Source organism: Pipistrellus hanaki (assembly GCF_964339955.1).
Source record: "Pipistrellus hanaki genome assembly, chromosome: 1".
Classification (NCBI taxonomy): Eukaryota; Metazoa; Chordata; class Mammalia; order Chiroptera; family Vespertilionidae; genus Pipistrellus; species Pipistrellus hanaki.
In genome coordinates, this window is record NC_140503.1 from 116,911,669 (window position 1) to 116,983,757 (window position 72,089).

General features: G+C 38.8%; 2 pseudogenes across 2 annotated transcripts; both read left to right on the forward strand.

Moving 5' to 3' along the window:
- Positions 1–604: 604 nt before the first annotated feature.
- LOC311616321 (peptidyl-prolyl cis-trans isomerase A-like) lies at positions 605–41,779 on the forward strand (annotated as a pseudogene). Its single transcript, XR_014797093.1, has 5 exons — positions 605–755; positions 1,146–1,224; positions 1,324–1,705; positions 40,937–41,039; positions 41,245–41,779. The product of XR_014797093.1 is annotated as a peptidyl-prolyl cis-trans isomerase A-like (transcript).
- LOC311616227 (5-azacytidine-induced protein 2-like) lies at positions 37,799–39,519 on the forward strand (annotated as a pseudogene). Its single transcript has 2 exons — positions 37,799–37,890; positions 38,442–39,519. The product of its transcript is annotated as a 5-azacytidine-induced protein 2-like (transcript).
- Positions 41,780–72,089: the final 30,310 nt, after the last annotated feature.

A 72,089-nucleotide genomic window follows, 5' to 3' on the forward strand; every position in this document is an offset into this window, starting at 1 on the left:
ATGCATCTTGGAAAAGATTTTGCATTTTCTTCATTTTCAGATAATTGAGATATAATAGTAATAATTAATATTATATCTTTATAATTGAATGCAGTGCCTTGATTTGGAAGGGGCAGGAGGGAAATGGAGAAACTCATCATTAAACTCAGCTTTATCCATTAAAACTCATTTTATCATAGTTTCTTTTGTTTTTTCTCTTCCTTTCTTCTCTGGCTCAGAGCCAGGGTCTGATGGAGGTCAGTGGAGGAATTGAGTAAGGGTGGGTTCTTAGAATAATTCAGCTCAGTGGGGGGTGGGGGGGAGTAGGAATAAGCAATTTGCATTACACAATCCCATTCTTTATGTTGCTGGTTTTCCCCCTTTCACACACTTCTTGCATGCTTTATTTTGATTGAACATTCTAGTCATATTAGTATGACTAGAATTAGTCAATATTTAAAAATGAAATTCATTACATTTATGTTTGTGGCCATTTTAAATGTGTTTGCAGCTTTATTTTGATTGAACATTCTAGTCATATTAGTATGACTAGAATTAATCAATATTTAAAAATGAAATTCATTACATTTATGTTTGTGGCCGTTTTAAATGTGTTTGCAGCTTTCTGTTTGACCTTCTTTAAGGCTAATAGCCAGTAATGTGAAGAATCAAATTGCAGACCTAGAGATTTAAACAAAAGCATGGAAAATTTATTGAGACTCCCTGCATGGGGAAGTGGCCCATAATGGGTGGCCACTGAAGCCTTGTCATCTAAGGTAAGGTGACCAGAGGTCCCGATTTTGGCGGGACAGTTCCAATTTTTAACAACTTGTCCCGCGTCCCTCGACGTTTTAAAAAGTCCTGATTTTTGGAAAGAATGCAGGACATGCTAGGGAACGGCAGGAGAACGGGAAGGGAATATAAGGTTTTCGCGGCCATCAGGCTATTTAGCCAGGATATGAGTTTTATATTATTTTTGTTAATTTTATAATGTTAAACTTTAATAATAACAAGCAATTGTTGAGAACTGATTATCAAGAACTGCTTATCAAAGTTTGCATTGTTGATCAGTTGTTAGAATTTGACCACCATTGTTTGGACTTAATGAACAATGGCATTTTTGGGAATGGCAACGATGACGAAAACATTTTGTAACTATCTCTCAGAGGATACACATCGTACTGCGTGCTAGTAAGCTAGTTAAACAAGTGATGTCATTACAAATCAGCTATTCGGATAATTTAGGTAAGTAATTTATTTATTTATTTCATTAATCTAAGCGTGTATATTTGCTACAAACCTGCTTCATAGTCACCCATGTCGCTACCTGATTGATTCTCTCAGTTGTTCGTGCCCAGCAATGGACCTGGACTTTCCTGTTCCTACGCATCAGTTCACCTTATTGCTGCAGCCCCTCCCTGGGTTCACACACCTCCTGCTCTGATTCTAAAATGTTGTTTCCGCATGGATGACTGTGGTTAGGCTGCTCAGATTGCCGTGTCTGCCCTGCCTATGTTCCACCTGCCTTTGTTTTCCACTGGACACCTGCCCTGTCTGCCTTCGTGTCAAGCTAACTCCTCTCATTCTGGCTTTAATTTGACTGATCCTTATTGTCAGCATTTGGACAAGCAATACAATAGTCTCCAGGATCCACAGTTAAGAGCAACCATTCAATGAAAATGTCCGAAGGAGATTAAAGGAAGGAGGCTACATCACCAGCAATAAAGTGGGTTGAAGACTACTTCTTTTTAATCATTGAAGACTTCCAACACGTGGTATAAGCTAGCGCTTATAACCACTGGGGCAGGGCTGTGGATTCACCTTTAACTTGGTCAAGAGAGATAGTTAATAAGAAATTCTAGAAATTACTGAGTATTTTGGGTCAAGAGAAATCTGACAACAGTTGTTTCTAAATGATACCACTTTTCCCACATTTAAATTTTTAATAGCCAAAATATGATTATAAAATAATTTGAGGATGTAAAGATAACTTCCCAACTGTATCATAGTTCTCTTTCGGTGCCTCCAATGTTCTGTATGCTTCTCAAGGATTAAATCCTATATAATTTTAAAAAGTTGAGGCAAAATAAAGACTCAGCAATATTAGCTAGATAGAATCTTAATAGAACATAAGAATTGTCTTGTATTCTAATTTGTTTTGAACACTATTATTACATTGGTATTTTACTTTAATAATTTACTAAATCAGTTGTGTGTAATGAATTCATAAATTAAAATTTAATGCATAATGAGACTTACTCAGAAATGTACTGTTGTTTAACAATTTTAGAGGGATACTTCTTACAGAATGGTTAGGAATTTACTACTCTTAATATCACATTGTTACTAAATTATAAATTATTATTACTTTTTCTCTTGAAAGGGATTACTATCCATTTTAAATGTTTGTGTAATTGTTTTGTTCTTTAGGTTGTCTATAGCTTGAGAGAATTTAATAAGTTTGGGCAATATCTTATGAGTCTAAAGTTAGATATATCAAAAACAACTACTTAAAAAAGTAAGTTAAATACTTAAATTTGTTTTCTTACATGGGGTTTGGAGAAAGGTTTACTCATATGAAAATTATTTTCTTACAATATTTTTACCTTCAATTATGACAGGTTAATTTTCTAAGTGTAAATTGAGAGCAGGGATAGAGCATAATTTGAGGTTGCTTTATTGGCCAAGAAAGGGAAAGGGATGGGTCCTCTATATGTCAGCAATAATTAGCAGAAATCCATAATTAAATTGCTACTCTAATGTGTTCCTTCTGTCTGATTTGGGGCCAATAGGAGGAGTCTATTGTGGCAGAAAGAATCTGAAGCTGGCCTCTAAGAGTAGCTTTTTATGATACATTTTAAGGGATGACAGCATTAAATTTGAGGAAGTGCATGCAAAACTCTACAGATATTACGTGCTTAGGTTCAGCCATTACCATTCCATGGTCTAGCCCATATCTTAGGAAATATGTCTCTCCATTTATTTGGGTATCATTAGTTTTTCTTATCAATGTTTCTTGTGCAGTGTACAAGTCTTACACATATTTTGATCCTTTTATCCCTAGGTATTTCATAATTTTTACTATTGGTATTTGTACGTTTAAAAAAATATATTTTATTGATTTTACACAGAGAGGAACTGAGAGGGAGAGAGCGTTAGAAACGTCGATGAAAGAGAAACATCCACCAGCTGCCTCTTGCACACCCCCCACTGGGGATGTGCCCGCAACCAAGGTACATGCCCTTGACCAGAATTGAACCCGGGACCTTTCAGTCAGCAGGCCAACACTCTACCACTGAGCCAAACCGGTCCCGGCAGTATTTGTACTTTTTTCAGATTAGATACTAGTATATACAAAAAAAATGTTATATTCTTCTTATATTCTGCATTATTAAAAATCATTTATTAGTTCTAGTACTTTTCTTCCCGAAGCCAATTGATATTCTACTAAAGTGATCATATGGTCTGTAAATAAAGGGAGTTTTATTTCTTCTCTTCAAATTCTCTTTGCATTTCTCTTCTTGCCTGATTGCATGGACAACAACCTCCACTATAATGTAGAATAGAAGCAGTGATGATAAACATTATTGTCAAATACTTCCTTATCCCCTCCCTCATCTCTACAGAAATATTAGGCTGCTTAGTGCTTTCCCACATCTCATTGATATTCTTCATTTTGTCTTATCATTTCTCTCATTCTTTTTCTTTGGATGATTTCTGTTCCTCAACAGGAATTAATCTCTTCTTTTGAATTTTCTACTAGGCCATTAATGAATTTTCTAGTAACCCATTGTTACTACCTCACACATTAAAATTTTTATTTTGGTCATTTTTATATCTTTCATTATCTTTTTTGCCTTAGAATATGTGGAGTGAAATTATTTTATCTATATTAATTTTATTTTCTTTAATTCTATCATTTGTGTCATTTCTGTGTCAAATTTGACTAACTTACTCATTTTACTCATCCTCCTCTTCCTATTTATATTCTTAGTAGCCTTTGATTGGATGCCAGATATTATGAATTTAACTTTATGGGTATGGAGGATTTTTATGCTGTTATAAGTATTTTTAGATTTTTTTTTGGATGTCAATAATTTATTTAGGAATAGTTTGTTATAGGACTTGCTTCTTAAAATTGGTTAGATGGAGCCAGAACCATGTTCAATCTGGGGCTAGTTATTACCCATTTTAATACTCTACTTTGTGAATAACATGTTTCCAGATAGACATGACAGGTGGGTGAGGAGGGCTGTTCTCTCTAATATATTAGGATGGGCTTTTCTGTGGCCTTGGATAGTTTTTCACATGCATGTACTGATCCATTCTCTTGCTGAATATGCTAGGCCACCCTCTCAGGGTGCAATCTTATTCTTTCTCGTAATCCAGGATCAATACAGTTCTCGAGATTCACAAAGTCACATTTCATGTATTATATCATGTTTACCTATGATCAGCCTGCATGACTGGTTAAGTAACACAGACATTCTCCAGTTGAAGGTTATTTAGAAATTCCCTCAGCTTCCCAGGACAGCTATGGATTATGGGACCCTTTCTGATCTGAAATTGGACTAGTTCCCTGAATATGTGTAGTGAAGTAAATTGCATCTACGTGTTAAATATATATATTCATCATGTTTGACCATAAATGGAAATTTACCCTTAATATACTACCCTCCCAGATACATACTCAGAGTAACATCATAAGCCACAAGATAAGAATGATTGTTCATTTCCAATATACTATTATAATATAAATATTTTTGCACATCTAAGCAGCAAGTTGACTCTAACAAAATATATTTTCTTCAATGTTTTAGAAAGAAGCACTTTTGGATGAAAAAATGCCTTATAATTTTCAAAAAGCGAAGAAACTGTATTCACAAGAGAAGATATGGGAAAATTCCATCTGATTACAGAGGACAAGATGGAACATAGTGCGAATGCAAGAGCTTTAAAAGTTGATGTGGTTCTGTAGAAAGCATTCTTCTATGTATTTACACTAAAATTCATTTGTGAAACGTTGCTTACATTTGCTCTGCTTGCTTTGTACCAGGCACAAGTATAAGCATTTCCCTATTGTAGTTCAAGGTGAAAAGAGGATATAGTGTGAAAAACAAACCCAAATAATCTTACCAAATGGTTCTGTGGATAAGCTTGTCTAAACTTCAGTTCTATCAAATTTCCCTATACTTAAAATAATGTAGTTTTTTACACTGAAACTTGAAAAAGTTGCATGTAAGGTAATAGCTATATACATACCAATATAGTTTTCTGCTATTTGTTCAGCCTTATGAAATAACAAAAAATACCAGAGCAAAATGAAGGGAAGGAAGAATGGGAGGAGTTAGAGAAGGAAGGAAAGAAAGAAAGAATTGAAAGGGGAAAGGAAGGAAATGAAGGAAGTTTAAAGGAGGAACATCAGATCAGGACTTTGCCCTGCCTTCTTTCTACCACCTTCCTTTGAATTATAACATAATAAAACTATAGAGGACTCTATCATATCAGTTTAATTAATGATATTTAAATTTTCATGGCTAGAATGCAAAAAAAAAATGTAGACTTGATTTAATTATCAATGAAAAAAAATATTTTTTATTAAAATGTCCCAATATTTTATGTTAATAATTACTCATTTATTTCAACCCTTTGTATTCAGCATGTCTCTTTTGAAATAAACCTGCATTTCTATGAAAAAAAAAAATGATTGTGTAATATCAGGAAAACATGATCATCTTCCATGCAGTTTTCCTCAAAGCATTCTTCCATCCTATTTGTCCCACTAGTCCTGTTTGTAGGTGAGGTCCTACCTATGTCACTCCAGTAAATTACTTACTAACCTCCACTGGTTCTTAATTTAACCTACTTCAAACCCATTTTATTTAAAATGTTATTAATTATATTTTATTATAAAATTATGAATTATTAGTTAATTTATTTTGTTTTCTTTTGGTCTTTTCCATATTTTTAAAATTTCTTTATTGATTAAGGTGTTACATTTGTGTCCTTATTCCCACATTATCCCCCCATCCCTCCCACTCATGCCCTCACCCCCTGTTGTCTATGCTCATTGGTTAAGCTTATATGCATACATACAAGTTCTTTGGTTGATCTCTCTCCCTTACCCCCACCCTTCCCTCTGAGGTTTGATAGTCTGATCAATGTTTCTCTGTCTCTGGATCTGCTTTTGTTCATCAGTTTATGTTGCTCATTATATTCCATAAATGAGTGAGATCATATGATATTTATCTTTCTCTGATTGGTTTATTTCACTTAGCATAATGCTCTCCAGTTCCACCTATGCTGTTGCAAATGGTAAGAATTCCTTCTTTTTTACACTAGTATTATAGTATTCCATTCTGTAGATGTACCATAGTTTTTTGATCCAATCATCTGCTGATGGGCACTTAGGCTGTTTCCAAATCTTAGCTATGGTGAATTTGCTTCTATGAACATAGGGATGCATATATCCTTTTTTGATTGGTGTTTCTAGTTTCTTTGGATATATTCCTAGAAGTGGAATCACTGGGTCAAATGGGAGTTCCATTTGTAGTTTTTTTTTTTTTTTTTTTTTTTTTTTTTAGGAAACTCCATACCATTCTCCACAATGGCTGTATCAGTCTGCATTCCCACCAGCAGTGCATGAGGGTTCTTTTTTCTCCACATCCTCACCAGCACTTCTCCTTTGTTGAGTTGTTGATGACAGCCATTCAAGCAGGTGTGAGATGTCACTGCATTGTCACTTTGACTTGTATCTCTCAGATGATTAGTGATTTGAGCATGTTTTCATATGTCTCTTGGCCTTCTGTCTTCTCTCAAAAAGTATCTATTTAGATAAGTTGTTCATTTTTTGATTGGGTTGTTTATCTTTCTTTTGTTAAGTTGTATGAGTTCCCTATAAATGTTGGAGATTAAATCCAAATCAGTGATAACATTTGCAAATACATTCTCCCATACAGTGGGCTTTCTTGTTGTTTTGTCGATGGTTTCTTTTGCTGTGAAAACAGTTTTTTATTTTGATGTAGTCCCATTTGTTTATTTTCTCTTTAGCTTCCATTGCCCTAGGGGCAGTATCAGTGAAGAGCTTCTTTCAGCATGTCTGAGATTTTGCTGCCTGTGGATGCTTCTAGTATTTTTATGGTTTCCTGTCTTATGTTTAAGTCCTGTATCCATTTTGAGTTTATTTTTGTGTATGGTATAAGTTGGTGGTCTAGTTTCATTTTTTTACATGTATCTGTCCAATTTTCCTAACTCCATTTATTGAAGAGACTCTCTTGACTCCATTGTATATTCATGCCTCCTTTGTCAAATATTAATTGAGCATATTGGCTTGGTTCAATTTCTGGGTTCTCTATTCTAGTCCATTAATCTTTATGTCTGTTCTTGTGCCAGTATTAGTCTGCTTTGAGAATAGTAGCTTTATAATATAGTGTGATATCTGGTATTGATATCCCACCTACTTTGTTGTTCTTTCTTAGAATTGCTGCAGCTATTCAGGGTCTTTTATATTCCAGATAAGCTTTTGGAAAGTTTTTTCTAGGTCTGTGAAATATGCCATTGGTATTTTAATGGGGAGTGCATTGAATCTATAGATTGCTTTGCGTAGTATGTGCATTTTTAATTATGTTGATTCTACCAATCCATGAGCATGGTATATTCTTTCATCTGTTTGTGTCTTCTATCTCTTTTTTCAGTGTCCTGTAGTTTTCTGCATGTGGGTTTTTTACCTCCTCAGTTAAGCTTATTCCTAGGTATCTTAATTTTTTTGGTATGATGATGAATGGGATTGCCTTTTTAGTCTCTCTTTCTGTAAGTTCACTATTAGTGTATAGAAATGTCATAGATTTCTTGGCGTTAATTTTGTATCCTGCTACATTGCCTAATTTATTTATTAAGTCTACTAATTTTTTATGGAGTCTAGGGTTTTCTATGTACAGTATCATGTCTTCTGCAAATAAGGACAGTTTTCTTCTTTTCCAATTTGCAAGCCTTTTATTTCTTCTACTTGTCTGATCGCAATGGCTAGTAGTGTCAGTTCTGTGTTGAACAGGAGTGGTGAGAGTGGGCTTCCCTGTCTTGTTCTTGTCCTAATGATAGTTTTAAAAACTCTTTTCATTGTTTCTTTTCTTGGACCCCCCAACTTAAAAATCCCCATTACTTTTCAAATGAAGCTCAGACTTCTCCATTCATCACATTCATCACTGTCTAGAGTCCACCCCCATTCTAACCTTTTTACTTTTTTTTCACATATCTCCCTGAAGAAGGCTGCTGCTATTACCTAAGCTTTGCTTATATAGGCTCTTGAGCCACAATTGCTGAAGTCCAAGTACTGCTTCACCATATTTTAATCATGTCAATAGCTTGGACAAGTAATCTCTCTAACCATCTAGATTAAGAAAATATTTATTTGAAGTAGGCACAATATTTTAACAGACTTTGAAAAAAAAATCATGGATGAGCACAGGATAAGATGCTCAGTAAGTAAGTAGATTAACAATAATGGCAAACCTCAATGATAAATATCTTTACATTAAAAGGAAGTGAACTGCTGATACATGGGTCAATCTAAAAATAATAGTCCTCTGTAAAATTAAATAAACACAAAACTGTATATTACATGATTCCACTTATATAGAATTCCAGAATATTGGAACAAACAGTGATAAGGAGCAGATCAAAGATTGTCTGCAGCCAGGGGCAGATGAAGGGTTGGGCTACAAAGGGGCATAAGGAATCCCTCTAGGCATGTTGGATGTGGTCTTATTCTTAATTGTGATAATGATTCCACAGGTGTATTATGGTTCAGGATTCATAGACTCATATATATTCAGTGGATTATTTGTGCAAATTATAACACAAGAATTAGATAAATATAAAAAGGGTTTTTGAACAAGTATATACATTGAGCTATAATTTTCAATAGAAAAAAATTAAAACATTATTAATAGTCAATACTAATTTAATCCAATTGCCTACAACAATTCTAATAAAATCAGAACTTGTTTATAATGTTCAAGGAAGCATCATCATAACTAAAGCTTATTAGACTGACAAAATGTCTTGGCCCAAGATATCAGAATGTGTCTTCATGTTTTTAGAATTTGGATTTGAAAATATTTAGTATAATTACATTGATCATGTTTTTTTTATTATTATTATTAACACTGACCACCTACCATTCCTTCTATTATGAAGTACAAATAATTGGTTTTTGATGAATTCATATTGAAGCATTATAATGTGGTGAATAGTAACACAGGGCTGGGAAACATACACACACACACACACACACACACACACACACACACACACACACACTTGGGTGCATAGTCATTCTCTGTCACCGACTACCTATTTTCACAAAATGCAATACCAAGAATTCTTATTTCAGAGAGATGTTTTGGAGAATTATTGAGACATGTAAATGGTGTGCAATAATCATACTTATTACTTTCAATTATTACCAATTACTGCTCTTGTTTAGAAAATTCATTTTACATATGAGTTAACTGAATCTAGAAAAGTTAATAGAAAAAAGTTAATAGAAAAAAGTTAATAGAAAAAAAGTTAATGATCCAAGATCATTGATCATTCATTTTAAAGCTTGGTTTACACCTATTTATTCTAAATACAGTTACTTTGCTGTACAAAATGTTGTCAGATTTTCATTGAATTAATCATTCTGTCAATTCTTTTCTAAAGCTATTAAGTTAAAATGCGTAATTCATGGTTATTTTTCATTCACATCAAATACACTTTGCTCCATAATTTAGAACAGTGCCTTAATGTTTCTCCACAGGCCAGAAATACCCCACTATTGAGTCTTTTGCAGACAGATGTTCTAGACTCTGTAAAAACATGAGAAGGTGAAATCTCACCTCCACCCCCCCGCCCCCACTGTACACTCAGAAACCCTTCTTGTCTGCAGTGAGGAAGGTGTTTCCAGGTAATAATTTGGGAAAATTTATAGGACTCTCCATGTTTGTTTTCTTAAAGTATCACAGATTTACACTGCATTTGCCAAATGTCTGAAAAAATAATTTCATTTATTTTTGTTTTCCTTTAGATTTTGTTTTTGCGTAAGGAGATAGGATTAATCCAATTCATTACATTGCCATGGCTAGAAAAGGATGCTACTGTTTTATTTTTACTCTGATTATTTTTTAATTATGTTATTAGAATACCCTTAGGCAATTTTATTTGGAAACTTTCTCCCATGTATATTAAAATATTTGATAGGCTTTTTCAGTACAAGTTTTTATACACTAGGGTTTTATCACTCAGTATTGATCAAGAAGATTTTCTATACATTTCCTTTGAGCACATGCATTCCCTCCAACCTTGAACCACCAAGTCGAAGTACAGTTGACTCTAGAAAACATCTAAGAGTATAAGAGTTTAGTCTTTTGTCCACTTCACAAGTGCTGTTTAGGTAAATCATATTTTGCTGTTCTAGGCTGGTTCATCATATTCAGGAACAATTATATTTTATGTTTTCAAGTTTCCCTTTGCTAATATGTGCCATGTTCTGATTAACTATATTTTTAAAAATTTACATCCATGATCATCTTTTGTAGATGATTACACAAAGAATTCCCAATTTCACAATCTTCACTTTTCTTTAAAGTCTTCATTATGGTTATTTTGGTAGCCTTAACTAGAAATAAAAATTTCTAAATAATACTACAACACAATTAGAATAATTGATCATTATGCATAGGTTTTGTTTTAAATTACATATTTTCTGAATATATTATATATTTCTAACTTGCTGACAGCCTAAACACTAAATAAACTACTTTACTCTCCAATGTATCTCACACACACACACACACACACACATTATATATATATATATATATATATATATATATATATATATATATATATATATATATCTTTTTGTAAAATGGGGGGAAAGAAAGCCGTTGCATTATCCAGCTATGACAAGGTATTTTAATAAGTGAGACAAACGACATCAGTAATAAATAAAGAAATTCACTTCTTTCAAAGATGACCATCTCTACTTAATATCAAAGCTGTAACCTGTGGTAGAGCCCAGCAGCTGGCATGGCTAAAGTGAGTACTTACTGGGAAATCAGTTGTCACTCTGTCAGCTACATTATACTGACAAGGACACAGTAAGATTCCTGTGGAACATTAAAGAGCTTTTCATTTGAGTTCACTGCTAGGAAATGATCTCATTCCACTTGGTCACTGATACCAGCTGATGATAGAATGCATCTCATTGCTGCTATTGCAAAGTAGTTATCTTTTACTTCCCATTGTAGGCAGAATCCAGGGTGTTCCTCAGTGAGAAATAGGAAGAAGTATACTAAATCCATAAGATTGATGCAAAAAAAATATATTTCCAAAGGTTACATGTTTCTACAATAGAATGTCTAAGAGTTGTGGGAATAGAGCATGTTCCAATATGATGTCAAATAATTTTACATACACACTCTTGCCCTGTTATCAGCTATCACAAGTTAGACTATTATAATAAATTAAAATGTCCCAAAGTGTTTTCAGAACTAATTGTATTTCCTATTAATCACTGAATCTATGAGGATCTATGGTTAGTTAAACTGAGTTTCCTATGTCACAGGTAACTGGAAAAACCACAACTACCCAAAAGCTATGATAAATCCCAACCAGGAATCATATCCTCAAACCAGTGTTTGGATATTAGTGATCTAGGCATCATTTCTTCATAGAGCCACATATGTGACTTGAACTTACATATAACTAAGGAAGAGTATTGTGTTCACTTTTACTGAAATATTTATACTTATATCTATACAGCATATGTCAGAGTACAGCCCGAGCTCTGCACGGGCACTGTTGCTCTGAACTGCTCTGAGTCCATATATTCTCCAAAATTCTTCCTGACTATGACTGACTTCTCTTTTTCTATTTATTTATTTATTTATTTATTTATTTATTTATTTATTATGTTCTTTTTAAAAAATATATTTTATTGATTTTTCACAGAGAGGAAGAGAGAGGGATAGAGAGTTAGAAACATCGATGAGAGAGAATCATTGATCAGCTGCCTCTTGCACACCCTCCACCGGGGATGTGCCCGCAACCAAGGTACATGCCCTTGACCAGAATCGAACCCGGGACCTTTCAGTCCACAGGCCGCCGCTCTATCTACTGAGCCAAACCAGTCCCAGCTATTATGTTCTTTTTTATATATTTCTTTTTTTGTTTAAGGTATCAGATATTTGTCCTCATTCCCATCCCAAAGCCTCCCCATACATGCCCCTACCCCCTTGTTGGCCATGACCACTGGTTAGGCTCATATGCATGCACACAAGTCCTTTGGTTGATCTTTCCCCCTTATCTCCCCCCTCCCTTAATTTCCCTCTTAGGTCCGACAGTCTGATCTATGCTTCCTTGTCTCCGGGTATGTTCTTGTTCATCAGTCTATGTTGTTCATCATTTCCCCTAGATGAGTGAGCTCATGTACTACTATAAATACACTAATAAGAACTGAAAATGAGACAAGCAATAATTGTTATGCTGAGATGCAAATGGATCAGTCTGTAGTGAGTTTCTTTCTTGGCCAACAGTTCTTTTGAGTCCCAATTTTAATGTCAAACAGTTCCTTATGTGTACATGTCAGCAATGATATTTCAGTTCTGGATGGTGGACAAAAATGGTAGTAATGCAGATGTGACCCTCTCTGGTTTGGTCCTGGGAAACCTGCAGTGACACACTCTGCTCACTGCTAGTATGGCAAGGCATTGTCAGCATCTTTCATCTCTGGACTGTTTCTCTTCTGTCTTCATGGCTGGAGTAGTCCTGTCAATTATTCTCTGTTGCAGAAATGCATGTGGTCTTAGAGTTGTTTTCTGAAAGTATATAAACATATTTTCAACCAAAAGTTAATAAAGGAATCTTTTCTATAAATTTGACTTGTGATCCTTTTTCATTTTTTGCCCAAACGATTTTCCTTTGGCTTTTTTTGACACCCATGCATGTTTTACATGGGTATCTTGTTGTTAGCATTACAAATGAAAGTTAATTTTCTAAAGTAAAAAAATTTCCTAGATGTAATTTACTTACAGGATATTTTTTCTTACATGATATTCTTCTCTGATCCCCCCCTTTTTATTTGAATATTAGAAGGCTTTTGGAGATTTTATAATGTAGTCTTGATAGCTTTTAAATTTTAATTTTTGCACTAACATATGACTGCTTTAGGTTCATTACATGTTATACATTTTTACCATTAGATGAACTACGAATAAAAATTTTAGTTAACACTTTAGGAATAGCTTTTTGTCCAGTTCAATTAATTTTTCTAGAATATTTGCTTATTTCAATTAGCCCATTTAAATTAGCCTGAAAACTTGACTACTATTTTACTTTCAAATTTAATACACTAACAACAATCTTATTTGACCCTGTAAATATTAGTGGAAAGGATTATTTGCCTTCTTGAGTAGGCCCTGTGCATTCCTGGCACTAGGTTGGATTTAGGTATCAAAAACCTACTTCGCCACACCATGGGTACAAGACAACTCAAACAAGTCTTGTTGCAATGAGAGGGCAGCGGCTGTCAGCCAAGTCTCTGTCTGTTACCTGAGTCCCAATTTGAGCTGGGCATGGGAAGCTAAGTAGCCATGGGGGCAGAAGACCTCCCTCAAAAGGGGTGAGGGTTCAGGCCCCTGAAAAGTTGTGGGTGTGAGGGTCTATGCCCCACCTCTTTTGACCCCCATGTTCTCTCCTGATGGCTCCTTTGCAATTGTGCCTTCTTAGGTCTTTCCTTCCCTAAGGAAACTCATCTCTGGCAAACCAGCCATCCTCCAGGGCCAAGCAGGGTGATGTGAGGTTCAGTTCTGTCTCTTTGGTAGCCTATGCCCCCATGGCCTCCATGCCCAGCATCTGCCTTTAGGATCCCCTTGCCTGCTGGTGGGGCCCCAGCACTAATCACATATCTTGGGGAATTCAGGTTTCTTCTCCAGGGAGGGCCAGCTTGCCCCACTTGGCGAGAGGCAGATCCATGGTACCAGCCATCATGAGGCTTCAACCTCGGCATGAACAGAAAGCTCAGGAAACAGCTGTGGGCAAATGGATTGTGAGAGGAGGGTCCCTCTTGGCCAAAAGGGCAAGTGGGACCAATATAGAATGGAATGCTTCCCAGGGGGCCCTCTACACAATGGAAGCAATTAAATCTTTTCATAGCCTTTTTAAATTGCTGCCAGACATTCAAAGAATTAGTTTGTAAGTTTGTTTGGGATAATTTTACATTATGCTGTTGTAATTTTAAAATATCAAGAGATGTGTTACATTTCTCTCCAAGCACCAAAAACATGATTTTTTTTTTATTGATTCCAAAAGGTGCGAGGTACTATTATAGGTAATGGGGTAACGCAAATCTGGGAAAATTATGACAACATTGTAGAATAATATCAGTTAAGGATATTCTTTGCTCTAGGCTATGGCAATTTCATTTCAAACTGGCTGTCAATTTCTTTTTGTATAGACAAGGTCTTAGTTACATTTTTGGCACCTCTCCCAGGAGCAAGCAGTGATAGTTCCTTCCTTTGGTGTCCACACATCTCTTTAATTTTTCATACAAAGGGGCAGTGGTTTGATTTTGTGTCATACATACAAAAAGGAAGCTGGGTGGAGAACCCTTTGTAATTATACTTCCTTGCCCCCTCCATGGCCCTCCTGGATGACCATGATGTTTGGTAGTATTGGTGACTACGTTAGGTGGGGGATCAGCCCAAAGGGCTCTTACCCATGAAGTGTCAGGAACATAAGTCCAAAATACTTCCTCATTTGCCCCAGGTAGTATTTCTGTACAGCTGATAACTGCTAGCATGGCAATAAAGACATTCTCAGGCATTCTTGGGTTTCTGGTTACCTTACAATTTCTTCCCTGAGGTCTGACGTTCTGATTGATATTTCTCTGTCTCTGAATCTATATTTTTTCCCATCAGTTTATGTTGTTCATTGTATTCCACAAATGAGTGAGATCATATGATATTTATATTTCTCTGCCTGACTTATTTTATTTAGCATAATGTTCTCCATCTCTTTCCATGTTGTTGCAAATGGTAAGAACTCCTTCTTTTATACCACAGAATAGTATTCCATTGTGCAGATGTACCAGTTTTCTAATCCACTCGTCTACTGATAGACACTTAGGCTGTTTCCAAATCTTGGCTAAGGTGAATTGTGCTGCTATGAACATATGGGAGCATATATCCTTTCTGATTGATGTTTTTAGTTTGTTGGGATATATTCCTAGAAGTGGGATCGCTGGGTCAAATGGGAGTTCCATTTTTACTTTTTTGAGGAAACCTTATACTGTTCTCCACAGTGGCTGCACCAGTTTTTAATTTTTTGAGGAAATTCCATACTGTTCCCAACAGCAGTGCACTAGGGTTCCTTTTTCTCCACATCCTCGCCAACACTTGTTGTTTGTTGACTTGTAGATAATACTATTCTGACAGGTGTGAAATGGCACCCCATTGTTGTTTTGATTTGCATCTTTCTGTTGATTAGTGACTTTCAGTAGGTTTTCATATGTGTCTTGGCCTTCCTTCTGTCTTCTTTTGAAAAATGTCTATTTAGATCAGTTGCCCATTTTTTGATTGGATTATTTATCTTCTTTTTGTTAAGCTACACGAGTTCCCTGTAAATGCTAGAGATTAAACCCTTACCATTGATATCATTGGCAAATATGTTTTCCCATGCAAGGGGCTTTCTTGTTGTTTTATTGATGGTTTCCTTTGCAATACAAAAGCTTTTTATTTTGATGTAGTCCCATTTGTATATTTTCTCTTTAGTTTTTTTCTCTGGGAGCAGTATTGGTGAAGTAACTGCTTTGGCATATGTCAGAGATTTTTCTGCGTATAGATTTCTCTAGTATTTTTATGGTTTCCCATCATATGTTTGAGTCTGATCATTTTGAGTTTATTTTTGTGTATAGTGTAAGTTGCAGGTCTCATTTTATTTTTTTGCATGTATCTGTCCAATTTTCTCAACACCATTTATTGAAGAGACTCTCTTGACTCCATTGTATGTTCATGCCTCCTTTGTCAAGTATTAATTAAGTATAGTGGTTTGGGTCAATATCTGGATTCTCTAATCTATTCCATTGGTCTATGTGTCTGTTCTTGTGCCAGTACCAGGCTTTTTTGAGAACAGTGGCTTTGTAATACAGCTAAAATCTGGTATTGAGAACCCACTTACTTTATTCTTCTTTCTCAGGATTACTGTGACTATTCAGCATCTTCTTTTTATTCCAGATGAATTTTTGGAGAGTTTTTTCTAAGTTTGTGAAATATGCTGGTGGTATTTTAATGGGGAGTATAATGAATCTGAAGATTGCTTTGGGTAGTATAGACATTTTAATGATGTTGATTCTACCAATCCATGAATATGGTATGTTCTTCCATCTGTTTATATCTTCCTCTATCTCTTTTTTCAGTGTCCTATAGTTTTCTGTGTATACCTCTTTTACCTCCTCAGTTAAGTTTATTCCTAGTTATCTTAATTTTTTTGGTGAGATGGTAAATGGGGTTGATTTTTTTTTGGTGTCTATTTTTGTAAGTTCACTATTGGTATATTGAAATGCCATAGATTTCTTGGCATTAATTTTGTATCCTGCTACTTTGCCGAATTCATTTATTATGCCTACTAATTTTTTGATGGAGTCTTTTGTGTTTTTATGCATAATATGTTATCTACAAATAAGGATAGCTTTACTTCTTCGTTTACAATTTGGATGCCTTATATTTCTTCTTCTTGTCTGATTGCAGTGGCTAGTACTTCCAGTACTATGTCAAACAGGAGTGGTGAGAGTCGGCATCCCTGTCTTGTTCCTGTTCTTAGGGGAAATGATTTTCTTTTATGCCCATTGAGTATGATGTTAACTGTGGGTTTATCATATGTTGCTTTTATTATGTTGATGTATGATACTTCTATTCCCACCTTGTTGAGAGTTTTTATCAAGAAAAGGTGTTGGATTTTGTCAAATAATTTTTCTACACCTTTTATCTCTCAATTTGTTTATGTGATGTGTCATGTGTATTGATTTGCAGATATTGTACCATCCTTGCATTCCTGGTATAAATCCTATTTGGCCATGGTGTATGACCTTTCTGATATACTATTTGATCTGATTTGCTATAATTTTGTTGAGGATTTTGGCATCTATGTTCAAGAGGGATATTGGCCTGTAATTCTTTTTCATTGTGTTGTCTTTATCTGTTTTTGGTATTAGGGTGATGCAGGCTTCATAGAACGAGCTTGGAAGTGTTCCATTCTCTTGAATTTTTTTGAATAGTCTGAGGAGGATCGTTTTTAGTTCTTCCTTGAATGTTTGGTAAAATTCTCCTGTGAAGCCATCTAGCCCTGGGCTTTTGTTTGCTAGAAGTTTTTTGATGACTGCTTCAATATCTTCCATAGTTACTAGTCTATTGAGCTGTTTAGATTCTTCCTGATTGAGATTTGGAAGGTAGTATTTTTCTAAGGATATATTCATTTCCTCCAGGTTGTCCAGATTGTTGAAATAGAGTTGTTCGTAGTATTTTTTTTTTTTTTTTTTTTTTTTTTTTTTTTTTTACAATCCTTTGTTTATCAGTGGGGTCTGTTGTTATTTCACCTCTTTCATTTCTGATTTTGTTTATTTGTCCTCGCTCTTTGTTTCTGGGTGAGTCTGGCTAGAGGTTCATCAATCTTTGTTTTTCCTTTAAAATAATCAGTTCTTGGTTTTATTGATCTGTTTTTAGTATTATTTTTTGGTCTCTATGTCATTTATCTCTGCTCTGATCTTTATTCTTTCCTTCCTTATGCTTACACTGGGCTTTTCCTGTTGCTCTCTTTGTAACTCTTTGAGTTGTAGGGTTATGTAATTTATTACCATTGTCTCTTGTTTTTTGCAGTAGGCTTGTAGATCTATGAACTTCCCTTTCAAGACTGCTTTCTCTGTGTCCTGTACATTTTGGATTGTTGTGTTTTCATTGTTATTTGTTATAAAGATATTTTTTTTATTTCTTCCTTGATCTTTCTAAGAACCCAGTCATTTTATAATAGCATGCTGTTTAGTCTCCATATGTTTTGTGTCTTTAGGTTGTTTTTATTGTAGTTGATTTTCAGATTTATGACACTGTGGTCTGAGAAGATGCTTGATATTATTTCTGTCTTCTAAAATTTGAAGAGACTTTGCCTATGTCCCTACATATGGTCTATCTTTGAAAATGATCCATGTGCACTTGAGAAGAATGTATATTTTGTGCCTTTTGAGTGAAATGGTCTGAAGATGTCAATTAATTCCATCTGGTCTAGTGAGTCATATAGGATTGATGTTTCTTTGCTGATTTTTTTGTTTAGAGGATTTGTCCAGTGGTGATAGTGGAGTTTGAAAGTCTCCTGCTCTTATTGTATTGCTGTTAAACTCTCTTTTACATCCTCTAGGAGGTTTTTTTTTGTTTTGTTTTGTTTTGTTTGTTTGTTTTTGCTTTAATGTATTTGGGTGCTCCTGTATTAGTGCATATATGTTTACCAGAGTTACTTCTTCTTGTTGGATTACTCCCTTTAGTATTATGCAGTGGCCTTCCTTATCTCTTCTTATTTTCCAGATAAAAGTATTGCTACAAGGTTTTTTTTTTTTTTTAATTTCCATTCATCTGGAAAACCTTTTTCCATCTTTTCACCATCAACCTGTGTGTGTCTTTTTTTTCTGAGATTGGTTTCTTGTAGATAGCAGATATATGGGTCATGTTTTCTAAGTCAATCCATTATCCTATGTCTTTTGATTTGGGCATTTAATCAATTTACATTTAAAGTTATTATTATTTTTTTAAATATATATATTTTATTTTTTTACAGAGAGGAAGAGAGAGGGATTGAGAGTTAGAAACATCGATGAGAGAGAAACATTAATCAGCTGTCTATTGCACTCCCCTCACTGGGGATATACCCGCCACCAACATACATGCCCTTGACCAGAATCGAACTTGGGACCCTTCAGTCCGCAAGCTGACGCTCTATCCACTGAGCCAAACCAGTTTCAGCATAAAGTTATTATTAATAGGTACTTATTTGTCACCATTTTAATTCTTTACCCTTATGTTCCCTCTTTGCTTCCTGCTTCTTTTTTTTACAGCAGACCCTTTAGCATTTCTTGCATTGCTGATTTGGCAGAAATAAATTTCCTTAGTCCATTTTTGTCTCTGAAGCTAATGATTTCATCTTCAATTTTGTTTGATAGCCTTGCTGGGTAGAGTATTCTTGGATTCAGATCCTTCTTTTGCATGTTTCATTCCATTCCCTTCTGGCCTGACGAGTTTCTGTTGAGAAATCAGTTGCTAGTCTGATGGGGTTTCCTTTATATGTAACATTCTGTCTCTCCCTGACCACTTTTAAGATTCTTACTATGTCTTTGGTATTTGCCAATTTACTTATAACGTGCCTTAGCGTCGGTCTTTTGGGGTTCATTTTGCTTGGGACTCTGTGATCTTCTTGGATTTGTGTGGGTTTTTTCTTCCCTATATCGGGGAAATTTTCTGTCATTCATTATTTCGTCAAACAGGTTTTCTATTCCTTGCTCAGTTTCCTCTCCTTGTGGTACCCCTATTACGTGGAATTTTTTTTTTTTTTTTTTTTTTTTTTTTTTTGTGTGTGTGTGTGTGTGTGTGTGTGTGTGTGTGTGTGTGTGTGTGTGTTGTGCCAACGTTCTCTTAGGCTCTAATCTTGCTTTTTAATTTTTTTTCCCCTAGAAGCTGCTCTACTTGGGTATTTTCTCCCATCTTGTCTTCTAGCTCACTGTCCTCTGCTTCTTCTAGTCTACTCTCAATTCTTTATATTGAGCTCTTTACAGCAGCAATGTCCTTTTTCATTTTTTCTTGTTTCTTACTCATATTGTCAAATTTGTTTTCCATTCTTTTCTTCCACCTTATGACCATTTCTCTGAATTCTTTCTCTGTTAGTTGCTTTCTTCTATTTAGTTTACTTCCTTTTCTGGTGATGCCTGCTTTTCTTTCATATGTGGGCTGTTTCATTGTCTCCCAATGGTCCCTCTTCTCCAGATGTCTGGTTATGTAGTTCTCTTTTTTTCTGCATTGATTTAATGGCACAAAATACAACACAACCAGATACAACACACAATGCACTGAACAAATATATATATTCACAATATTAATAACCTCTAATAAAGGTGACCACCAGAGAAAGGCCAATTAGAGGATAGGAGAGATAGAAGAGAGGAAAAAAGAAAAAAGAAAGTCAAAACGAAATTGAGAAAAGGAAAAAAAAGTAAAAGAGAAAAGAAAGTTACTAATAAAGAAAAGGGGAACAAACTATCAATATGTGGAGAAAACTCCAATAGAACAAACACTAATCCCAGCAAAAGAAAGCAACAAGTACCTGGAGATTAATACATATTACAACACCAACTAATATTCAGTGAGGCGAGGGAAAAGAGAAGCAAAAACACACACACACACACAAAAAAAAAAATACCACAAAGCAAACAAAACAAAACAAAACAAAAGAATAATCAAAACAATCTCACAAAAAGCATAAATATTCAATATAATCAACATTCAAGCAAACAACCACAAAAGAACAGAGAGGGAAAAATTGTATAGTTAAGACAGCAAAGATAGAGGTGTGTATGGACTTGGAGCAAGGGATTTTAGGTTACATATATAAATAGGGTGAAATTTTAACAGGGGATAAACAGAAAGAATAGTTAAATTCTAAAGCAGGAAAGGGTTAAGATAAATAGGACACCAAAATGGGAAACTTCAGGAGGAGAGTGATGGGATAAAGGTAGAGTTGAGATAAAGTAAAATGATTTTAAAGGAAACATGAAAATAGAATGTAGAACACTGATCCCAAAATAAAATAAAGAGAAAATATAATGACACTTTAAAAAGCAAAAGGTAAAATAGTAATAGTAATAATACTGATTGAAAATAAAAATGTAATAAATAAAAAGTTAAATTAAGGTAGGAAAAAGAAAAAATAGTTTCTCAAGTAAAAGATGCAAAAAATGAAAATGAAAAAATAAAAAGTAAATAAATAAAATGTACAATAGTGAAGCTCATTCACTTACTCTAATGTTCTGTTTGACACACCTGTTTCTCAGTACAGACAGTATTGCAGTTTCCTGCAGTTCCACTGTTCCTCAGTATTGTAAGCTAGTCCTGTTTTTTAAGCAGGCGGTGTTTTAATTTCCCATATTTCTTTATTTTTTATTAGACAATAGTCAATTTGTGATTCAGCCCAAGTGGCACTGTTTCTGGATTGACTTCAGAATCTATTTGACCTCTCTAGCCTCTGATTAGATACTTCTTTTCCTATGGCACTCAATACCAATTTGTGGGATTGGGCTGCCTCAGAGCTGGCTCTCCGATGGTCACTCCCCAATCTGATTCCCAGGTTCCAGAAAAACAACTTTCCCTTGCAGTCTCCCAAGGTGTCCCCCACTGGGTGACCCTATGTATTGGACTTAGTAATCAGAAGCAAGGATTTGAAGAGAAAAAAGCCCAAGTGTGCGAGCAATGGGTCTGTGCGCAAGTCTGTGCAGTCCTTTTTATCCCCTTGGGTCTAAGTTGCCAACACACCTTTGAAGTTCTTAGGCTGTTCCTCCACGTCAGATCAAAATGGATTGCTTTTTAGAGATCCCTTCTGTTAGCAGCTCTGAAGACCCCCTCCCACATTCACGGATCACACCAGCCCCAACTGCCATGGGTTTTTCTAGGCACAAACTTTCCTGGTCCTCCAGCTCCTGCCTAGAGCACATTTCTCTGTCCCACCAGAACCAGAGATCTCACCTTATCCAGGGAGAAATATGACCTTTCTGTGGTGGAGTGAAAAGCTCCTTTGAATCCGTGTGTTTGTGCCAATTGGGAACTGGTGTCCTGGGGCTTACAGCTGTTTGGTAGTTGCAGCAGTTGTAGATTTTAAGGCTTCCAATAAGATTCACTTTCTCCTTCAAGATAGAGTCATCTTTGTGTCTGAGCCAAAGTTCTGGAAGGGGACCCAGCAGCACTGGGGGATGCCCAGTCAGGGGAACCCCATCCAGCAGTCTCTACCTTCTCCTGAAGTTTAGCTCTCCCTTAACTTACCAACACACATTCCTCATTCGTCCCTCAGCTGTTCTTTCTTTCTGCTCCAGGACAAGGCGCTGAACACGTCTGTCTATTCTGTCTCCATTTTCTCCTCCCTCTTGATATGATCTCAATCTTCTTGAATTTGAAGAGCGGGATGCTCACAAGGCTGCTTGTGGTCTATCTTGATGTGCGCTTGAGAAGAATGTATATTATGTGACTTTGGTGTGAAGATGTCAATTACATCCATCTTATCTAGTGAGTCATTTAGAGTTGATGTTTCTTTGCTGATTTTTAATCTAAAGGATTTATATAGTGATGTGAGTGGTATGATCAATACTATGATCATATTGTTGACAATTTCTCCCTTGATATATTCCATGTGTTTTTTTTTTTGTTTGTTTTGTTTTTTTTTTTATATATTTGGGTGCTTCGGCATTGGGTGCATACATGATTATCAAGGTTATATCATCTTGTATCAATCCCTTTAGAAGCAGAATGAGCAGAAAAAGGAGTAAAACATAAAGAGAGGAGGCAATTGCTGTGAGCCATATGCAAATCCAACCAAAAGATACAGAGCCTTCATTAAAAAGATACCTTTTGATGTAAAATGGCAGTCACTTAAATGACAGGTTAAAGCAAAGGTGGTGAGGGCACACAGGTGGAGCTCTTAATGGAGCTGAAGAAGAGTGGAGGGAATGTGCCCCTGGTGAGTGCATGATGGAAGAGAGCATGAAAAAGCTTCAGAAGTTCTAAACAACCATAGTCTAAATGGAGAACCATGAGAGTCAAGGATCCTGATGGTGAACAAGCAGGAGGCTATACAAAGGGCTGGAAGGCTTAGAAGCTCAGTGTTTGTAGCAAATCTGGATTATACAGGTGGCTGGAAGAAACTGAAGCGAGTTATTAGGATGGCTGGTGTGGTGGTCCAGGCAGACATTCTCAAGGATAATGATGAAAAAAGTTTTGGGATAGGCACTGTTACTTTTGAGTAGTCATTGTAGCTCTGGAAACTATATCTATGTGTGATGACCAACTGCTGTTTGATAGGCCAATGGATGAGATGGCCTTTCCAATGGGAGATTTTTTCCCTCCTGAGCATCCACAACACATGGACTTGGTGGTATTGGCATGGGGCTAGGGCCAGGAGGGCAGCCTATCAGTGCCAATCTTCTGAAAAAGGGCATTGACATGGGGAACATAGGACCCACAGCAATGGGAATGGAAGGCAGAGGATTCGGAATAAATAAAATGGGAAACACGGGGGACCTTTTGGTGGTGGTTTGGGAAACATGGGTCGACCTGGATTTGGATGAACATGGACAGAATAAATGGTGGAGGTATCTGCAGTGTCTCTAGGATAGAGAAGATGGGTCTCTGTGTTGACTGCTTTGGGATGTTAGCATGGAGTACATGGGTGCAGGGCTGGCCCATGGCATAGATCCTGTGGGCTGTAGATAGACCACATGGACCTGGTTATGGAGCACCTCAGGTCTGGCATAGAGTACATTGGTGCCAGCATGAGCTTTAGCCTCAAGCACATGGGGACCCACACATAGAATGGGCCAAACCTTTGAGCATATGGAGCGTATGGGCCCTGCCATGGCGCACGTCGGCTAAACATGGAGCAAATGGTGACTGCAGGCATGGGGGCTGGCCTGGAGGAAATAGGCCCCATAGCCCCATGATAGAAAGGAGACTCCTTTTTCCCCTTTCTGGGAGAACACAGCCTGCCTGCATCAGACCCCAGCTGGGGAAGTAGAGAGAAGGCATATCTTTGAATGAAGCTTGAAGTGTTGATCATTGGCATTAACATTTCTAAATTTAAACTCTATTTTGTAGTTTAAACCAATCAAAGTATTTTTATTACCCAAGAGCCTAAAAAGATATGGGCCCTCTCAAATTTTCACCTAGGCCTAGGGGCAGATCTCCCACTGAATACATATGGAAGGTGCAGTGCAAGCAAAGGCTGGCCTTCTGTTTGTATCATCCCATCTATCGTGCTTGTTCTACATGCTGAGGACACAGAAGCCAAGAGCAGTATTTCTGGCATTTACCAAATTGGCATCCACTTTTGCTCTTTGAATAAATTTAGGCTAAGGGGTATACTTAGACAGGGATGTCAGGAATTGATTGAAGACCTAAATGGGAATGACAACTTGAAACTGCAAATGTCTAGGGTACTTACAATTTAGAAACCAACTGAAGTAGAGAGATGGATTTCAAGAAAGCTGGAACTCAACATCAAAGGCTTTGGCCTTGGCCTTTTTAGTGTGAAACGACAGGCAACGACTTTTGCTGAATAGAAAATGGAGCCCTATTGGCTGACTATTAAAAATTCAGAGGGTTAGGAATCTGCTTTAAGGAGAAAAAAGAGCCCTAGTTGGTTTGGCTCAGTGGATAGAGTGCCAGCCTGTGGACTGAAGAGCCTGAGTTTGGAGCAGGTCAAGGGCATATGCCCAGGTTGAATGCTCAATCCCCAGTGAGTAGGAGGCAACCAGTCAATGGTTCACTCTCATCATTGATGTTTCTATCTCTCTCTCCCTTTCTCTTTGAAATAAAAAATAAAAATATATAAATATATAAATAATAAAATGGCAATTACTACATATCAAATACATACTTATCAACAATTGACTCTAAAATCAAAATAAACAAACAAGCAGAACAGAATAAAAATAATAGATACAGAGAACATATTGACAATACAGATTGGAGGGGGGTTGTAGTTTGGATGAATGAAAAGGGTGCATGGATTAAGAGGTAAAAATTGGTACTTAGAGTAGTCACAGAGATGTAAAGTACAGCATGGGGAATATAGTCAATACTATTATTATTTTATTGTTTAAAGAATTACAAGTATATAGTACATGTATCTTCTCCCCCATCCCCACTCCCATTGACTTCCCCCTCCTGGCCTCTCCTACCCCCGGCACTTGCCCTCACACTCTCCTCCTCTGTGTCCATAAGTTATGCTGGTATGCATGCATAGAAGTCCTTTGGTTGATCCTTTACTCTCCCAACCCTTCCCTGCCTTCCTGCTATAGTTTGACAGTCTGTTCCATGCTTCTTTGCCCCTGTATCTATATTTGTTCATCAGTTTATAATGTTCTTTACATTCCACAAATGAGTGAGATCATGGGCTATTTATCTTTCACTGATTGGCTTATTTCCTATCATCAACAAACGACAAGTGCTGGGGACAATGAGAAGAAAAAGGAACCCTCCTTCACTGCTGGTGGGAATGCAGACTGGTGCAGCCATTGTGAAAAACAGTATGGCATTTCCTCAAAAAATTAAACGTGGGCCGAAACTGGTTTGGCTCAGTGCTAGAGCGTCGGTCTGCAGACTGAAAGGTCCCGGGTTCGATTCCGGTCAGGGGCATGTGCTTTGGTTGCGGGCATATCCCTGGTGGGGGGTGTGCAAGAGGCAGCTGGCTGATATTTCTCTCTCATAGACATTTCTAGCTCTCTGTCTCTCTCCCTTTCTCTCTGTAAAAAATCAATAAAATATATTAAAAAAAATTAAACATGAATGCAGTAACACAATTTCTAGGAATATATACCAGGAAAACAGAAACACCAATCAGAAAGGATATATGCATCCCTATATATATAGCAGCACAATTTACAATAGCTAAGATTTGGAAAGAGCCTAAATGCCCATCAGCAGATGAGTGGATTAGAAAACTGTGGCCAATACTATTATAATAATACTAGAGGTCTGATGCACAAAATCCATGCACAGGGGTGGGGAGGAGGTGTCCCTCAGCCCAGCCTGCACCCTCTCCAATCTGGCACCCCTCAAGGGATGTCAAACATCCCTCTCACAATCTAGGACTGCTGGCTCCCAACTGCTTGCCTGCCTGATTTCCTGATTGCCCCTAACTGCTTCTGCCTGCCAGTCTGATCACACCCTAACCACTCCCCTGCCAGCCTGATGCCTAACTGCTCCCCTGTCAGCCTGTTTGCCCCTAACTGCCCTCCCCTGCAGGCCAGGTCACCCCTAACTGCTCTCTCCTGCAGGTCTGGGTCCCCACAACTGCCCTTTTCTGCAGGCCTGGTCACCCCCAACTTCCTTCCTCTGCTAGCCTGACCACCCCTAACTGCCCTCCCTTGCAGGCCTGGTTCCTCTCAACTTCCATCTTGTGTCCATATAGGGTCAGGATCTTTGAGCACATGGAGGCAGCCATCTTGTGAGTTGGAATGATGGTCAATCTGCATATTACTCTTAGATAGGATAGAGGCCTGGTGCATGGGTGGGGGCCAGCTGGTTTGACCTGAAGGATGTCCCGGATCAGAGTGGGGGTTCCTTTTGGATGTGTGGCGGCCTGGGAGAGGAACCTGTGGTGGTTTTCAGGCTGGCCACACCCCCCTTACCCAGCTCCCCCCCCCCCCCCCCCGTCCCCCCTGGCGACCCAAATGGAGACCCTGGAATCTGGGGTTTATTTATCTTCTATAATTGAAACTTTGTAGCCTTGAGTGGAGGCCTAAGCTATCCAGGGCTGCAGAAACTTGGCTTCCTCCATTGTCAGGGGCAACCGTAGCCTCCTGCTCTCTGCAGCTCATGGCTGCCACCATTTCTGTTGGAATGTATTTATCTTTTATAATTGAAACTTTGTACCCTTGAGTGGAGGCCTGGGCCTACCAGAGTGTATGGAAAGCTTGGCTTCCTCCATCATCAGGGAAACCCAAGCCTCCCTACTGCTTGCTCTGTGGCCACAGCCATCTTGGTTGGGGTTAATTTGCATACTCACTCTGATTGGCTAGTGGGCGTGGGTGTTAGGTATGGCTTGTGGGTATAGCAGAGTGGTGGTTAATTTGTATATTACCCTTTTATTAGATAGATTGTATAGTGTCAGATCTGTACAATATTTATTGGGATGATCACTTAGTAAATTATATAATTTCTAATCACTGGGTTGTACATCTGGAACTCATATGATATTATATTTCAATTGTAATTGAAAAATAAAAAAGTAAAACAATAAATAAAATTAACTACCCTTAAAAAATAAGCAAGTAAATAAATAAATAAATAAATAAATAAACAGAAAACTCTATGGACAAAATGATCTCTATCTGGAACTCTGACGGGTGACTATTCTTTGGGAAACCTCTGTGCTTTAGCAGGGATGGGCCTCAGAAGCCATATTGATGACTCACTTTCATCACCTCCCTGATTGTACGAGTGAGTGATGGAAGGCAGGGGAGACCAGGCTGGACCAATAATATTTTCTCTCTGTAGATAGAATTTGGTATTCAGTCAATGGGGTTGATTGAATCTGTGTGCATGGAGGAAGGTTTACTCTTATGCATGGACTTAGGAGCCAGGAAAACTGTTTTTCAGAGAAAAATAAAGTAGAACTGTAGATAGTGGCAGGTTTGAAGATACTGAATATTATTTATTTATTTTTTTTATTGATTACATATTACTTCACCTATATCTTTAATTAACTTTTGAACTTTATTATTGGGGTGCATAGATTATTTCCCAATGGCTTTGAAGCTGTCTGCCATACATTTAAAAAATTGCATTTTTAAATTACTTTTAAAATTTTATTTGATACTGCTTCCTTTTATAAAAACATATTTTTATTTATTTCAGAGAGGAATGGAGAGGGAGAAATATAGAAACATCAATGATGAGAAAGGATCAATTGGCTGCCTTCTACATGCCCCACACTGTGAATCAAGTTCAAAATGGGACATGTGCCCTTATAGGAATTAAAGCTAGACCTCCTGGCTCATAGATTGATGCCCAACCATTGAACTATGCTACTTCTTTTGATTCACCTGCTACTACCACTTGGATGCCCTAAGATATTGAATTTCACGACATTCCCTCTGATTGGCCCTCCCTAGTGGCTCTGGATTTCTTCCCTAATAAGCCTGCTAATGGTGTAAGTTCAACTTACCATCTATTGTTTTCTTTTTTAAATGTATTTATTGACTTTAGAGAAAAAGGGCAATAGAGGAAAAAACACATCAATTTCTGCTTTCTCTTATTTATGGGCTCATTGGTTGATTCTTGTATGTTCCTTGACTGGGGAAAGAAACCAAAAACTTAGTGCATGGGACAATGCTCTAACCAATTGAATTAACCAGCCAGGCCTTTTTTCTTATATATTGAAGCATAATTGGATCTTCACACTAATCTCTTGTTCAGCAAACTCTGGGACATATTTTCAGAATATTGTTTAGGATTCCATGTATAACAAGGGTTCCCTAAAATATTTGTTAGATAATGAGATTACTGTAAATTAAAGAGATTTGCCCATTCTCAGGGGAAAAGAAAGAAAAGAGGATTTATTCTAATCTTTATGTCCGGTTTCTTGTCCTTACTTCTTTACAAGTTCCTGTTAAGAGGAGTTAGAAGCAGGATTAGGCAGACATGGTGAGGGGTCGAAGAAGAAGGAAACATGAGTGTGACATTTGGAGATAGCTGAAACCACAAAATCTTTGTCTTGCAGAAAACCAGGATGACAGAAAAACAGGATATTTTGAGACAAGGCTGATTTTCTTGCAAGTGCAAAATAAAATGTTGCAAAAAGGCTAGTAAGAGAGCAAGACAGATAGACAAAGAGCTAGTTTTCAGGGGATATAGCAGGAAAGAGCAGAATGCTTTAATGGCAACCCATTGGCGTGTCATCCATAACTGGGGATTCTGTGTTTGCCTGCAGTGAACTGCTGCTTTGCTTGAACTCCTCTGGTCTAAGGCCTCATTCTTCAACACCAGGAAGAATTCCTGCTCACCCTTTCATTTGGGCATCAATGTTTTCCTAAACATTCCTTTAATTCCTTCGGGGTGTTTTTGTGTTTTTGTGTTTTTGTGTTTTTTTTTTTTTTTTTTTTTTTTACCTCTACCGATTTTCTTTTACTGCTATTAAATTATGGAATTATTGGAGGAAGTGTTTTCTTCCAAATCGCATATTCAGAACCTCATTGGAATGATGAGAACAAATAGAATATTAAGATAGCCAGACAGCTAAGTGCCTGTGGTCCCCAGGTAAGATGACTTGGGGTTTGGCTGATGTGGTCTGGAGCTCAGATTGCTTAACTGTCTTTAGATCATTAATAATTACCTCACCTCCATCTTCCTCCCTCTTCCCTCTTGATTTCAATTTAAAAGTGTGAGTCCTATCTCGAAACACTATCTTATTACTTTCTCATAATTCCCAGAATTAGATGAGTTTTTCAATTCATATCTTCTGAATTTCTGTCTGTTGTCTACTTTTTTAATTAAAACTTTATTTATTATTTTGGATTCTAAATTCCTCCTGTTGGGGAGGATCTGTTTACAATGTAACACATTCTACATTATGTGTTGGATAAATGGTAGTTACTCAGGAAAAAATAGAGAGCACCTCAGTCATATTTGCAAAGTTCCAGAAGACAGATGAAGGGAGATGATATCAAAACATATTTTTATGACAATCAGCTGTTGCGTATATTACTGTATTTTCTTCTATTGTGGAAGAATTAGTTTCCAGATTGCCTCAAAAGCTTGCCTTTACCGATCCGGAAGATGGTGACCAGCAGGAAAGTAGGGAGGGAGGGAGTCTGAGAGAGTGAAGGAGCAATAGAGGAAAGTGTACACGTGTGTGGTGTATGTGTATATGAGCTAGAATCAGTGAGTTAGAAGATAAGATAGAGAAACAAGCTCAATCTGAACAGCAATTGGAGAAAAAAATTAAAAGGCAGGAGAAGAGCCTAAGGAAGCTTTCAGACAACATGAAACAAAGTAGCATACGTATGATAGGGCCGCCAGAAGGACAAGAAGAGCAGCAAAGATTAGAAAATCTATTTGAAGAAATAATGACAGAAAACTTCCCAGATAAGGGGAAGAAAAAAGGTACACAAGTACAGAGAGTCCCAACCAACATAAAGCCCAAAAGACCTACACCAAGACACGTCATAATTTCAGTGGCAAATATTAATGACAGAGAGAGAATCTTAAAGGCAGCAAGAGAGAGACAGAGAGTTCCCTACAAAGGATCCCCCATCAGATTATCAAATGATTTCACAACAGAAACACATCAAGTTAGAAGAGAATGGAAGGAGGTGTACAAAGTGTTGCAAAGCAAAGGACTGAATCCAAGAATACTCTATCCAGCAAGACTATCAATCAAAATTGAAGGGGAAATCAGGAGCATCACAAACATAAAAAGGCAAAGGGAGTTTATCAGCACCAAACCAGCAATGCAAGAAATGATTAAGGGAATGCTCTAAAAAGAAGAAATAAAAAGGTAAGCGGAACACAGGCAGAAAAAATAGATATGACTACAAACAAGTACCTTTCAGTAATAACTTTAAACGTAAATAGAGTAAATGCTCCAATCAAAAGACATTGAGTGGCTGAATGGATAAAAAGCATGACCCATATATATTTTGTCTACAAGAGACCCACCTCAGAACAAGGAACTCACACGGACTGAAAGTGAAGGAATGGAAAAATATCTTTCAATCAATGGAAATGAAAAAAAAAAAAAAAAAAAAGCTGGAGTAGCAATACTTCTGTCTGACAAAATAGACCTCAAAGTGAAGGCCATATAATAAGAGATAAGGAAGATCACTTCATAATACTAAAGGGATCAATACAATCTGTTTATCAGGATAGAACCCTGATAAACAGATATGCACCTAATGCAGTAACATCCAAATATATAACAAAACTCCTGGAAAATATCAAGGGAGAGATCAACAACAATACAATCATAGTAGGAGACTTTAATATACCACTAACTACACTGGATAAATACTCTAGACAAAAAAAAAAAAAAAAAAAAAAAAAAATAGCAAAGACAAAGCAATCCTAAAGGACTCACTAGATCAGATGGACTCAACTGACATATTCAGAATATTTCATTCCAAAGCCATAGAATATATGTTCTTCTCAAATGCACATGGGACATTTTCAAAAATAGACTACATATTGGGTCACAAGCTAAGTCTCCCCAAATTCAAGAAGATTGAAATCATTCCAAGCATCTTCTCAGACCACAATGGCATAAAATTAGAAATAAATAAAATAAAAACAATCCAAAAATCTCAAACACTTAGAAGCTGTGTAGCATGCTATTAAATAATGACTGGGCTACCAATAAGATCAAAGAAGAAATTAAAAGCATCCTGGAAACCAATGACAACAAAAACACAGCAATCCAAAATGTAAGGGACACAGTAAAAGCAGTCCTGAGAAGGAAGGTTATAGCTCTACAGGCCTACCTCAAAAAACAAGAAAAAAAATGGTAGCAAATGATCTAACTCTACAAATCAAAGAATTAGAAAGAGAGCAACAAGAAAAGCCCAGCATGAACAGAAGAAAGGAAATAATAAATATCAGAGTGGAGAAAAACATCATTGAGACCAAAAACAAACAAACAAACAAACAAAGATCAACAAAACCAAGATCTGGTTTTTGAAAGGATAAACAAGATTGATGGAACTCTAACCAGGCTCACCAAGAAACAAAGAGAAAGAAACAGTGTGTTTCTTCAGATGTTGGTAATTCCCTGGTTGTTCATAGTTATTATGTTCTTAAAGTTACACATGCTTATAAGCATTTTTGTATGTATTCAATGAGTGTGTGTGTGTGTGTGTGTGTGTGTGTGTGTGTGTGTGTGTTTAAATTTAGGTTATATTTAAACGTGCATATAACAAGTTATCAATAAAAACTCATTTTTCCTGGTTTATTTCAGTTACCATGGTTCTCCTGCTGTTATGGAATATTGGAATTTATGGAAATGGTGTGGAAAAGACCCTTGGATACTCAGAAGTTCAGGAAAGCCTTTATTCAAAGCAGCACTGCTCATTCAGGAAACTCTATGATCCAGATCTTGAACAACTTAGACAATGAGATTTTCTCTATATGTATTCTGAGTTTCTTTGTTTCTCTGTAGTGGAATCTCACAGCCCTCCCCCCTTGAGAGTCAGTTAGAATGGTTAATTTAGATCCTATCTAATGTGCATTCTGAATGGTGCCAGTGATCTCCCTCTAATTAAGCTGTTACATTCTTGGTTTATGGTTCCTTATAGATTGGAAGTATTTAGGTAAGTAGTTTTTACAGGACCAGAAAACTAAGGGAGGGGCAGTGACTAGAATACAGGCTAATAGGAAGGTGCCTTAGGGACATTGATTAACTTCAGGTAGGGAGTCCGTACATTCTTTCACAAATGGAGTGCAGTAGAAACATGTTTCTGGGACAAATTCAGATTGCTAGCCCCCAAAATGTCTATGCTCCCCATCATTGTGGGCTGAAGTTTGGTCAATCACTGGCAATGAATGTCTTCCCAGATGAGACCTTTTTGGGATCATAACCTTTTCTATTGTGCCATCATCGTAGGCAAACTTTTGGGGCTCATCAAGTTACCTATGTTGCCTCCACTGCCTCCTCTTCTTGGTAAGTGCTAAAAACTTCCTGTCTTCTCTATTGTAAATCCTGTTTTATGTATAATAATTTAGAAACCTTAGGGAAATAAAGGAATAAACTATTTCTGTATTTTCTGCACTAGAGCTTATTACTGAAAACTAAATTTTGAGGAATTTTGTGAGCTTGTTGTGAAAAATGGTAATTTCAAAAAAATTAAATTATAAATACTTATAGTTAAGTAACCTGCATTGGAAACAAGAGCAATAAATACTTAATGCTGATCATAAATCTGATCTCCTTATCACTGCTCTTGATATTATGGAAATACTATGCAATGGTGTGACACTGCCCATTTCTTTCAACTCCACATTCGGTGAAATCATGTTCATAGCCTGACATGGGCCAGGATGGAAGTATTTATAAGCAGAAATCAGCATATGCTACAAATAAGGACTTGATATCTTGTAAGTTACTCATATTTCTATAAACAAATGAGATTCCAACACATCTTTTCTTCTTACTCATGTATATAAACAAATGAAAATATCAACTGATATTTCTGATGATGCTTGTACTCACTCATCAGTGATGTGACTTCTTTGCAAATTTATTTCAATAAGGGCTTTCTTCTAAGTAACTTGGGAGTGTTTGAAATAAAATTGGCCTATTGGTGATAATTCTTGTATATTTTGAAAACATTTTATAATACAAATTAAGGGAATAAAGAATACACCTTATCAAAGAAGGTATTCTTTCCTCTACAACCAAGACAGAGTTTCCTGTATGCTTAGAGGCAAGAAGGGGATACCTGCCATATCACAAGCAGGCGGCCACATCAACCCAGACATCTTGTTGCAGAAGACCAAAGAAAAACGAAGCAATGCTTTTAGAGAAAAGGAGTGACACTGTTTAATTACACCAGCAGACCCAGAGGAGTAACTTCCCAAATCTGAGTAGAGTAACATGCAGGGGGCTTCTATTTTATATCTCTCTGGAGTCTTTGTCCTGCAAAATGGAGTATGCTTCCAGTCCTTTTCTCAGCTTTGCAAGAAGGCCCCCAGGTTTGGGGGGTCTCCATGCCATATCTGATGGTCTGGTCTGGTTCCAGCATTAATATTCCCCCACTCTTGGGGCAGTGCACTGTTCACAGTTTTATGTAGCAGGTTCTGCAAGGCCAGTTTTTGGGAAAGAGGTAGTGACTTAATTATAGGTTATCAAGAATGTACACTGGGCTTGCTGCCATGGGTTCAGATTGCAGGCACCGCCTCCCTCTCCCCCGTCCTCTAAAATATCAGGATTACATACGTTGGAATTAGCCTTTTAGCCTTTTCACTTAACAAAGGAAACACTCAGAGAAATTGTTTTCACATTCATTTGGATAATAAAAGTCCTCCTTCCATAAGAGATTTCTGAGTTTTTATAAGAATATGATTCCTTTTGATTTCGAATAGTTAATATACAATAGTTTAATCATTATAGTACTGATTGTCATAGCTCAGTGCTCGGCAAACTCAGTTAACAGAGCCAAATATCAACAGTACAACGATTCAAATTTCTTTTGAGAGCCAAGTTTTTTAAACTTAAACTATATAGGTAGGTAAATTGTTATTAAGTTAATTAGGTTATTAAGTTAATTTGGCCTTTGCTAAAAACCTAAGGGGCCAAAGAGCTGCATGTGGCTCATGAGTTGCAGTTTGCTGAACAGGGCTCTAGCTGGTTTGGCTCAGTGGATAGAGCATTGGCCTGCAGACTAAAGTATTCCAGGTTCAATACTAGTCAAAAGCACATACCTGGGTTGCAGGCTCAATTACCAGTGTGGGGCATGCAGGAGGCATCTGATCAATAATTCTCTCTCAGCATTGTTGTTTCTATCTCTCTCTCCCTGTCCCTTCCTCTCTGAAATCAATATATATATTATATATAAAACTACCAGTGCAGAACTTTCAGCCCAGATTGACCCCAAAGACTGCTGTTTTATGCTATTTAAACTGACTTAAAAGAAAACAAGATCTTACTTGTCACAAGTTACTTCTGGCAGTGCAGTGTGGAATGGGTGCTGCTATGACTTGGCTAAAGGGTTCTGTAATGTTAACTATGTGTCTGGATTTTTACAAACCAATAGGTTAAGATTCAGAAGAGATGTTGAGAGAAAAGGGTTGAATACATCGAAATAAACACCTGGCAGTCCAGGTGAACGTCAGAACTCTCCTATCCACAGTGGGAGCTGCTGCCACCAGCCAGGCCACCACAGCCAGCCCCACTCAGGCCCCGCCCATTGCCACCAGGCCCCGCCCCTTCGCCCTTTTAACCCTCCAGCCCAGCCCAGAGTCTGCAGTTAAAATATAAATGACAAGTTGTTTGTTTAGATGTTGTTTAAACAGTTGGTATTTGGGTAATTTGAGTATGTATAATTCAATAGTGCTGGCTTTCATTTACAAAATGTGCTTAAAATTTAGATTCCCCCAAAATACCACAGTTTAATATACTATATAAATTTTCATCAAACATATGATCAAAATTATTTTCTTTAATCAAAAGAAAAAATTATGTACATAATTTTTTACTATTTATGTTTCAGTAATGCTGATGGTTTTGGTCTGGCATCTAGAAGAGTTCAGCAATCTGGAGAAGGGGCTGTGTGTAAATTAAATAAGAGTCCAGAGATGAAACATAATTTAACAGGCATTATAGGGAGTCAGAGAAGACTTAGCTAAAGGAACTAAGTTCGCCTTGTCTCAGGACCCCTAGCTTTCTATGAACACAATTTGTCCTAAGGCAAGGTGGAGATATGCACATCAAAGGCCAGAGTTTCCTACACAAATCCATTGTTAGATTGGTGGAGTTGTATCCAGCTGTTCAGGTGTTTGGCCAGGAGGAGGCAATAACATGTAGATTAAGATGGCCTGAGCTGTCTGGCAGCAAGGGAGCATCCTTTTCAGGTTTGGGGAAATGCCTTTCAGCCATCCCAGATGATTCAGCCCTGCTGACAACACTGGAATTGGCTTCCAGCATTTCAGATCATGTGATTTTTCAGCAAAATCTCTTTATATTCTTGTTGTGTTTTCAAAAGTAGATCTTGACATGAACTTGATTGACTGATCCATCCTACAGATCCTACAGGACAAACTCTATAGGATTCAGCTTCAAATTGAACAGCACCTAGAAACAAAAAGAATTATATTCTTTAAACGACAACTATGTATGAATGTTAAGAAGAATAAAGACATGTATATTTGGATACAATGCATAGCACAAAAATACCCTGAAGCATAATTATTAATTCAGTGGTTGCACACTGTTATTAATTGGTATCATTGCTAAGTATTAGAGCTTATTATTTTTCCCATCTTTCACTCATTTATTCAACACCATGCACTAAGGTAGTATGACAAGCAATGGAGTTAGAATATGAAGATGACACAGCCCACCTGAGCAATCATCTGTATATATAAATGGCTAATGTGTAGGAGTTTGACCAGGAGACTGGAGTTTGATCACTAGCTATGACAAGCAATGACCACCAGAGGACAGCACAAATGAAGGAAGGCCCACCCAGGACCTGGAAGGATCTGATCAGCTCTAATTGCCAGCCAGGCCTAGGGACTCTATCTCTGCACAAATTTCATGCATCAGGCTTCTTGTTTACTATAAACTGAAAAAAATACAACAAATGAACAGGCAATTTCCACTCAGAGTAATAGATACTACCATCCAGTGTAACAAGGCACTATTGGAGCACACAGAGGAGACATCCAAGTTTGTGGCAATATTGTTGGCTTTTTGGTGGAGGTGATATGTAGGTGCATACCTGATGGAAAGAAGAAAAGTATGCCAGAAAGAGAAATGAAGCAGATGCCAGGACTAGAAATGAGGAAGAACATTTGTGGAACTAGAAATAGTCTAGTTTAGCTAGCTGCTAGACAAAGGGGCAGAGTAGCAAATATAAAGCTGCATTATTTGGCAAGAATTAAGTGGATTTCAGTATTTTTACTCCATGCAAAGGAATTTGGAGTTTTGCATAAGGGTGCAAAGTAATAGAATGCCAAAAGTCAATGACTGAGTTTTGAATATTGCCTATAAGTTGACAGTGATATGAACTGTAACTGCCTGACTCAGTATTACTAGATGAGTCTGGTTATTTGGCCTTACATTACTAGCAAAAACATGAGAAGTGGATGAAGCCAGTTTTCTGACCATAGTTTCAGTGTGCATGTCTATAGTCCACGGCAGAGGGAAGGAAGAGGATAGCCAGAAATGAAGAGAAATACATACTGGCAGACTTCTGAGATCATTAAAGAGCTTTAGAACATGATGGTTACATGTGGAATTAATATATTCTTCCTTATGACTGTTTATATTTCACATTTTTTATTCACATAGATAAGAAAATATTTAATGAAGTGTATTTTTATCCAAACATGGAAACAGATGCCATTTTCTATTCTTAGTTTATTTTAAAAAATCAATGATATCTAATAATATCAAATAATTTATTATTAGTAAATTTTGTCAACATACCTTGTTTCATTTCTCTAGTTAGGGCTTCTCCATAATCCTGCCACATCTGAAATAGATCAAATATTATTTTTAGTATTTAAATTAAATGAGACATTATTAGAGGGATGATATACAGTATAGTTTATGAAATGTGCCCTTTAAATACTACTTTTAGAACCTGGAGCATTGGGGATTGCACAAATAGAAAAGTAATCACATAAATAAAATTAATTAAACTCATTTTAATTTTAGGTAATAGAGAACAGGCATATATAATGCTATTTAGATTAATCTGATAAAAATGCAATTATTATTGGTCCATTGAGTAACCATAACTTTATAAAAGTAATATTTGATATGGTTTAAAGAAGTTTAAACAAGTCAAGTCATATTTCACACTGAATGTATTACTTTGTGATTCCAAGAAAAAACTTTTTATAAAAATTAAGGTTTATTTTTACTTAAGTTGGTTTTTCTTTAAAATGAGCTTTCCAGCCCCCTTTAGGCCCAGTGCTGCTAGCCTCCAGCCCCCCTGAGTTGTGTTTCCCTGCTGTGGAGGGAGGGGGGCATGGAGGCGCTGAGGGGCCACACTGGGTTCTGTGTTGCTGGGTAAGGGGTCTGCTCCTGGTGGTGCTTCAGTTTCTCCTGCACTGCTTGCCATTCCTTCCTGATCCCCAGGTCCCAGCCCACTGGTTTGTCCGGCATAGCCCAGGCCAAAGAAATGGGAACCCCTCTGAGGTGTACCTGAAGCAGCAGCCTTGGCAGGGAAAGACGGGGTGTCTTTGAGGAAACTGGAGCTCGTGGTGACTCTTGATGACCCTGTTCGCAATGCTGAGGATCCAAATGCATCCAGACTCGGGCTGTCATGGATATGCTGGTGGAAGATGGGGTCTGCATTCTAAATCATGAAAAAGCCCATAAAATAGATAAGTGACTCTGGACTCAATATATTCAGACTAGAGGCCCAGTGCATGAAATTCGGGTATCCCTCAGCCTGCCCAGCACCCTCTCCAATCTGGGACTCCTTAAGGAATGTCTGACTGCCTCTCACAAACCAGGACCACTGGCTCCTAACAACCCACCTGCCTGCCTGTCTGATCACCCCTAACCACTTCTGCCTGCCTGCCTGATTGCCCCTAACTATTCCCCTGCTAGCCTGATTGCCCCTAATTGCCTCTCCTCGGCACCCAGGATTCCCTCCTACGACTGGTCGCTGGCACCTGGGACACAGAATTCCCTCCCTCTGTCCAGCTGCAGACCCCCAGGTCCCAGGCCAGCTTTATCCTGGCTGGCCGCAGCCACAGGGACCCTGGGCAGGCAACTTCACCCAGGCCACAGCCACAGATGCTTGGGACCCTGGGACAGGTGGCTTGTCCCTCTCCTGGGCTGCAGCCTGTCTGGTCCCCTGTCTTCTCTCCCCAGTGTTGAGTGTCTGAGCCTTTGCTGCATGACAGCATGAGGGCATGAGGATGTGACGACCATTTGTATATTGGCTCTTTATTATATAGGATGAGTCTGTTGCTTCAGATTTTGCTCTTGTCACTGTTTTTTGATGAAAACATCAAAAAATGCCTAAAAAATTCAGAGAAAAAAAAATCTTTCCTGAAGAAAAGAGTAATATTTTTGGAAGAAAAGCTTACAAGAGCTCTATTACATGAAGAAACAAGTTCTGTGGGCTGAGAACAAGTAAATAAGGCATATCTTGCACATCAAGAGGTTTGTGTTGATAGGGATAATTTAAAGAGCAAATTGGATAAAATGAACAAAGTCAACGTGAATCTTTGAAAGTATTGAATGAACAGCAGCAGCAGAACTCCTTTGCTAAGAACAGAGGTGGAGACACAACAGGTGATAAGGGATTTAAATCCACTTAATCAAAAGGGGAGGTGGAAAACTTGAGTTGTGACCTGAAGATCCATGGCTTGAAACAAGAACTAGAACCGATGAAGAAAGAATGTAACACTCTCAGAATAGACCTACAAAAAGCCAAACAAACGCATGCACCTCAGGAAGACATTCCGCAGAGCAGAGCTCTCCAAAGACTAATCAGTTCAAGTGATGACATGCAAAATGGATATTGAACGCTGAAGAGAGAATTGTCTGGTTTCATCTGGTGACTCAAGTTCAAGTTGAACTGAAAACCCCAACTGCAATCAAGAAAGCCTGTGCCCCTGTAGGATTCCTGTATGATCTTGGCAAAGACAGCACAAAACTGTTCTTGACGAATTCACTTCAACATACAAAAGACACGCCCCTCTCTCAGTAAATGGTAAAACCTTTTGTCATCCCACATCTTCCCCTTTACCAGGAAATGGGAAGATTTTGTCAGAGAAAGCAATTCTCCCATCATGGACAGATAATGACAGACCCATTCCTCATGACGGCACAAACTGTCAGGAACATTATTCACATGGCAGGAATTCTCTGGAAGATCATTCTTGGGGACTCCCAAGCCCTCCTAAATCAAGTGAGACAGCATATGGGGAGACTAAAACAACAACTAAAAAAAAAACGTTGCCTTTACCCATCCTGCCACCACCGCATAACCTGGATCAATGTAATCAAAACTGCCTTTATAAGAATTAATTCTGGAGAGATCTGGCATTTGATCATGAGGTTGCTGCACCTCCCCCAAGGGTACTCTTGAGAAATTCTTTACTAAACTGAAAGCAGGTTTTGATTAAACTTTTGCCAAGTTCTTCAATATACACATTTGCACATACTATAATGTATTATGTAGTTGATTTTCCAATATGAGAGAGCAACACTTCATCTTCAAATTCTGTCTAAGAATCAGGTATATATTGCTAATAAATTAATAAACTTGAGGTGCTTCAAAAAGACAAAAATAATAAATAACAAAATGAGCTTTCTATTCTTATACTTTTAGAAAATTAAAAGTTTAAGACATTTCTATGCTATTAATTTTTCAATCTAAAATGACAAAAGTGGTGCTGTCATAAGGTCAAGTGAAAATTCTACTGGCAAAAAATAACTGAAACTATGCTACTGTGTGTATTATGACTGAGACATTTCTTTATTCATATGGACCACAAAGGTTTGAGGAGGAAAAAAACAATATATAACCCTAGCTGTTTATCTCAGTGGTTAAAGCATCAGCCCGTTGACTTAAGTGTTGCAGGTTTGATTCCTGGTCTAGGGCATGTACCCAGGTTGCAGGTTTGCTCCCTGCCTGTAGTCCCCTAGTTGGGTTACATGCAGAAGGTAACAAGTTGATATTTCTCTTTAACATATATGTTCTCTCTCTCTCTCTCTCTCTCTCTCTCTCTCTCTCTCTCTCTCTCTCTCTCTCTCTCTTCCTCCCTCACTTCCACTCTCTCTGAAAAGCAATGTAAAAAAATATTCTCAGGTGAAGATTAATAACATTAACAAAAATCCACATATAATTCTGTAATTGTAATAACCTGTTTTCTTAATAGAAATTAGAGCTAAATTTGGAAACAAACATTATAGTCTACTTAATGATGAAATATGTAGGAAATACTTCAAATTATATTACAAGTGTCCTGATCTAGAGTGTTCTTAATAAAACTTATCTTTAAAAAAATATCCTTTCACTCAATGCCTAAAACGGGGTTTAAAATAGTATACTAAACATTAAACACTCTGGTGTTCATTATAATGTGATACCCAGTGCCTTTACAAATTTCAGGCGTGAAGACAAATTTGATGACTAACATGTGCCCCAGTATTTTTGGAGGCTGATTCTCTGATTCTATTGACACTTTTATGACAATATCATGATAGACAGGACTCATTAAATGGATAATGTGGCAACATTATTAGACAGACTTTATAAAATACATAGCTCGATATCAGATAAAGAGCAAGGACTTGATTGAATTAATTTTATGTTACCATTAATAAAATAGGCATTATGTGAATCACATTTTTAAACAACTTGAATGGAACATTATTATCCTTTCCCCCCAAAGCTCCAGTCCTAAATATTTCCTTCTGTGATGTTTATGCTCATTTCCAGGTGAGGACTGTGTCCAGATAATGGAAGAACCTTGAAGTTCCAGTGATAATGAGAACATATCTGCCATTTTTTTATATTGTGTCATTTTCAACAATATAGAAAGGTGAGAAAAGTATACACATGAAAACAATGTCCCAGCAACTTTCAATTAGAAGGATTTTTCTCAGAACTGGTAGTTCCCAAACTCTGTCCCATAGGAATCTGTTTCCCCTGGGGACACCTGCAGGATTGAGAGCCTCAGAGACTCCATCCCCCTTCAGTTAGGCAGCTCGATTTGTCTTATTGTATAAACATTTTTGGCTTTGCAGACACTGCCACCTTGAAGTTGCCCTTGACCAGCCATGGTGAACCGGACCGTGTTCTTTGACATCGCCATTGATGGCGAGCCCTTGGGCTGTGTCTCCTTCGAGCTGTTTGCAGACAAAGTTCCAAAGACAGCAGAGAACTTCTGTGCGCTGACAACTGAGGAGAAATGATTTGGTTATAAAGGTTCCTGCTTTCACAGAATTATTCCATGATTTATGTGCCAGAGTGGTGATTTCACACGCCATAATGGCACAGGCGGCAAGTCCATCTATGGGGAGAAGTTTGAGGATGAGAACTTCATCCTGAAGCACACAGGCCCTGGCATCCTGTCCAAAACAAATGGCTCCCAGTTTTTCATCTGCACCGCCAAGACCGAATGGTTGGATGGCAAGCATGTGGTCTTCGGCCGGTGAAAGAAGGCATGGATATTGTGACGGCCATGGAGCGCTTTGGGTCCAGGAATGGCAAGACCAGCCAGAAGATCACCATTGCTGACTGTGGACAACTCTAATAAATCTGACTTGTGTTTTATCTTCACCACAGATCATTCCTTCTCAGGAGAGTACCCCTTCACCCCAATTTGCTTGGAATGTTCCATAATCTATGTGCTCTTGCCAGTTTATTGGGTTCCATCATTTCCTTACCCCTCCCCAGTCTATCTGGATTGCACAGTTAAGTTTATGATTATGAAATAAAAAACTAAACGGTAAAACAAACAAACAAACAAACAAACAACAATTTTTATGTGAATTCTAAAAAGTTCTAATCTGAAAAAAATATTTAAAATATGAAAATCACCAATTTATCTTTTTAATTTTTTTTATCAAGCTTACATATGTTATATTTAATGGAAAGTTCCATAGATTTCTGCTTTCATACACAAAACATAGTGAAGATAAATATGAACAAACTGCTGGGGTTTAGAATTGGTATATCTTCCTTCATGCTCTGCTTCTTTCTTGTATTTCTTGCTAATGTCAGTTTGTCTATCATTAGCAGCCAGTCTTTTCTTCCTCCCCTTAATTGCCATTTCTAATATGTTAGTGATTGAGAAACCAGATAAGCAAACTGTGAAACTTTGGCCCCAAATACACAATTCTGCTTGCAGGCTTTAATGTTCCCTGAATAAATTTCACAATATTTAATGTTTTTCTTTTGTGGAAACTCTTTAGGTTACTCTGAGGGTCATTTACTTTCTTGTCTCTCTTTTGGACAGTGGAGGACTTGTCTGCAGGCATATAATCTTAACCAACGAAAATCACTGACTTAATCCAACTTCCTAATTTGACCTAAGAGGCAACGAAGGCACAGAGAGATTATAAGTTGCCTAAGGTCACAAAAACAATTAGCTGCAGTCCCAAAATGGATTCTAAGGCTTCTTGCTGAGTCTAAGGTTCTGTTCTAGCTCCTTCCTCATATTCAGGAAAAATACACAAATGTTTAACTATAATTCAGAGAAAATGAATATGTAAAACTGTCATGTACTCAATAATGTTTTCACATGAGACACAAAATAATAGTGTTCTAACTCAATTATAAATTTTAAAGCAATGAGTAAAAATATAGTAACAGAAATCTACAATAATGAAAGACAAATATGTAAATTGGCCATACCTCCACTATGCCCAACAGCCAATTAGGAGCAAGTATACAAATTAACCCAACAAAGATGGCAGCAGCCAGGGAGCTGGAGTGAGCAGGAGGCATGAGTTGCCCCCAGTGAGGGAGGAAGCCACGATTCCTACCTGCCATAGTCTGCCCTGGGCTCTGCTCAAGGCTATAAAGTTTAAATTATAGAAGATAAATAAATCCCAGATACTCTCTTCTATCTCTGCTCAAGGAGGCACTGAAAAAAAAAAAAAAAAGAAATAAAAAACTCCTTACCCAGGCTGGCCACACCCAATGGGGTAAGGGTACCTCCTGGGGGGCTTGACCAGCCTGAAACCAGCCATCATCCCCTCACCCCAGCTGGCCAGGCACCCCAGCAAGGACTCTCTCCCATGATGGGCATGGTTGGCCTGAAAACCACCACAGGTCCCTCGCCCAGGCTGCCCCACACCCCAAGGGAACCCCCACACTGATCCAGGACACCCTTTAAGGCAAATCAGCCAGCACCCACCTGTGCACCAGGCCTCTGTCTATACTAATAAAAGGGTAATATGCTAATTAGACTGTGAGACCTTCCAGACATTCTTCTGAACAAAGCTATGGTGGTGGGGCCGATGTAGAGGTGGTTAGAGGCCAAGAGGGGAGGGCAGTTGTGGGTGATCAGGCTGCTGGGGGAAAGGGCTGTTGGGGGTAAGCAGACCAGCAGGGGGTCAGTTGGGGGTGAGCAGGTTGTCAGTGGGAGACAATTGGAGGTGGTCAGTTGGGAATGAGCAGGCCAACAGGTATGCAGTTGGGGGTGAACAGGCCAGTGGGGTAGAAAGCTGGGGGTGAGCACACTGGCATGGGGGGCAGTTGGGGGTGATCAGGCTGGTGTGGGGGGTGTTTGGGAACAAGCAAGCCAGAAGTGGTGGTGGGGCAGTTGGGGGTGAGCAGGTCAGCAGGCAGAGCGGTTGGGAGCAATCAGGCAGGCAGGCAGGCAGGCAGACAGTTTAGCGGTTAGGAGCCAGCAGTTTAGGCCCGATCCCTGTAAACTGGCAGTAGGACATCCTTCGAGAGTTCTAAGATTGGAGAGGATGCAGGCCTGGCTGAGGGACACCCCCTCACCCTCTACCCCCTGTGAACGAATTTCATGCATCAGGTGACTAGTTAATATCATAAATCTTATTAGTAGCAGTCTTTACACTCAATTTATAAAGCACAGATTATTTAGCCACATTATAAAAAACTCAAAGGAGAAAATCTTTAGTTAAACTAAGAAAATTCTTCCTTAAAGAAACTATACATTCCCTCCAAATAAAACTTGGTTTACCAAAACCAATTAACAAATATCAATAAATTATCTGGGTTGGGAGTTATCTATAGTAAAATTTACCAGTAAAACACAAATCAGGTTTCTCTTTGCCATCTAACATACTTCTGCCCAATCTATTTCATCCTTAGTGGTCTGTACACAAGACATGAACTTAATTTCCATTATGATTTAACCCCATCAGAAATGATAGGAGCATCTTCACTTCTCTGCTCTCCAGTCTCCACATGAGCTTGGACTCCCTCTACCTTCCTCACGAGAGGACGGGAGGTATACGGATGTGTGTATACTTGAGAAAACGAACTGAGTTTAGCTCCAAAACACTAATTTGCAAAGACATGTCTGCCTACAGTCACATCAGTTTGGGTCTGCTCTCATCTCTGCAGGGAGCAGCCTGCCCAGGGACAGGGGTCAGGTGTTTCTTTCCTCTACTCACAACTGGGTGTGAAACTGCTGATTTGGGATGAGTGTCCAGAAACCCATTGTGACCCCATATCTAAACCACATTTTTAAATCCTTACTATGTGTGAGTAAGCAAGCTAGTAAGTCCATTTCCATCTGCCTGACTCCTTTGATCTAATATCAAAAGGGAAACAGGCTTTCATTTGCCACCTACCCCAGCACATCTCGAAGAAGAAAGATGACTACCCTGCACTTATAGAAATGAGTACAGGCCAATTGTCTATGTGGACAAAATAAAGTGAAGACAAGATGAATTATATAGAGTATATAATTGATGAGATAAACAAGTTTATTAAGCTCTGCCTTTTGAGAAACTAGCATACGTGCTGTGAGAGAGCGAATAGAGGTAAAATTCAGAGTAGAAAGACACTGCCTTGTTCATGTGAGCATGAGGTCTGTGCTTTATAAGGAAGCAATGAGACTCGACATTTTGTTGAAGCGCAATGTTCTGTCTGCTATGTACAAAGCTAAAGTCTTAGGAATAGTAACTGTCTTAGCTTTCATGTATTTGTATACCAAGAATTGCTGAGAAATAAAAAAAATTACTTAAATAAAATATTAAAGTTCTAATATTTTATGAAAGTCTTAGAAATGAACCAAAAGTTCAAATATCAATCAATGTAAAATTGAATCTCTCCATTTAACACAAATTGAAAGACAATGAGGAAATACATGACATGCATTGTGTTAGGAACAAAAATACTGAAAAACTTTTGAATATAAAAAAATTTTAAAATCAGGTAAATTCTATCTGTTATAAAATTATTGGGAATAAATTTTTAAGTTTTCAGTTCTAAGAAAACAATTCTGTGTGCAAGAAAATCAAGTGATATTTCTGTTAAAGCTAATTTTTACTTTTGTAATTTATCATAATATCATTAAATAAAACTGTAAAATCACTTCTGATATATTGTATAAATATCCAGAATTAAACTAGAATGTGAAGAAAACTAACACTAAGAATTAGCAAAACAGATATGTAGAAATCTATTACAGAACAATGGACTCAATTGGGCAAGGCTCACCTCCATGTAATAATGACAAAGGCAACAAACTTAAATGTCATCAACATGAAGAGAACTGAAATCACAGATTAGAGTGCTACTTTATTATACAAATCAATAGAGGCCCGGTGCATGAAATTCATGCATGGGGAGGGGAGTGTCCCTCAGCCCAGCCTGCACCCTCTCCAATCTGGGACACCTGGAGGGATGTCCGACTGCCCCTCTAGGCCTGATTCCAAGGGACATCCCTCTCACAATCACTTGGACTCCCACAATCACTGCTGGCTCCCAACCACTTGCCTGCCTGTCTGCCTGCCTTCCTGCCTAATTGCCCCTAACCACTTCTACCTGCCAGCCTGATCAGCCCCTAACCACTCCTCTGCCAGCCTGATCAATGCCTAACTTATTCCCTGCTGTCCCAATTGCAATAAAGTGCCCTATTCTGCCAACCTGGTCACCCCTACCTGCCCTCCCTGCTGTTCTGGATGCCCCTAACTGTCCTCCCCTGCAGGCCTGGTCACCCACAACTGCCCTCCTCTGCAGGCTTGGTTGCCCCTAACTGTCATCCCCCCTGTAGGGCTGGTCTCTCCCAACTGCCCTCCCCTGTTGGCCTGATGGCCCACAATTTCCCTCCCCTGCTAGCTATCTTGTGTCCACATGGGGGTGGCTACCTTTGACTACATGGGGATGGCCATCTTCTGTGCTGAAGTGATGGTCCATTTGCATATTACATCTTTATTAGATAGGAAGGATTATTCTTAAAGTTAGAATAACAATGCCAAATAAGACAGAACACCACAGTAGGAATAATCCAAAGGTTTAAACTTTACAAATAAAGGGGATTGATAAACAAATTCAATATTGATGTATTTGTAACACTTATTTTTTAGAATCATAATTTAAAAATCTTTAGAAGTATGTTGTTTTGTACTACCCCATCCCAAAACCCACTCCTTTCTATTATTTTATTTTTCTTTTCTTTTTTTTCTTTTCTTTTTTCATTTCTATTATTTCAGACAACATGTTACCATCTCTCATAGAATTAGTTGCTTTCCTAATGGCAAATAACGACATCCCAGTGACTCTACAAGTCACCTTTTTTCAATAACTCTAAGAATTTTGTAAACAACTGCTATAGAAATTTTGTGACCTAACCAGTTTGACTCAGATAATAGAGCGTCAGCCTACGGACTCAAGGGTCCCAGGTTGGATTCCAGTCAAAGGCATGTACCTTGGATGTGGGCACATATCCAGTAGGCATTGTGCAGGAGGCAGCTGATTAATGTTTCTCTCTCATTGATGATTATAACTTTCTATCCCTCTCCCTTTCTCTCTAGAAAAAAATCAATAAAATATATTTAAAACAAATAAATATTGGCAACCTATCTCTTCATCTTGATAAATTGATGCTTCATACTCTCTCTTACGGAGTCTAGCATGATTTGGCGAACCAATGCCCAATAAGAAAACTGTGTATACTTTGAAACTACAATGTTAGGTTTAAAATCAACTATTTTTTCAATTTATATAGAAATCATTAAAGTAAGCATCTCATTCCTCCCAAAATAGCAAAGAAAAAATTTCACAAATATCTTCCCTTGCATTGCTTCTGCATTTACATACTCTTTCTTCTTAATTTTGGAAGATTAGACTTTTTTTTTAATTTTCTAGTGAGAATATTTCAATTCTGCATCATAGTTTTTCTAATAATTCACAAAACTATTTGATTTTTTTTGTACCAGTAGTCCAGTTTCACAAACTTGTGAAAACTGAGACCTTATTTGGTCAAAAGGCTTTCTAGAAATTCTTAGCTTTGCTCTTCTATGTTGTTTATGATGAAGCAAACTGAAAAAAATTAGGTTGAAGTTTCATTTAGCCCAGGCCTGTGCTACCTTTCTCAGCATGAAAAACATTATTAAATCATAAAGCATCAAGCATTGATTGAAATGGGCATTTCAGCGTGTGACTTCAGCATTATAACAAAGTGTGTCTCCTCTTAAATCCACAACAAGTGAACATCTAGAACCTAACAAAGTTTGCTCTGCTCAACCTGGAAAGTGGGCATCTTGGGATGTGCAGGAGAGGCAGGATGCAGAGAAGACCAGGACAGGCCCTACTGCAGTTCTCCAAGGACAAGGCTGAAGGTACAGCCTTAGCACACACAGTAGCAGTGGGGGAGTCAGGGTGCAGTGCCCACACCACTGCCCAGCTGCATTCCCGACCGCTCCCCAAATCCAGGTCCCTCCCCAGTTGCATCTGTGCTCACACCATCACAGACCAGCAGCAGCAGCAGAGCCAAGTCTCCAGCCTCCAGGCTACATCACATACTGCTGCCTGTGGCCAAAGGTAATGAGGCAGCAGCTCAGAGAGCTCACAAACTGGCTCCCCTCATCTGGCCACACCCACACCTACCACCATGGGATGCCCTGAGGCCCAGGTGACTGGGATGCAGCATTGGCACCCACCACCCTGGTTACCCAGGCTGCCACTCCCATGTCCAAGGCTCAGCCTCACACCTTGACTCACTGTACACCCTCCTCAAGCTTCAGTAGCACAGGTAAGAGAAAAGAAAACTGCGCTATACCACATCGACTGGAAAACAAAAGAAAGACCTGAAATAATCAACCTGCTGAACTGTGAAAATCATCACATTTCTAAGAAAAGTGTTCTCCACTTCAAAGGTGCCAGCAAAGGAACAACACATCAAGCAGGCTCTACCACCACAGTAACACTAACACAGAGAGAAAATAACAATTCTCCAGAAGGAAGCTCAAAATAATGGACGATTGTGATCTAAATGAACAGAGAAATCAAAATAGCCACATTGTCATGAAGAAACTCAGCGAGATACAAGAAATCTCAAAAGTCAGTTCAATGGGCTCAGGAATAAAATTAATGAACAGAAGGAGTACTTAACCAAACAGATGAGAAGTATAAAAAAGAACCAAACAGAAATTCTGTTGCTGAAGATCTCAATAATAAGATGAAGAAGGAATATTTTAATAGCACTGCTACACAATGAAAACTAGTTGCTATTTCAAGACTCCCTATCATTGCCATCTTAGTCATTAGTCATTAGCTATGCAAGTGCTATCAAGATAAAGACATAAGAAAACTTCGTTTAAAAATTCAAGTATTAATACATCAATTTTAAAATAAAATCCAAATATTTGCTAACTTTAACTATTTTATGAAATGTACAGCTGCTCAGCAAGACATTTTATAACAATTGAAATAAAAATGCTGAAATAAATAACAATTAACACTGTTCTCTGACCTAAGAAGGCGACAAATATTTTCATTTAAAGACAGAAAGTCATCCTTTTATTGCTATGTTTATTTAATTCATAAAAAATATTTTTCTCCATTGCATTTAAGTAGCAAATATCCATGTATGGGTAATTATTTAAAGTCAATCATTCACTTATGCTTAGGGTTGGAAAAGTTTGGGTTCAGCAAAATTTAAAAATAGTTATGAGCCATCACCAATTTAAAATCCACTAGGAAGTAAGCCAAAGCATCTCCAAATATACCACTGCTTATTAGACAATAATATATAATTTCTAAAATCAAACTGAAGTGCAGCTTTTTAAGAAGTTTAAAATTTGTCACTTTATTGTTTCTGTTGAGAAATCAACTGGGTGCTCCTTTATAGGTAACTACCTGCTTTTCTCTTGCTGCTTTTAATATTCTCTTTGTCTTTTGCTCTTGGAATTTTAATTATGATGTGTCTTGGTGTGGTCCTCTTAGGATTCCTTTTGTTTGGGGTTCTGTGCACTTCATGGACTTGTAAGTTTAATTCTTTCACCAGGTGGGGTAAGTTTTCTGTCACTAGGTCTTCCAATATGTTTTTGGTATGTTGCCCTCTCTCTTCTTCTGGGACCTCCATAATTCTGATGTTGGTTCACTTGAAGTTGTCCCAGAGGTTTCTTACATTATCTTCAACTTTCTGGATTCTCTTTTCTTCTTGCTTCTGGAGAGGAGTGTCTTCAGGTTCTTTATATTCCAAATCTTTGACTTGATTCTTGTAATCTTCCATTCTGTTTTTAGGACTCTGTATAATATTTTTTATTTCAGACAATGTATTCTTTATTTCTAGTTGATCCCTTTTTATTTTTAGTTGACCCCTTTTCATATCCTCATAGGGGTCATTTATTTTAGGTCTCATTTATTTTATCGGCCTTTTCTATAAAATTCTTGAAAAACCTTAAAACCGTGGTTTTGAACTCTATATCCAGTCACTTGTTGTCCTCCAGTTCTTTTGTTTGTGATCTGTTTCCTTGTCTCGGCATTTTCACAGCTTCCCTGAGTTGGTAGGGTGGCTTTGTGTGCTAAGGTGTCCTATATGATTCAGTGGGTCAGCCTCCCAGTTACCTGAGGTGGACACTCTTGGTGCACCCCTTTGTGGACTGTGTGTACAGCCTTATTGTACAATAGTTAAGTCTTGATTGTTGTTGGTATCACTGGGAGGAACTGACCTCCAGGCCAATTGGCTGTGAGGATCAGCTGTGTCTATGTCAGGAGACAGCCTTATTCGACTAGACTTGGAAAATTGCAAAAGCCTCTGTGCTCAGCTTGGATGGGGAGGAGTTTCAGAGTGGAGCCTATAGCCTTGGCTACCATCAGCCCTACCCTATGAGGTTCCTGAGTCTCAGTGTTCCTCAGTGTCCTTTCGGTACTTGCTGCTTTGGTACTCGTTGTAAGCACCTCTGAGAGAAAGGTGCCCTCGAGTTTTGCCTACCAGCAGATAATCTAGTCTCTCCCCCAATGATACCGGAACTGGGGTTCAGTGCAGTTGGAAGTGGGGTTGGAAGTGGGGTTGAATGCAGTCCAAAGCTTTTGTCTCCTTCCCGCTAGGGCAATCCAGAGGCACAGTCAACAGTCTGTCCTCTGTGCACAACATGTGCATCTCTGGGACTCTGCCTTTTGCCACTACCCTGAGTTTCTGCCTTACAGCCCAGATTTCCTCCATATGAGCCTGGGCCCCTGGGGTCTGGCCTAGAACTGGGGTTCAGTGCAGTCGGAACTGGGGCTCAGCACAGTCTGGAGCTTTGGTCTCCTTCCCACTAGGGAACGCCAGCCAGGCACTCAGCCACCCCCTCCTCTCTGGCTCAGTCCTCTCCCCACGTTCACAACGTGTCTCCATACCTTAGGCTTTTACAGTTCCTCTGATTTTTCTTCTGGTTTTCTCTTTCCTACTAGTTGTAGAATTTCCACTCAGTCAACTTGCCTGCAGTTCTGGATAATGTAAGTTAGGTATTTTAGTTGTATTTTTTGAAATTGTTGTATGAGGCTGCAGTTAGGCATTTACCTATGCCACCATCTTGGTTTCTCCATTAGAAAGCCTGTTGCATGATATTCGTGCAAGAATAGGCCCCTGGATTCACTCTCAGCTGCCCAGGAGCCAGCACGCTCCCCACCCCGACTGCCTAGGAGCCAGCAGGTTCCCACTCCTGGGCCGCCCGGAGCCTCCTAACTTCTGTCTGAAGCACCACTCCAGTAGCTTCCTCCACTGCTCCCCTTCCCCTCATAGCAGGTTTCACACTGCTCTCGCCTGCATATGCAAATTAACCTCCATCTTGTTGGGTTAATTGGCATACACACTCTGATTGGCTGTGGACAAAGCAAAGGTACAATCAATTGGCATATTTCTCTTTTATCTCTCTCTCTCTCTCTCTCTCTCTCTCTCTCTCTCTATATATATATATATATATATATATATATATATATATATATATATATATAATAAAAGGCTAATATGCAAACTGTCCCCTCAACCAGGAGTTCAACCAGGAGTTTCACCAGCAGGCAGGGTCAGCCAGCAACCACCCACAGCCCCTCCCTTTTGCAGACCTGGCCTGATAGGCACCAATCAGGGTGGGCTGGCTGGACCCCACCTGTGCATGAATTCATGCACTGGGCCTCTAGTGTGTGTGTGTGTGTGTGAGACACCAAAGAACCATAGATAAAACCAAAAAAATACAAACACCCAGCAAAGAGGGTTGGTGCAGAATCTGAAGAGGCTGAGCTTATATACTGAAAATAAGATTTAGAATTGGATGAAGATGGAGAAGACCTCAATTCAGTATTGAGGAAATTGAAAGGGAATGAGTGGATAGGAAGATAATGAGAAGAAAATCCTATCTAATAAAAAAGTAATATGCAAATTAACTATCACTGGGCGACAAAATGGTGGTGCCCATAGACACAGGATGGTGGCACCCAGTCCTCTCAGGCCCACTGATGTCCCCCAGTCCCAGGGAAGACTGCTCTGGGAGCAGGCAGCATGTGGCCTGGGCTGTTGGCCTGGGAGGCTTCCGTGCACCCTCAGTTTATCTGCTCCCAGCTGTGGCCCTGGCCATTGGCCTGGGAGACGGCCACCACCTCCACACTCCCCTCCCCCCCGAGGATCTGTTCCCAGCCTTGACCCAAGCAGTTGCCTGGGAGGCTGCGTGCACCCCTTGGCATGATCTTCTCACAGCTGAGACCCAGGCAGTGGCCTGGGAGGAGGTGTGCACCCCCACAATCTGCTACCAGCCATAACTTAGGCAGTGGCCTGGAGAAGGCACCCCCCCACCTCTGCAGGATCTTCTCTCAGCGGTGACCCAGGCAGTGGCTTGAGAGGCCTTACACACTCTAGGTACAATCTGCTTCCAGCCAAGACCCGGGAAGTGGCCTGGGAGAAGGCACCCCCCTGCCCAGTGTGATATGCTCCCAGCTGCTACCCAGGCTGTGGGCCCACCCCACCTCCCCCATGTGATCTGCTCCTAGCCAGGGCCTGGGCCTGGGCTGAGGGCCTGGGATGAGCCAGCACTGCCTATCACCCTCCCATCCAGTGATCAGCTCCTATCTACAGGGGGTGGGGGGATGTAGGCCTGGGAGGCAGCCTGGGGTTTCAGCCTCCAAAGGGCCTGTGCCCACATGGAGTTATCCTCCCCCCCCCACACACACACCTATAGCCTTGGAAATTCCCTCGCCCCCAGCCAAGTGATTGGAGATTGGGGGGCGGGGGTGGGCGGAGAAACCAAGATGGTGGCATAGGTAAATGCATAACTGCAGCCTCATACAACAATTTCAAAAAATACAACTAAAATACAAAACTGACATTATCCAGAACTACAGGCAAGTTGACTGAGTGGAAATTCTACAACTAGAAGGAAAGAGAAAACCAGAAAAAAAATAAAATAAAATATAGTGATGGAAAAATAATCTGAAAAGAAATAGAAAATAAAGCAACAAACATAAACAGGAAAAAAATAAGAAAAAAAGGAAGATATAAAAAGAAAAAAGTATACCAAAATTAAAAAATAAAAATAAAAATGAAAAAAATGAAGTGTCACTCTTTTGGCTTCCTTATGATCCCACTTGTCTGAACTGAACAGTTTCTCAGTTTCCCGTTGCTGGGGCTGAAGATTTCTCTTTAGGCCCATCCCTGTGGATGTTCAGGGACTATTCAGATTCCTCTGTGTCATTCAGGGTGGAATCTGAGTGAGGCTGTATTGGTTGCCTGGAGTCTGGAGGGAGGGGCTATCTCTCAGGAGAAAATGGGACCCAGGACCAGGCTCAGCACCAGACTCGCTACCACCTCTCCTGGACCGCCTCCCTTCCCCAGACTCTACAAATCCACACCTTCTCCAACACCTCAGCCACAGGTAAGTGCCTGTATCCGAAAGATCCTATGAACTAGGTTCAGTGAAGAAAGGCACAGCCCCAGAGTGGGGAACGACTGTGTCTCTGCAAGCTCCTCTCTTGCCGGCACTGCTTGGTCCAGCCAGCCCTTCAGGGCTACCTGAGCTCAGATCCAAAATGCAAAGTCCAAATTCCCCTGCCTCCCACAGTCCCTTGGACCCTTTTTTCACAGTCAGATGCCTTGCCTGTCCCCAGAGGTGCTGCTTGGCACCAGCGGTTTCCCCCTGACCATCTGGGCACAAAGGTCTGACAGATTCTGCTGCCTAGATCCTTGATTTTACCTTTAATAAGGGGACCTCTGCCCTTCCTGGCTGCAAACTGTCTCACCAGCTGAGTCTCCTTGGCCAATTTGGGCTGAATTCCATTCATTTCAGCCGCTCACTCCATTTGCTCCAGGACAAGGCCCAGGACATGTCCGTCTATTCCCTCACCATTTTCTCTCTCCCCCTTAAGTTGTTATCTTAAATGTTTCTATTTAGGGGAATTCTGACAAGCGATTTTATAATAATGATAAATTTTAGAGCTTCAAGACATTCAGCTTAAAGACTAATAGATCAGGTTAACTACATGAAGATATTAAGGGGAAAAAACTAAAAGTACCTAAAACCATAAAAGGAGGAGAGATGAAACTGTTCTGGGAAAACATTGGAAAGGTAAGTTTATTTACTAACATTGTTTGCCAAAGTTATACTCTATTAGTCTCATAAACCTGGCACAATAGTAATTATGTTTAGAGGATAATTAATGAGTTAAATTTATTTTCTTTAACTGATTCTGCATTTGACTTATAAAGCTCATTTCTTTTCCAATAATTTCCTGGGTTCCAATTCTTCTTGGTAGAGTTGCACATGTTTTTCAGATTCTCTTTTTGCTGTCATCTTGAAAAGTTTGGAAAAAGCTGACTTCTGAGTTCCAAAAGACTTCTTAATGAATTCCAAATGACTACATACATATTAATTGCTCTGAGGTTTCTTGAGATGCCCTTTGTGTCTAAATCAAATAAAAAGGATATATTTTAAAGTGAGTATAACCTGATTAGTTATAATTGTTTTCTTTAGTTTTGAGTCAGCAACTCAGAGATCAGCTTTAAGTGTGAAAAAAACGACATTTAAAATATTTATCATCAATGTCCACTGAATTAAATCTGAGTTATAGAGTTAATCATTCTTCTATTAGTACTCATGTAATCTGATAATTCAAGGAATAATAGAATCAGTTTAAACATTTTAAAGTAGAATGATATAACTTAATTCAAGAGTATGGAATAATTTTTCGATCACATTTCCCTCTTTTCTATCAAACAGTCTTGTTTAACATCAACTGGTCTTAAAAATAAAATGATTCTACACTAAAAATCATTTGGAAAGATCAATTCAATGATAATAATGATGGAAAGTGAAATACTAAAAAGGAAAAAACAAATGCCACCTTCCTTCCAGAAATCTATAAAATAAATTGCTATTAAAGGAAGTAAAGGAAAAAGCAAAAACACTGTATTCATCCAAAATGTGATTTTCACTTAAGTAAATTAAAGAACATTAAATCAATAAATTAACCTGTAAAATAGATCAAATTGATTCTTGACCACTGGGACAAGAGGTTCAAAAAGAACCTGTGCTGCACCAAGTTCATGTTCCTTTGGGCCACACAAACCTCGACTGTGGGAGGGAGTCCTCAGGACAACTGGCAGCCAGGGAATCTAGATCTAAGTCCACAGCCATGGGAGACCACACCCTGAAAGACAGCCTGAGGAACTGCCCAAGCCACATGGTACAGGATGCGGGGTGGGGGTGAGGGGGAAGAGAAACTCGCAGCGGTTTCTATAAAGAAAAATCTTATATTTTCTTTTTATTTTCATTGTTTTTTACTCACTAAATCCAGTTCATAGTTCCTTTCAATTACAAACACTCACCTAGGCTACGGTGCAGGTGAAGGAGCAGATTTGTGGAGTCTGGGGAGAGGAGCAAGATAGGGAAAGGTGACCAGGCATCTGGCACTGGCACATGCTGGACTCTCCAATGCTGAGCAGACATGTTTCTCCTGAAGAGCCAGCCCTTCCCAGCACCCACAGGGCAACTAGTGGGTGATCTTTGCAGAGGAAAAAAAAGACTGCATAGCCCCAGGGAGCCCTTGCAAACTGGGTTGAAGTTGCTGGGGAAACCCAAGCTTCCCCCCCACTCCCCATGGCCCCAGGCCCCAGCCATTTTGGTTGGGTTTATTTGCATATTCACTCCTGATTGGCTTGTGGGTGTGGCTTGTGGGTGCAGCAGAGGTACTGTCAATTTGCATATTACAAATTGACACCCCCCCCAGGAATGTTCCACTGGGATTGGACCAAATGGGCAGTTGGATATCCCTTGAGGGGTCCCAGATTAGAGAGGGTTCAGGCTGGGCTGAGGGACACCCCCTATCCTGTGCATGAATTTCATGCACTGGGCCTCTAATTAAACATCAAAGAAACAGGACCTAAGGATTTTAAATACCCTTTTCCCATTTATAGCTTCTCCCACAGGTCCAATTGTCATATAATCCTATATAATTAAAAGCCTAATATGCAAATTCTCCCCTCAGCCGGTCATTTGACTGGGAGACCAGGAGTTTGACTGCTCACTTTGATATGGGGCTGTGACCTCCCAATGGCTACCTGAGGGCAGGGGTGATGGGGATGGAAGTGCAGTGAGAATGTGAGGTTCTGCCAAGCTCACTGTCACTCCCCCAGCTACCCTTCCCAAGAACACCAGGGCTCACACACTCGGTGTCTTCGGGATGAGCCGGGCCACAGCTGCTGGGGATACAGGGGCTGGCCAAGCTCCCCAAGGGTTTGTGCAGGAGCCAGTCTGCAGGACCAGCGCGAAGAGCTCATGCTGCCTGCTCAATTTCCATGCAAGGCCGCTGGGCAGCCCAGAGGCCCACACTATGTCTGGGCCTGTGCATCCGGCCGTGCTCACTGAATCTCCGTGTGGGGAATCAGGCACCGTTAATCAGGAAGAAGGGAATGCACAAAGGCCTGGGGGCCCAGGTCTGCCCAGGGCCCTTCATACCAGACACTTGTTCTTCAATTGCCAGCCTGGCCTAGGGACTGCACCTGTGCATGATTTCATGCACTGAGCCTCTAGTGCTAAAATAAAGAAATGGCTCTGGGCTAACATCAAATCCAGGGTGTCCAGGAATACATGGTCTAAGGATGAAGCTAAGACTTATAAAACCCTAAGGCCTCAGAAACATTTACGTGGCGCCTCGAGGATTTTCAGAATGTAAGACTCTTAAAGCCACTGTCTCCAGGAAGCCAAAGGAGAGCTTATCTGAAAACCATTTGTGAGGTTGCTTCTTTAACGGCATGATCTGCAATATTATTTAGTAGAAAACAAAGCCTCTTGACTTTCATGAAGAATGAAAGAATGATACATAATTCTCAACTTTCCTAAGGGTAAAAATTTAAAAAATATATACAAATGGCAGAATAAAAGCCAGATATAAGAGCACTATAAAAATGATACAGTTACAATAAATTAATCACGATAAAATACGTAAGAAAGCTGCCATGATAAGTGGTATCCTAAAACACTGTATTATTTAACCAGCTATAGTTTAACTGATGGCAGGTTAAATTTCATACATACTTGACTTCTGCTTTGATTTAGTATGTTCTTGAAATCTTGTTTCTTTACCATGACATGATTCAATCTCCAGAAAACCCTCTATTGTAGATAGTCTTTGTTTGGTGTCAACCAGTTCTTGTTGAAGTTTTTTCACAGTGGCCTAGTAAGATATTTCTGTTACTGATTTTATGAATCACATTATTATTAAATTATGTTAATAATACATAACTTCATATAAAGCATGGGCAAAACAGTTGTGAGTATGTGAAACACAGGATTTATTCTTGGATTGATATTAACTAATTATTCTATTATCCATGCCAAAAAAAAAAAACTATAAAAAAGTATAAACCTACTTTTTTCCCACCCTGAGTGTACTTTGTTAGAGTCATATATTGCTATCATAATGTTATGACAACAATCTGTGACTGGAAAAATATCACCAGCTTCGTCTATTCTCCTTTTTCTCATGTGGACATGTTCTTTTTTGCTTAATCGGGTTAAAGCTAAAGAAAATATAACCCTCTTGCCTAATCAGACAGCTGATTCAGCCCCACTCTCATCCCCCTCCCCATAAATCTCAAAGCTATACAATCTACTGACATCTCAAAGAGTAATGGGCATGTAGGTGGATCAAGTGATAGTAAATTCAGTATTATGGAAACTTTTCTCTTTTTATTTATTTTTTAACCAGAGGCTTCAATTTACTTCAGAATTCCTCACACATTCAATCCCCTGTTCTAATCCTTCCCATAGGCTCCCAACTTAGAAGAAAAGTAACTCATTCAAATGACCTTCAAGGCCCTAGGTAACCAGGCCTTCCCCTCCCTCCTTGCTACACATAAACCCTGCCACCCCTCACTAATCTGAAATGAAGATCCAATGCCAAGTTAATAAATCACAGAGAGCTACAATTCTCTGTGTCTCGGACAAACTTATTTCCAAATGATAGTAATTAGGCCTCAAAATGAGAAACCTGAGCACATTATTTGTAAAAGTATTCAAAGAAAATTGTAAATAGTAGTGGAAAGATTAAATCAAGTATAGGTTTTCTAAAACTCATTACATTTGTCCCAGAATTATGATTTAATGTAAAGTATATGCTTTTAAAAGACTTGAGAGGTCATATGAATATGTTACTGGAGATTGAAATATTTCCAAATTTAATTCAAATTGGAATGAATAAAAATAACAGTATACAAACTAAAATGTATAACAAGTTTTAAAGAAAGGTGGTATATGATACAGCATCTACATTTCAGTTCATCTGGGCCCTCTGAACTTCGCTGTCAAATTAATCCACTTAATTGAGTCTTAATTTCAAAATACTCACTTTAGGTAGAACATTCCATTTACCTACTTCCTAATGGTTTTAAATTTGGTGACAAAGATTAAAATTATTATTCTATTAATATAAAACTAAATTATCAATAAAAATTTATATCTATTAGTGTTCTATAATGTAACCTATTAAAATTTTATGGGCAGCACAATGTCTTTGCTCAGTTTAATGTTCATCTACTGGATACATCGTCTGCTTTAAAGCTGATAGAGCAAACACATTTATACACTGAACATTTTAAAAAATATATATTTTTAATTGGTTTCAGAGAAAAAGGGAAAGGGAGAGAGAAGCATCAATGATGAGAGAGAATTATTGCTGACTGTCCCTTGCACACTCCTACTGGGAACTGAGGCTGCAATCTGGCCTGTGCCCTTGACCAGAATTGAACCTGGGACCATTCAATCCTCAGGCCAACACCCTATCCTCTGATCCAAACCAGCCAGTGCCATAATCTCTACATTTTTAATATTCAACTTGATTCAACATTTTAGCCATCATCAAATGTTACTCTAAATTTTTCTCTTAGGAAATTTGAAAAATACTTAACTGTCTGGATACTTACATCTCTTTTTACATTATCATTTTCATACCGTTGTATTCTTTCTTTAAAAAGATGCCACTCATTGATTAACTTCTTAATTAGTTCATTCATCTTAAGAACATAATATTTATTTTCATCATCAAATATTTCTGTGATTTCTAGAGTCTGGTCTTGGGTGCTAATTACTGTCTTTCCTTTCCTGTCAGCTTTGTTGTGAGCCTGGTCTAGTTTCTGTTGAAGCAGCATATTTTCACTCTGCAGGTGAGATATCCTCTTCAATAAGGATTCCCGCTCTGCAATTTTACCTTGTTCCTCCTCATACACGTGTTTAGTTTCCTCCTTTTGACACTGTTTTTGACTGAGGTCTCTTTCTAAAGGCAATGTCCCTTCTTGGTGAGCATCTGTTGTGTGATGCAGCTCATTTTCTTTGCTATTGATTTTACTTCCTTCTTTAGAAAGTTGTTGAGAAAGAATCTCATTGTTACGTTTTAAGTTAGACATTTTGAAATTAATTTTGTCACATAAACACAACCATTCATCTCTTGCTATCTTGGAAGCAAGTTGTAGTTCTCTTTCTGATGCCTGACGATGCTTACTATCCTGTACAATGGTAGCCAGTATAAACTGCTTCCAGTCTGCCTCTGTTTTGCTGTTCATTCTCCAGTTTATGGCTTAGCATTATACACTGAGCTCCCAGAACTTCAAGTTCTGCATTGTGTTGAAATACCATTTCTTTTATTTTCTTTTCAAAAAGATCATTCCTTTCTTTGACAATTGCAATTTCCTCAATATATTTTTTTTCCATTTCCTGGGTTCGATTTTTTATTGTGTCCATATCCAGTCTTAATTTGGCAATTGCATCCCACAACATGCGATTTTCATGCAATAGATTTATTTCTTTGTCAGAACTCTCAGAAACCTAAGTAACACAAAGGAGACTGTTAGCTAAAACATTGAAATGACATGTCATGATAGTCTCAGAAATTAAAGCATAATAACCTGTGATTATAATAAAAAGTTGCAATAATTGGATAGCCCACTGGGGAAAAAAATAGAGTGGGATCCAAACCTCTAACTTTATACAAGCATAAGTTCTCCAAAGTTCAAAAGTGTAATATAATATGATGAATTTTTAAAAATATTTTATTGATTTTTTTACAGAGAGGAAGAGAGAGGGATAGAGAGTTAGAAACATCGATGAGAGAGAAACATCGATCAGCTGCCTCTTGCACACCCTCCACTGGGGACGTGCCCACAACCAAGGTATATGCCCTCTACTGGAATCCAACCTGGGACCCTTTAGTCTGCAGGCTGAAGCTCTATTCACTGAATCAAACCGGTTTCGGCAATATGATGAATTTTTAAGTGAAAAAAATCACGAGAGAATTTTAAGAGTCTCAGAATTAGAAAGGGTTTTTTCTAAATTATCACAAGCCCAGAATAAATTTAATTAAAAGACAAAAACTTTACTCTTACAAGTTGATATGACAGTCACATTATAGCTACCTTACAGTAAGAGTATTAACCATAGTAATATTAGGACAAACTAAATTTCCTAACCTTATTTCCCCCAGTAGTATCCCTTACATATTCTGCTTTTCTAATACTTTCATAGTCAGTTATAAAAACTACCTCTATTAATAATTGATAATCAAATATTTTCCTAAGCACTTCTACATCCATCAAAGAACTCATTCAGTTAACACAATCTGCAATGGAGGGTTAAAAAGATAAGCTACTTCAGGATTTTCCCCAGATTTTCTGAGTCCACATTTCATGTGCTTGTACCAACCCATAGTTCTCCTCCAATGTGGATATAGAAACACAAAAGAAGCCTATGTTTCAAAAAACAAATGATAAGTAGGATAAAATTTACAATCTTCTTAGAAAATCATGAGATTATTTGTTGCTTCAATAACTTTTCTTTCTTTTTTTTTATTTTTATTTATTTATTTTTTTAAAGTTTTAGTCTTTATTTAAGCCAAGTAAGCATTTGTTTACTTTCAAAGTAATTACAGCTTGGTGCACACTGAGGTAGTTCATCATAAGCTCAGTTTGCTAAACACTTCATCTGGCATAACTAGGCCCCTTGTGGATTTCCTCAATTACCTCATCGATTGAAGATATCTGCTGCCTCTGACCTTCCAGGCCCGAGGGTTCAGAGAGGCCATAACTCACACCCCCTGACGCCCTGAGGAACAGCTCTCAGGGCAAGGTTTGCTGCGCTGACACTTTTTATTTTTTTTATTTTTTATTTTTAAATCAATCTTTATTGTTCATATTATTACAAAGGTTCCTCATTTCTTCCCTTCTCCACCAGGTTCCCTCCCCACCCTCTGCCCCCTCCCCATCCCCCATTGTCCTCATCCATAGGTGCACAGTTTATGTTCAGTCTCTTCCTCCCCACTTTTCCCCGATAGTAAATCCCTTTTCAGATAGTAAATCAGTTACTTAGCATTTTCTCATATCAATAATACCTCCACATGCCCAATGATACACTTCACACAAAAGACATTTCCAAATAGGTCAACCAGCCTCATCCAGGCCCCACCCAAGGCACTCACAGATCAACACCCCAGCGCCATACTAACTCAACACATCCAGATCTAAGCCTTCATCACTTGATTCAGCAGACCCTCAAGTTACCGCAAAAGTTTCCAGCTATGTCTGAGAGGCAGCCGTGGGGCAGGGGCAGGCAAGGAGAGAGCTGTTCCAGGCCTGGCTGCTCTGGCCCTGGCCTCTGTTGCTCTGGTCCGCTCCACAACCAGCTGCTCCGGGTCTGGTCACTGCCGCTCCCGACCTAGTTGCTCTGGACTTGGCTGATGCTGCTCTGCTCCGGGCCTGGCTGCACCCGACCCGGTTGCTCTGTGCCCGGCTGCTCTGGGCCCGGCCGCTCCGGGCCTGGCCTCTCCCAGCCTCGCAGCTGCTGCTCCGGGCCTGGCCGCTCCCAGCCTGGCAGCTGCTGCTCCGGGCCTGGCCGCTCCCAGCCTGGCAGCTGCTGCTCCGGGCCTGGCCACACCAGACCCAGCTGCTCTGGGCCTGTCCGCTCCCCGCCTGGCAGCCGCTGCTCCAGGCCTGGCCACACCAGACCCGGCTGCTCTGGGCCCGACTGCCCCGGGCTGGGCCACTCCGAGCCTGGTCGCTCCTGGCCTGGGTGCTCCGGACTTGGCTACTGCTGTTCTGGGCCTGGCTGTTCCCAACCCGGCTGCTCTGGGCCCGGCTTTTCCGGGCCCGGCCACTCCGGGTCTGGGTGTTCCTGGACTGGCCACCCTGGGCTCGGCCACCTCCGCCTCAGGCCTGGCTGCCACTGCCCCAGGTCTGGCTGCTCCAGTGCTAGCTGTTGATGCTCTGGTTCTGGCTGCTGCTGCTCTAGGGCGTGGCCGTTGCTGCTCCGGGCCTGGTGCCACTGCCTTGTGCCTGGCCACTCTAGGCCTGGTCGCCGCTGTTCCAAAATTCTATCCTTTTTTTTTTTTTTTTTTTTTTTTTTTTTTTTTTTTAAAAAAACTCATTTCTGTTGCAATGTTGGCTGGTGAGTGAGTTCTGACTTAGTCTTTGATTTTTCAACATCTTCTTTGTATTCTTTCTTAAGTAATTTTATATCTTTTGCTCTCACTTGATTTCTTCACATTGAGAACTTCTTTGGTTTCTTTCTCCTTGTCCCCGGCCTTGGCTCCGTTGCCTGCGCTCAGCTCCTTGCTGGTGCCTGGCTGGCCGGTGTCCTGCAGGGGCTCATGCTCCTCGTCACGTTCCTCCATTCTGGAGCTTTTTTTTCTCCTTCCCGCTAGGGTAGTCTAGGATCAGAGTCAACAGACTGTCCTCTGAGCACAGTGTGCGCAATTCCGGGGGGCTCCACTTTTTGCAGCTTCCCCAGGACTCCACCTCACAGCCCTGTCTCCCTCTGCTTGAGTCTGGGTCCCCAGGGATTGGCTCAGAACTGGAGTTCAGGGCAGTCGGGAGTGGGGCTCAGCACTGTCGGAGATTTTGTTTCTTCCCGTCAGGGCAATACAGCATCAGAGTCAACATTCTGCGCGCCTGCGGGGGCTCCGCTTTTAGCCACTCCCCTGGGATTCCGCCTCACAGCCCCGTCTCCCCCTGCCTGAGCCTGGGTCCCCAGGGTCTGGCCTAGGACTGGGGTTCAGAGCATTCAAAACTGGAGCCCAACACAGCCAGGGCTCCTGTTTCCTTCCCTCCAGGGCAATCCCACATCAAGCAATGTGCTCGGCTCCGGGGGCTCGGCCTTTCGCCGCTCTCCCAGGAATCCACCTCACAGCCCAGTCTCCCTCTGCTTAAGCCTGGGTCCCCAGGGATTGGCCTAGAACTGGGGTTCAGAGCAATCCAGACTGAGGCTCAGTGCCGCCGGAGGCTTTGTTTCTTCCAGCTAGGGTAATCCAGCATCAGCGTCAACATTCAGTCCTCTGCTTGCAATGTGCACACTACTCTGGGGGCCCTGCTCCTTGCTGCTCCCCTGGGACTCCGCCCCACAGCCCCATCTCCCCCCGCCGGAGCCTGGGTCCCCAGGGTCTGGCCCATAACTGGGGCTCAGCGCTGCTGGTTCGGGGGTTCAGCCCAGGCTGGGGGTTTTATTTCCTTCCTGCTAGGGAATGCCAGGCAGCACCCAGCCCTCTCCTCCTCTCTGAATAACTTTTATTTCTTGTTCATGATGTTTAAAGTAGTATTAAATATGAAATGTGAGGAATACACTAAAATACTTACCAATAAATTATTACTAAATATATATTATAGTTTGCATTCTCTTCAGAAGTCCCTTCTCAAAAGTAGAAGAATGACATCTAAAATGTGATCTCTGAACCTGCTATTACTTTCCTCCATACAATCACTGGAAGTGAAAGCTAACTTCTATATTAATATATCAGGAAATAAAACCACTGCCAAAATCAGGAACATCTATTATTACCAGCAATATCTTTGATATCATAGACAACACATCAATTATTATGGAATCTAATAAAAGCCTTCTCTTTGGAAGAGGCCATTGTGAATGTGACTACTTGAGAAAAATGAATTTGAATTAACAATATCACTTTATCCAATGGATCAAAAAAGCCACCTCTCTCTCTCTCTCTCTCTCTCTCTCTCTCTCTCTCTCTCTCTCTCTCTCTCTCACACACACACACACACACACACACACACACACTTTTTAAAACCCTTATAGTTTCTATTGTACAGTATTGTTTGTTAAATATATACAAACTCACACATACTCACATACTGGTACATTTGCAAATGACTAAATAAACTACCTCAGAATTTATTTTCTTATGATCAATTTCTATCACCTTTGGTTTGTAAACGTGTTTGGTCAGAATTCCATCTTGAAATATTCTGGCATTCTGTTCTGAAGAAGGTTGCCTCTGAGTGTAATTTTGCACTTCTACAACCTAGGGATACATTTAATTTAGTTTTTGGTCTCACTCTATTAAAAAAAAAGTCCAAAGCTTAAGAGCAATACCTTAAACAAACTGTGAAAAGAAAGTAGCCTTTTTAAGCGCAGGGATCTTTACTTTACATGAAAAACTAAAATTATAAGTAATAGCTACATTTGTCATGGAGCAAAAATACAGTATTCTGAAATAAAATTTCTTTATGAACATTTCACTAGTTCCATCACAGTCTCTAGGCAATTTAACCTGCATGTTAACAGTTTTTAACATTTATGTCAATGGATAGGCTCAATTTATTTTCCATTTCTTCATTTAGTAAACATTCACAAGTACCTATTAGATGCCAAGAATAGTAATAAATTAATAATAGTTTAAATAATAAATGTCACAGTTCACATCTAGAATGAGAACATTTTTTGCTTTGTTTTAAATGTAATAATATTCATTAAATGACAAGGATATAAATATTGATGAAGCACTGTTAGAAATAAGATTTTCCCCAAAGATAAATTTACCTCATTTTCTGTTATAATCTCCAGTGTCATGTCTTGTGTTCTAATGGTGATTCCAAGTTGTGGGTGCATTTCAACTTCTTTAATAGAGTGCTCTTCCTTCTTTGTTAACTGCACCCTATTTTTTTCACATAACAGACCAGCTTTTTGTCTTTTCTCTTTTTCTTCTCTTAATGGAAATCTACAGTTAAATATAACCAAAGAAGTAATCAACATAAGATAAACTGTTATATTGTAAGATGTCTTGTGTAATCCTCATGGTAACCACAAAGCAAAAGCCCCCAACAGATTCACAAAAGATAAAGAGCATGAATCAAAGCACATTATGGAATATCTTCAATTCACAAAGGAAGGCAGCAAGAAAGGAAAAACGGAACTACAAAAAAGCCAAAAAACTAGATAGCATTGTTATCTGCCAATAGTTACTTTGTGAATGGATTGACTTCTCCAATCAAAAGGCATAGGATGAAATGGTGTGATGAACACACAATGCAGTGTATAGATGATGTATTGTAGAATGTGCACCTCAAACCTGTATAATTTGTTAATCAGAGGCACCTCAATAAATTCAATAAAATGAAAAAAAGTAGGGAGGGAGAAAAATGGTGGCAGAATAGATAGACATGTTCTGAGCCTTGTCCCGGAGCAGAAAGAAAGAACAGCTGATGGTTGCATGGGGAGTGTTTCTTAGTAATTAAGGGACAGCTAAACTCCAGGAGAAAGTGGGGGACTGCTGGATGGGGTTCCCCTGACCTGGCAGCCCACATTGCAGCTGGGTCCCCTCTTGGAGCTAAGGGCTTGGATGCGGAAACTGTGCTTTCTTAAAAGGGAAAGTGGATAATATTGAAAGCCTGAAAATCCACAACTGTGGTGACCAACAAACAGCTGTGAGCCCCAGAACACTGGTCCCCAGCCAGCACAAACACGCAGATTCAAAGGAGCTCTTCATTCCACCACGGAGAGGGGAGGGGTCAAATTTTTCCTGGGATAAGGTGAAGTCTCTGGTCCCAGGGGAGAAAGAAACATGTGTTTTGTGAGAGCTGGAGGGGAAGCTTGTGCCTAGAAAAATCCGTGGCTTTGGGGCTGGTGTGATCCTGAATGTGGAGGGAGGTTCTTGGAGCTGCTAACAGAAGGGATCTCTGGAAAGCAACCCATTTTGAACTGACCCAAAGGGGCAGCCTAAGAATTTCAAGGGAGTGCAGGCTGCTTAGACTTGCGCAGACCCACTGTCCACACACTTGGGTTTTTTCTGCTTCTGATTACTAAGCCCAATACATAGGATAACCCAGTTGGGGATACCCTCAGAGACTGCAAGGGGAAGTTGTTTTTCTGGAACTTGGGGATTGAAGTGGGGAGTGACCATCGGAGAGCCAGCTCTGAGACAGCCCCCCTCCACAAACCAGTATTGAGTGCACAGGGAAAGAAGGCTAGAGAGGCCATACATTGACCCGGAAATCAATCCAGAAACACTGCCACCCAAAGGCTAAATCACAAATTGACTCTTGTGTAATAAAAAAATGAATATGAGAAATTAAGACACTGCCTTCTTAAAATTAGGACTGGCTCACAACACTGAGGAGCAGTGAAACACAGGGAAATACAATACTGTCAGGACTGGGAAACAGGAGTGCCAAACAGAACAATAGAGGAAGTGAATGACCTTCACTATTGCACATTTTATTTTTTTAATATTATTTTTATTTTTAATTTTTAATTTTTGCATATTTTACTTAAGAAAATATTTTTTCTTTTTTTCTCACTTGATTTTACCTTTTGAATTATTACATTTTTATTTTCACTCAGTGTTATTACTACTACTATTTTACCTTTTTTTTTAAAGTGTCTTTTTATTTTCTCTTTATTTTACTTTGGGATTAGTGTTCTACATTCTATTTTTATCTTTTCTTTAGCATCATTTTACCCTATCTCATTATCTTTATGCCACCATTCTCTTCCTAACCTTTCCCCTTTTGGTGTCCTGTTTATCGTACCCCTTTTCTGCTTTAGATTGTCTCTATTCTTTTTGTTTACACAGTGCTAAAATTTCACCCTACTTATATATCTAATTTCCAATACCCTGCTCCAGGTACATAAACATCTCTCTCTTCACTGTCTTAACTGTCCAACAATTGTTCTTATCTCTGGTCTTTTGTTGTGGTTTGCTTGAATGTTGATTATATCGATTTTTTATGATTTTTGTGAGATTGTTTTTTTTATTCTTTTTTGTTTGCTTTATTTTTATTTGTTGTTTACTTCTGTTTTCCCTTGCCTCACTTAATATTGGTTGGTGTTGTAGTTTGTATTAATCTCCACGTACTTATTGCTGGCATTTGCTGGGATTAGTGGTTGTTATATCGGATTTTCCTTCCCATATAGATAGTTGGTTCCCCTTTTCTCTCTTAGTCTTAATCTTGTCTCTCTAACTTTTTTTTTCTTTTCCCAATTTCATTTTGATACACCTTTTTTCTTTCTTTTTACTCTTCTCCTTTCTCTCCTATCCTCTAATTTGCCTTTCTCTGGTGGTCACCTTTATTGGAGGTTATTAATGTCATGAATACATTTCTATTCAGTGCCTTGTATGTTGTACCTGGTTGTGTTGTATTTTGTGCATTTAAATCAATGCAGGAGAGAGAGAACTACATAACCAGACATCCTGAGAAGAGAAACCATGGGGAGACAAAGAAACAGCCGGCATATGAAAGAAAAGCAGGCATCACCAGAAAAGGAAGTAAATGAAATAAAGGCAAACAACCTATCAGAGAAAAAATTCAGAGAAATTGTCATAAGGTGGCTGAAAAGAATGGAAGACAAAGTTGACAATATGTGTGAGAACCGAGAGGAAATGAAGAAGAACCAAGAAAGAATGAAAAATGACATCACTGCAGTAAAGAATTCAATGGAAAGCATCAAGAGTAGACTAGAAGCAGAATACCACCTCAGTGAGATAGAAGACAAGATGAAAAAAAAAAATATCCAAGTATAGCAGCTTCTAGAAAAAAAAATTATAATGCAGCAAGAGAACCTAAGGGAACTTTGGGTCAATATGAAACAAAACAACAGCTGCATAATCAGGGTTCCAGAACAAAAGAAAATTGAGCAAAAAATAGAAAACATGTTTTAAAAAATAATGACAGAAAACTTCCCTGATATAAGGAAGAAAAACCCACAAAAATCCAAGAAGCTAATAGAGTCCCAAACAAAATGAACCCAAAAAGACCAAAACCAAGGCACATTATAATTAAATTGGCAAAAACCAATGACAAAGTAAGAATCTTTAAAGTGGCCAGATAGAGACAAAAAGTTAATACAAAGACACTCCCATCAGAATAGCAACTGATTTCTCAACTGAAACACATCAGGCCTAAAGGGAATGGAATGAAATATACAAAATCTTACAAAAGAAAGGTCTGAATCCAAGAATACTGTACCCAGCAAGGCTATCCATCATAACTGAAGGTGAAATCAGGAGGTTCACAGACAAAAAAGGACTAAGGGAATTTATCATCACCAAATCAGCAATTCTAGACATGCTAAAGGTTAGCTGTAAAAAAACACAAACACACAAACAAAAATAAAATGAAAGAAAGAAATGAAAAGAAATAGGAAGCATAGAAGGAAAATAAGGTAAAGAATAAAATTTGTGAGTTGGAATAATAATAATAACTTTAATGTAAATGGATTAATTATTAATAATAACTTTATCAATAATAACTTTAATGTAAATGGATTAATTATTTCAATCAAAAGACACTGGGTAACAGATTGGATAAGAAAACAAGACCCATATTTCTGCTGTCTACAAAAAACCCACCCAGAAAACACACACACACACACACACACACACACACACACACAGACTGAGGGTTAAGGGATGGAAAAAGGTTTTCCAGGTGAATGGAAATGAAGAAATAAAAGCTGGAGTATTAATACTAATGTCTGACAAATTATATCTCCAAGTGAAGGACATAACAAGAGATAAGAAAGGCCACTTCATAATACTAAAGGGAACAATCCAACAAGAAGAAATAATGCTGGTAAACATATTTGCACCCAATACAGGAGCACCCAAATACTTAAAAGAAAACTCCTGGAGAATATCAAGGAAGAGATTAACAGCAAAATACAATCATAGTAAAAGACTTTAATACCCCACTATCACCATTGGACAAATCCTCTAAACCAAAAATCAGCAAAGAAACATCAATCCTAAATGACTCGCTAGACCAGATATAATCAATTGACTTCTTCAGAACATTTCATCCAAAAGCCACAGAATAGCCGAGACCGGTTTGCCTCAATGGATAGAGCGTCGGCTTGGGGACTGAAGGGTCCCGGGTTCGATTCCGGTCAAGGGCATGTGCCTTGGTTGCAGGCATATCCCCAGTAGGGGGTGTGCAAGAGGCAGCTGATCGATGACTCTCATCGATGTTTCTACTTCTCTATCTCTCTAACTTACTCTCTGTACAAAAATCAATAAAGTATATTTTTTTTAAAATAAACAACAGCCACAGAATATACATTCTTCTTACATGCACATGGGTCATTTTCAAAGATAGACCACATGTTGGAACATAGGCAAAGTATCTTCAAATTCAAGAAGATAGAAATCATACCAAACATCTTCTCAGATTACAGTGGCATAGAACTATAAGTCAACTACAATAAAAACAACCCAAAGAAATCAAACACATGGAGACTAAACAGCATGCTATTAAACAATAACTGGATTACCAGAGAGACTAAGGAAGAAATAAAAAATATCATGGCAACTAAGGGCAATGAAAATACAACAATTCAAAATCTAAAGGACACAGCAAAAGCAGTCTTGAGAAGGAAGTTCATAGCTCTACAAGCCTACTGCCCCCTCTCCCCCCAAAAAAAAGAAACAATGGTAATAAATTACATAACACTACAATTCAAAGAATTAGAAAAATAGCAACAAGAAAATCCCAGTGTAAGCAGAAGGAAGCAAATAATAAAGATCAGAGCAGAGATAAACCACATAGAGACAAAAGAAACAGTACAAAAGTTCAACAAAACCAAGAGCTAGTTCTTTGAAAGAATAAACAAGATTGATGAACCTCTAGCCATGCTCACTAAGAAGCAAAGAGAGAGGACCCAAATAAGCAAAATCAGAAATGAAAGAAGAGAAACAACAGACCTCAAAGAAATACAAAGGATTGGTAAAAAAAAAATACTACGAAAAACTCTTTTTCAACAAACTGGAGAACCTGGAAGAAACGGACGTATTTCTAGAAAAACATAACCTTCTAAAACTCAATCAGAAAGAATCTGAACAGCTTAATATGCCAGAACCTATGGAAGAAATTGAAGAAGTCATAAAAATAAGCATCCAACAAACAAAAGTCTGGCCAGATGGCTTCACAGGAGAGTTTTACCAAACATTCAAGGAAGAACTAAAACCTATCCTCCTCAGACTATTCCAGAAAATTCAAGAGGAAGGAACACTTCCAACCTCCTCTTATGAAGCCAGCATCACCTTAATACCAAAGCCAGATAAAGACAACACAATGAAAAAGAATTACAAGGCAATATCCCTCATGAACATAGATGCCAAAATGCTCAACAAAATTCTAGCAAATCGGCTCCAGCAGTACATCAGAAAGAACATACACCATGACCAAGTAGGACTTATCCCAGGAATGCAAGGATGGTACAATATCCGAAAACCAATAAACGTGATACATCGCATAAACAAATTGAGATATAAAAATCACATAGTCATGTCAATTGATGCAGAAAAAGCATTTAACATAATCCAATCTACTTTCTTGATAAAAACTCTCACCAGTGTGGGAATAGAAGGATCATACCTCAACCTAATAAAAGCTATATATAATAAGCCCACTGTAAAAATCATATTCAATGGGCAAAAACTAAAACCATTTCCCCTAAGAACAGAACAAGTCAGGGATGCCCACTCTCACCATTCCTGTTTGACATAGTACTGGAAGTATTAGCCATTGCAATTAGACAAAAATAATAAATAAATGGCATCCAAATTTTAAAAGAGGAAGTAAAGTTGTCCTTATTTGCAGATGACATGATATTGTACATAAAAAGGCCGAAAGACACCATCAAAAAAACAATGGACATAATAACTAAAATCAGCAATGTAGCAGGATACAAAATTAATGCCAATAAATCTATGGCCTTTCTGTACACCATTAGTGAACATACAGAAAGAGAGACTAAAAATGCATTCCCATTTACCATCACACCAAAAAAATTAAGATATCTAGGAATAAACTTAACTAAGGAGGTAAGAGACTTATACAGGGAAAACTACAGTACACTGAAAAAAGAGATTGAGGAAGACATAAACAGATGGAAGAACATACCATGTTCATGGATTAGTAGAATCAACATCATTAAAATGTTCATACTTCCCAAAGCAATTTATAGGTTCAATGCGCTTCCCATTAAAATACCAAAGGCATATTTCACAGACCTAGAAAGAACTCTCCAGAAATTCATCTGGAACAATAAAAGACCCTGAATAGTCACAGCAATCCTGAGAAAGAAAAATAAAGTAGGAGGGATCTCAATACCAGATTTCAAGCTGTATTACAAAGCCACTGTTCTCAAAACAGCCTGGTACTGGGCACAAGAACAGACATACAGATCAATGGAATAGAATAGAGAATCCAGATATCAACCCAAATCACTATGCTCAATTAATATTTGACAAAGGAGGCACAAACATACAATAGAGTCAACACAGTCTCTTCTATAGATGGTGTTGGGAATTAGACAGAAACATGCAAAAGAATAAAACTAGATCACCAACTTACATCATACACAAAAATAAACTCAAAATGGATACAGGACTTAAACATAAGATGGGAAACCATAAAAATGCTAGTGGAATCCAAATGTAGCAAAATCTCACACATATGCCGAAGCTATACCTTCACTGATATTGCCCCTAGGGCAATCAAACTAAAGAGACAATAAACAAATGGAACTACATCAAAATAAAAAAGCTTTTTTACAGCAAAAAAAAAAATCAATAAAACAAGAAGAAAGCCCACTGTATGGAAGAACATATTTGCAAATGTTATCACTGATAAATGTTTAATTTCCAACATCTACAGACAGCTTAGACAACTAAATAAAAGGAAGATAAATGATCCAATTAAAAAATGGGCAATGGACCTAAATAGAATATTTTCAAAAGAAGAAAGAACGAAGGCCAAGAGATACATGAAAACATGCTCAAAGTCACTAGTTATCAGAGAAATGCAAATCAAGACAACAATGCGGTATCATCTCAGAACTGTCAGAATGACTATTATCAACAAATCAACAAATGACAAGTGTTGGTGAGGATGTGGCTGAAAAGGAGCACTCGT